The 72,089-nt window shown below is 38.2% G+C and overlaps 1 protein-coding gene and 2 non-coding genes across 3 annotated transcripts; 1 reads left to right on the top strand and 2 right to left on the bottom strand.

Moving 5' to 3' along the window:
* Positions 1 to 12,644: 12,644 nt before the first annotated feature.
* On the bottom strand, positions 12,645 to 12,752 carry LOC112752134 (small nucleolar RNA R71). The gene has a single exon (XR_003176577.1). It is a non-coding gene; the product is annotated as a small nucleolar RNA R71 (small nucleolar RNA).
* A 17,651-nt stretch (positions 12,753 to 30,403) lies between these two features.
* Positions 30,404 to 64,568, bottom strand: LOC140179216 (uncharacterized). Its single transcript, XM_072217882.1, has 4 exons — positions 64,412 to 64,568; positions 30,784 to 31,317; positions 30,596 to 30,668; positions 30,404 to 30,510 (listed from the first exon to the last, which is right to left on the bottom strand). The coding sequence occupies exons 1-4, from the start codon at positions 64,566 to 64,568 to the stop codon at positions 30,501 to 30,503; spliced, it is 774 nt and encodes a 257-aa protein (XP_072073983.1). The 3' UTR covers positions 30,404 to 30,500.
* On the top strand, positions 48,585 to 48,692 carry LOC112753537 (small nucleolar RNA R71). Its single transcript, XR_003177921.1, has one exon. It is a non-coding gene; the product is annotated as a small nucleolar RNA R71 (small nucleolar RNA).
* Positions 64,569 to 72,089: the final 7,521 nt, after the last annotated feature.

The raw sequence follows: 72,089 nt of genomic DNA, 5'->3' as shown, positions 1-72,089 counted from the left end.
TCCAATTTTGTATGTTTCCTTTCCATCCTTTAAGTCATTCCTGCCTTAGAAGATCTGAAACTACTCAACACACGAATCACGGCATCGAATGGAAGTAAATGGTAATTAAAATAATTATTTTTAAAGCATAGGAAACATGTTTTTCACATACATCACATAATAAGGAAGGGAAAGTAAAACCATGCAATTTATATGAATAAGTGAGTGAAGGATTGAATAAATCACTTAAATTAGGCACAAAGTATATCATAAAATATGGGTTTATCAACCTCCCCACATTTAAACAATAGCATGTCCTCATGCTAAATCCAAGACAAAGAGTAAGGTAAGGTTAAAGTAGTGGAATCTCATGCAATGTAATCTATTCTAAATGCAACTACCTAAATGAATCATGCAATTCTAATTTGTTATTCCCTTGCGTATAAAGCTTACATGTAGTTGAATTAATTCACATTCTCAAGGAATCTTATATATATAGCCAAACCTTAGATAGTGATAAAGTACCTTTACAATTGACATGGGAGAGAAAAACATTTTACAATTTTGCAAGACAATTAATAATTTAAGCAGAGATATATGTTGATGAGCTATTGAACCCTCACTGGATTTTGTGTTTACTCTCTAGTCACTCAGTGTTTATTGGGTTAATCACTCTATTCTTCTTTTTATCCTTACTTTCTATAACTTTGTTCTTCATCTAACCAATCAACAATTATAGAATATAGGCATACAAAAATCATGAGGTCTTTAATTAAGGTTGTAATGGGGCCATGGTAAAGGTAAGGGTATATGTATAAGGCTATGTGAGCTAATTAAGTGAATCCTTGATTAGTCTAAGATCTCACCTAACATACATATTTTTTAAAGCAAAGCTTCTTTACCTATTTTCCCATATTTTTTTCCACTTTTTCTGTTACATGCTCATATTTTAATTTTTATTTATTTTTATCCCATGTGCATCGCTTTTTGCATTTGGGGAATTCTTTTGCATCCCCTTTATTCAAATACTGAAAAATAAAATTTTTTTTATTTTTTATTTTTATTTAAATGCACATGGTAATTAAATTATTTTGATTTCACATGAGCATGCTTCCCAAAACTTTTAAAAATAAAAATTTTTATTCTTTTTAACTTTCTACCCATTTGTTTCTATCATCCATGTTCCCATAAGGTTCCCACACTTACACAATACACAATTTCTATCTTAAGCTAACCAAGGATTCAATTTGGGATTTTTATTTTGTTTTTCTGCTTAAGGCTAGTAATGTGGTTATAAAACAATAGGGGGTTTAAAGGCTCAAGGGGGGCTAACAAGGGTGATGTAAAAGGTAGGCTAATTTGGGAATAGTGAGCTAGAATCAAACAATGGCCTCAATCACTTTCTTGGTATGTATCTATATTCTATAATCGGACATATAGATTAAAACAAAGTAAAGAACACCAGAATAAATAAGAAGGGCGTAACACACAGGAATAAAATATTATGGTTTAAATGTAACCATACAATTAAGCTCAAAACTCACAGGCTGTGTGTTTTCTAATTCAAAAATCATATATCAGTTATATATGTCAAGCATGTAAAAATTAAGAGTTCCCATTATTCTCAATGTAAATCTTAAGGTGGCTTTAAAGTTCTAGTGTTTCTCCTTGATGAAATGTTTTTAACTAACTAACATGTAATGCTATATATACAAGGCGTGGGTTGTTTTTATTCTGTTAAGGTCTCTAGTTTACTTCCTTTTTATATTTTTAATTTAAACTAAGTTATCTTATGCTAAAAAGGGTAAACTATACTAATTAATCCACATTTTCTATAACTAATAAGTTAGAATTGCAACTAAACTAAATGGCTAAAATATGAACTAAAGTGCAACATGCAGAAATATAGTAAAAATACATGAAAATAGCAATGTATAAGTACTGAGAAAATAAAAATAAAAATAAAGAGAAAAATACAGAAAAATAATAAAGTAAAAAGAGTCTGTAGTGGTTCACCAAAAAATATACGCCAGAGATGGCGACCTCCCCACACTTAATATGAAGCATCGTCCCTGATGCTCACTCAAGCAGGGTGTGAAAGGGTGTCATCACTGGAAGGATGGGTAGCCGGAGTCCCTGTGGTGGTGGTCTGAGGATCTTCCTGCTGTAGAGGAGGTGCTGACTGAATAGGAACCTCTGGGTCTGCAGCCTGAATCTGATGCGGGGCATCCTGCTGGGGCGCAGCCTGCTCCGTGCTTGCCTGCATAGCCTCTCTCTGTGGATGGGTCTCCGCCTCGTGATCATCCGCCTCCTCCTCAGATGGCTCTGATGGGGTGTCAGGATCGGAGGGGATATCGCTGCCAGAACGGATCATCAGCTTTAGGTGCTCATAGCATCGCCTACTGCGACGCTCAGATCTCTCGTATCGCCGCCGGTTGTGGCGCTCCATCTGGTCTAGCTGCTGAAACAGGCGGTGCACTAAGTGATAAACTGGCTCTGAGGCAGGTGGAGGTGCAGTGGTGGTAGCAGGGATAGTTGTAGAGGAAGAGGGGCCGGCAGATGGTGTGGTTGTCTCATCAGTAGGAGTGAGGAATGGAGGTCGGTAGCCCAAAGCCAGAAAGTTCCTGCTGTGAGGGATAATTTTCTTACATTCTGCAGCAGGTGGCTTCTCATCAGCATCCTCCCAAGGCACCTCAGCTCGACGGCCAAGCTGTGTAATCAGATATGGAAAGGGGAGAGTGCCTCGGACGTGGACCCTGGCCATGTAGTACCAAATGAAGTGTGGCAGGTACAGGTCATTACCCTCCATCACACACCATAGGAGGGTGATCATAGCGGCAGGTAGCTCCGTCTCCTGAGTACTCGGCATAATAAAGTTGCTTAGGATCTGATGCTATAGCCGAGCCTCATCATTTAAGTAAATCCGCTTGATTCCCTTAGGCATGGTGGTGTTCTGACCCATGACCCATGGAACAGTCGAGTCAAGGGCTATCCTTGCCTTGACGTCATCCCAGTCAAACTTCATGAAGCGCATGTCCTCCTCAGCCTGTTGATAACCATCTGGCTGATCAGGTTTAGGCAGAAGCTTCAGAATATCCTCAATGGCCTCTTCAGTGACCAATATCTGCTTCCCTCTTAGGTTTACTGCATTTAGGGAAGTTTTGAAGTAATTACAGTAAAATTCCCGTACCCAAGATGCATTGAACTCAGTCAGGTTTCTCTCCAGGAAGAACCAGCCTCTTTGTTTGATCTGATCAAAGGTATATTGCTGGAGTTCTTCTGGGATCTTCAGAGTCCTCTCCGGGTACAGGTTTCTGGAAGGTGCAAACATCGGATACTTCAGCTCGCAGTATCGATTTGCAAACTTAATGGGATCAGTAGCAGGGAGTAGCTGGTCAGCCTTCTCCTGCGGGGTAAAGTGTTTCTCCCGCCAGGAGTCATCATGCATGATGTCCAGGATGAACATGGAGGATTCTCCTTTTTTCCGTTCGCCAGTTGTTTCTTTCCCTATCCTTTTCTGTGGGTGTCAGACATCCTGAAAAACAGAAAACCAGGATATAATAAAAACAGGAGGATTGATGGTTTATAGGTTATAGTAAACTCTCGTTGCAAGTATAGTTACTAAACCAAGCAATCAACCTTTCTTACAAAAGTTTTGGTTGTCACAAGTAACAAACCCCTTAAAAATTGATAACCGAAGTATTTAAACCTCGGGTCGTCTTCTCAAGGAACTGCAGGGAAGTATGTTCTTATTATTGGTTATGAAGATTGTAAATTGGGGTTTTGAAGATGAGGAACAAGTAATTTAAATGGCAGGTAAAATAAATAAATAACTGTAAAACACACTTTTGGCAAGGTATGAGAGATTAGAAGTCCTATCCTAGTTATCCTTATCAATGATGATGAAAATTGAATCTTAATTCCACTTAGTTAGCCTTTACTCAAAGCAAAGAAAGGTCAAGTGACTAATTAGTTTGATCTTCAAATCCTAGTTAATCCCTAAGGAAGGATTGGGATTATTGAAGTATAATTCAATTAGCAAAGATAACAATTAACCAAGACCAAAAGGGAAAAAGTAAATCTACTGGAATAAAAATGTCTTCAGATTGGAAGCAACAGTAACATAAATAAAAGAGAGCAATAATAAACTGAAATACCTCGAATAACATTAATTCAAAGAATAATCTGTAACATGGAAGAATTCATAAACTAAATTGAGAAGATAAATAAAAAGGAATGTTGAACCTGATAAAAAGAGATAATCTTGAAAGCAAAAGAAATCCTAATTCTAAATCCTAAAAGAGAGAGGAGAGAACCTCTCCCTCAAAACTACATCTAATTCATGAATACTAACTAATTGGAGACTCTCCTTTGAATGGATGCATTCCCCCACTTCATAACCTCTGATCTGTGCCTTCTGGACTTGGATTTGGGCCAAAAAGAGCTTCAGAAATTGCTGGGAGCGTTTTCTGTAATTTCTGGTGCGTGGCCTCTGTCATGCGTCCGCGTGGGTCACGCGGTCGCGTCATCTGAAGTTTTCCTTGTCACGAGGTCGCTTCAGTCATGCGTCCGCGTCATATGCATCTCGCTTAAGGCGCGCGATCACGTCAATGACGTGGTCGCGTCACTACCATTTCGCGCTGGCATGCGGCCGCGTTGTCCATGCGATCGTGTCACTGCCAGTTTCTTCAAAAACTCCATTTTATGCTTTTCTTCCAATTTTGTATGTTTCCTTTCCATCCTTTAAATCATTCCTGCCTTAGAATATTTGAAACTACTCAACACACGAATCACGGCATCGAATGGAAGTAAAGGGTAATTAAAATAATTAATTTTAAAGCATAGGAAATATGTTTTTCACATACATCACATAATAAGGAAGGGAAAGTAAAACCATGCAACTTATATGAATAAGTGAGTGAAGGATTGAATAAATCACTTAAATTAGGCACAAAGTATATCATAAAATATGGGTTTATCAGCTGTTCTGGGCTGTGGAGCGCTCTTGGGGAGAACGTAGCGCCATAGGCGCTCTTCCTGGAGGTGCATAGCGTTGTTGTGCAAAGCACTGCGCCAAAGGGGCTCTCCCCCTGTCAAGATAACAAAACAGAATTGCATCAAAGCTCTGCCCCCCTGTATCCAAGGCTCTCTCTGTTTTTCTTCTTTTTCTTGCTTTCTTCATCCTTTATTGCTCTTTTCACGTGAAATTCAAGCAAGACTCATTTCAAAGCAATGTCCCATAAATTCATCATATAGTTCATATAATTGCATCACTTGGATGAGATTTTACCAATTCTACAATCCTTTTAGATAAGAGAAAGAGATAGATGATGTAAGTGATACATAAAAAAATTAAATTTCACGTATTACTACTGGCAAGTATACCGGGTCGCATCAAGTAGTAAAACTCACAAGTGTGAGGTCGATCCCACGAGGATTAAAGGATTAAGCAATCAATAGTTAGTTGATTATTATAGTTAGACGGTTCATATTGGAGCAATAAGCAACCAAGAAATGTAAATGGCTAGAAATTAAAAGAAAGCAATAAAGTGCAGGGAAAGTAAATGACATGAATATAAAGTGCTGGAAAGTAAAATTGCAAGAAAGTAAAAAACATAAAAAAACTGCAGGAAAATAAAGTGCTGGAAAGTAAAATGCAAGGAATAGGAAGTGCAAGAAAATAAATGACGGAATAGAAAACATAAGGGATTGGAGATGTTGATTCTTCTTGAATCAATGGGTCTCAGTCCTTCTCAATCATGTAAGATAGATCCATGGCAGACAGTGAGTAATTAAACCCCAATCTCTTGGTGATTTAATTTCTCTTCACATATTCAATTGCTAATCTCTTGATCTAATTGCTCATGAGAAGAGGTGAAGTTCAATTTCTAATCCAAAGGCCACACAACCCTCAAGACCTCAACTCAAAGTGGTTACATCTCACATACCATCTAAGAGTGTATTAATCAAGAGAATTATGAGATAAGAACCTCAAACCGAATTCCATGATCCCTCTCTCGATGCTCACATGAATTTTTAATAGACTCAATCCCTCTCTCGATGGTGATTGAATCTTTGAAGCACAAAAGCTCTTTCTTAGAAAAACCAACATGATTTCTAATCTCATACTACATAAATCCAAAGACCCCAATATTAGAGAGGTTACATGTCACAATACCAACTCTAAATCAAAATCAACTTCATTATGCCAAGAGTGCTCAAACTGAACCATATGATCCCTCCCTGGACACTCACGATAGGATTCTAATAGATCCAAGGATCTTTGAAGAATAAAACTCTCTTGCAAGGATTCTAATAGATATCCAAGTATGAAGATAGAATGAAGAAGAGAAGAAGAAATAAACATCAATTCAATCAAAACTGAAACAGAGCTCCTTTCCCAAATGCAGAGGGAATTAAGTGGTCATTGCTCTCAAATAAAAATCAAATTGCATGAAACTAAGGTGCATAAAAATAAAGGTGAATATTAAGAATTCAAAACTAAAAATGAAAATTCAAGAATTCATAAATGAGAATTACAAAGTAAAACCGAAGTACTACTAAGGAAGAAAAGAAGAGAAAAGGAAGAAGAGTGTATGAGGGGAGGGGTCCGAAGACCCACTCCCCTTGGAGTGTGCCAATTCATAGAATTTCAAATTGGTCTTCACTCTCTCCCCCTTCCTTTAATTCCCCGTTATTCCTTGTGTTTTCCCTCTATGAAAACTAATGCCTATATATAGGCCTTCTTAAAATACAAACTGAAATGAAAAGCAAATTACAATTGAATGAAAATTTATATTCTAGAAGCTTCTTGTGCCTTTGATTGAGTGATGTTAATGGGCTCTGCTTGCTTGAGGTTTAAGTAGACTTGGAGTGAAGTTTAATTGAGAAAAAATGAGGCTTCCAGGCTGGCGTAGCATTTTTCAGAAAAGCATAGCACTTGTGCACTCACGCGTACGTGTCACCCACGCGTGCGCATCATCAAGCTTTTCGGCACTTGTCACGCGTACGCGTCACCCACGCATACGCGTTATGTTCAGCACTTTTGAGAAAAGCGTAGCGTTCGCGCCAAAGGCACTCTTCCACGCGTACGCGTCATCCATGCGTATGCGTGGCCTTTCAAAAATACCACTTTCTCGCCGCCGCTTCATCCATGCATGCGCATATGACGAGGGGATTTATGTCGATCTAGAATTTCACAAAATATAGGTTCGTTGCAAGTATACCCTAGACCAACAAACAATCCTCTTAATCAAAGTTTAGATTTTCCAAATTCAAAACATATAAACCGAGAGTAATGAAACCTCGGGTCATTTGTGACATCCCTTCCAGCAAAATACCTTGCTTAAGTCAGGGTATTTCTACTAAAAAGAACGTTACGTAACCTTTCTTAATATTAACTACTTAATTACTGAGCATTTGTATCGATTTCGCGTTTCAGTTTTAAGAAAATGCCAGAAAATTTTGTTTTTATTCATTAAAGTCATGTTTCAAAGATAAACATTGCAAGTAATAATAACAATCACATGAATATTATTAATAATAATTCTTATAAATAAGAAATCATATAAACCCAAATACAACACCTACCCCTCTGTGTAAAATAAAACCTCAAGGACAAGAGCAAGGGGACTCTATGAAAGCAATTAAAATCACAAAGAAAATTTACTAATCGCTTGCAGCTTTATATTGCGTCTTCAAGCCTGTGTCACTAAAAGGGTGGAAAATTTGGGGGTGAGAACTGATAAACCACTATTTTATGGTTTATCTTGTACTCAATTGAGTAGTTTTTATCAACTCTTTACCCACTTATTCATACTATTCGCATGTTTTACATTTTCCTTCCTGATTTTGTGCTATGATTGAAAACATGCTTCTTTGATCTTATATTTGCTTATTATTAATCCTCTCTTATTACCATTAGATGCCTTGATATGTGTGTTAAGTGTTTTCAGAGATTATAGGGCAGGAAAGGCTTGGAGGATGGAAAGGAAGCATGCAAAAGTGGAAGGAATACAAGAAGTTGAAGAAGTTGTTAAGCTTTCCAGCCTGACCTCTTCGCACTCAAACGGTCATAAATTGAGCTACAGAGCTCTAAATGAGATGGTTCCAGTTGCGTTGGAAAGCTAACATCCGGGGCTTCGATTTGATATATAATTTGCCATAGCTGCCCCAACATTAGGTGATGCGAACGCGTGAATGACGCGCCTGCGTTGCATTTGCGAACTTCAATCCGCGCGGACGCGTGGACGACGCCTCCGCGTCACTTTTCCGCGACCTGAACGTAACCGAAATCGTAGGGGGCGATTTTTGGGCTGTTTTTGACCCAGTTTTCAGCCCAGAACACACAGATTAGAGCCTATAAAGTGGGGGAATGCATCCATTCATTATCAAGCTTTCAAATTCACAATTTTGGGATTAGATGTAGTTTTTAGAGAGAGATGTTCTCTCCTCTCTCTTAGGATTTAGAATTAGGATTCTTTTCAGTTTATGATTATTTCATCTTTTGCGATCATGATGAGCGGATAATTTATATGCTTTTTGGCATTGTTTTTAGTATGTTTTTAGTAGAATCTAGTTACTTTTAGGGATGTTTTCATTAGTTTTTATGTTAAATTCATATTTCTGGACTTTACTATGAGTTTTTGTGTTTTTCTATGATTTCAGGTATTTTCTGGCTGAAATTGAGGGACTTGAGCAAAAATCAGATTCAGAGGTTGAAGAAGGACTGCTGATGCTGTTGGATTCTGACCTCCCTGCACTCAAAGTGGATTTTCTGGAGCTACAGAACTCAAAATGGCGGGCTTCGAATTGCGTTGGAAAGTAGACATCCAGAGCTTTCCAGCAATATATAATAATCCACACTTTGGCCGAGTTTAGATGACCTAAAAGGGCGTTGAACGCCAGTTCTACGCTGCTGTCTGGAGTTAAACGCCAGAAACACGTCACAAGCCAGAGTTGAACGCCAGAAATATGTTACAAACTGGCGTTCAACTCCAAGATTAACCTCTACACGTGTAACATTCAAGTTCAGCCCAAGCACACACCAAGTGGGCCCCAGAAGTGGATTTATGCATCAATTACTTACTTCTGTAAACCCTAGTAACTAGTTTAGTCTAAATAGGACTTTTTACTATTGTATTAGACATCTTTGATCAGTTTTATGCTATCCTAGACTTTCATGGGGGCTGGCCATTTGGCCATGCCTGAACCATTATCACTTATGTATTTTCATACGGTAGAGTTTCTGCACTCCATAGATTAAGGTGTGGAGCTCTGCTATTCCTCAAAGATTAATGCAAAGTACTACTGTTTTTCTATTCAATTCAACTTATTCCGCTTCTAAGATATTCATTCGCACTTCAACCTGAATGTGATGAACGTGACAATCATCATCATTCCCCCACGAACGCGTGCCTGACAACCACTTCCATTCCACCTTAGATTGAATGAGTATCTCTTGGATCTCTTAATCAGAATCTTCGTGGTATAAGCTAGATTGATGGCGGCATTCATGAGAGTCTGGAAAGTCTAAACCTTGTCTGTGATATTCTGAGTAGGACTCTGGGATTGAATGACTGTGACGAACTTCAAACTCGCGAGTGCTGGGCGTAGTGACAGACGCAAAAGGAGGGTGAATCCTATTCCAGTATGATCGAGAACCTCAGATGATTAGCCGTGCTGTGACAGAGCATTTGGACCATTTTCACAAGAGGATGGGATGCAGCCATTGACAAGGGTGATGCCTCCAGATGATTAGCCATGCAGTGACAGCGCATCAGACCATTTTCCAGAGAGGATTAAAAGTAGCCATTGACAACGGTGATGTCCTTACATAAAGCCAGCCATGGAAAGGAGTAAGATTGATTGGATGAAGACAGCAGGAAAGCAGAGGTTCAGAGGAACAAAAGCATCTCTATGCACTTATCTGAAATTCTAACCAATGATTTACATAAGTATTTCTATCCTTATTTTATTATATATTTTCAAAAACTCCATAACTATTTTATATCCGCCTGACTGAGATTTACAAGGTGACCATAGCTTGCTTCATACCAACAATCTCCGTGGGATCGACACTTACTCAAGTAAGGTTTATTACTTGGACGACCCAGTGCACTTGCTGGTTAGTTGTATCGAAGTTGTGAATGAAAAACGATTTATTAAGACGTGCGTACAGAGTTTCTGGCGTCGTTGCCTGAGATCACAATTTCGTGCACCAAGTTTTTGGCACCGTTGCAGGGGATTGTTCGAGTTTGGACAACTGACGGTTCATCTTGTTGCTCAGATTAGGTAATTTTCTTTTTGTTTTATTTTCAAAAATTTTTCAAAAACCTTTCAAAAATTTCTCATCTGTTTTCGAAAAAAAAAATTTTAAATAAATCTTTTCCAAAACATATTTTTCTTCAGAATTTTTAAGAATGAATTCTAGAGTTTCATGAAGCATGTTGATGCCTGGCTGGCTGTAAAGCCATGTCTAATTCTTTTGGATAGGGGCTTCCAACCATCAGCATAGAGGCAGGTTAATTGGTATGTCAGCTGTGGCATGTCTGAGTTACATACTAAAGCTTGGCTGGCTATTAAGTCATGCCTAACCCTCGGATTGGTGCTTTAGACTAAGAATACAAGATTCCTGGAATTCATATTAAAAAATTTTGGAATCCTTATTTTTCTTTTTCAAATGATTTTCGAAAAAATTAAAAGAAAATCCAAAAAAAAATAAAAAATAAAAAATTCATAAAAATAAAAAATATTTCATGTTTTTTGTTTGAGTCTTGAGTCAAGTTGAAAGTTTGGTGTCAATTGCATATTCATCTTGCATTTTTCGAAAAATTCATGCATTCATAGTGTTCTTCATGATCTTCATGTTGTTCTTGGTAAGTCTTCTTGTTTGATCTTGATGTTTTCATGTTTTGTGTCTTTTCTTGTTTTTCATATGCATTCTTGCATTCATAGTGTCTATACATGAAAAATTGTTTAAGTTTGGTGTCTTGCATGTTTTCTTTGCATTAAAAATTTTTCAAAAATAAGTTCTCGATGTTCATCTTGATCTTCAAAGTGTTCTTGGTGTTCATCTTGACATTCATAGCATTCTTGCATGCATTCATTGTTTTGATCTAAAAATTTTCATGCATTGCATCATTTTCATGTTTTTCTCTCTCATCATAAAAATTCAAAAAATCAAAAAAATATTTTCCCCTTTTTCTCTCTTAAAATTTCGAAAATTAGATTTGACTTTTTCAAAAAATTTTAAAATCTAGTTGTTTTTATGAGCCAAATCAAATTTTCAATTTAAAAATCTTATCTTTTTCAAAATCTTTTTCAAAAATCAAATCTTTTTCATTTTTCTCATCTATTTTCGAAAATTTCAAAAAAATATTTTTCAAAAATCTTTTTCTTAATTTTAGATCATATTTTCGAAAATAACATCATCAATTAATGTTTTGATTCAAAAATTTCAAGTTTGTTACTTGCTTGTTAAGAAAGATTCAAACTTTGAGTTCTAGAATCATATCTTGTGATTTCTTGTGAATCAAGTCATTAATTGTGATTTTAAAAATCAAATCTTTTTCAAAACTAATTTCAATCATATCTTTTCAAAAATATCTTTTTATCTTATCGTTTTCAAAAATCATATCTTTTTCAAAAATTTGATTTTAAAATATCCTTTCTAACTTCTTATCTTCTTATCTTTTCAAAATTGATTTTCAAATTTGTTTCAACTAACTAACTAACTTTTTGTTTTTTTCTTATCTTTTCAAAACTACCTAACTAACTCTCTCTCTCCCTCTAATTTTCGAAAATATCTTCCCTCTTTTTCAAAATTTCTTTTTTATTAACTAATTATTTTAATTTTTTATTTTAATTCTCGAAAATTACTAACCTTTTTCAAAACTATTTTCGAAAATCACTAACTCTTTTTCAAAAATTATTTTCGAAAATTCTCTCTCTCTCTTATCTCCTTCTATTTATTTATTCACCTACTAACACTTCATCTCACCCAAATTCGAACCCCCTCTTCTATCTGTGTTCGAATTTTTTCTTCTTCTTTTCTTCTACTCACACAGGGACCTCTATACTGTGGTAAAAAGGATCCCCATTATTATTACTTTTCTGTCCCTCTTTTTCATATGAGCAGGAGCAAGGACAAGAACATTCTTGTTGAAGCAGATCCAGAACCTGAAAGGACTCTAAAGAGGAAACTAAGAGAAGCTAAATTACAACAATCCAGCAAGCACCTTTCAGAAATTTTCGAACAAGAAGAGGAGATGGCAGCCGAAAATAATAATAATGCAAGGAGGATGCTTGGTGACTTTACTGCACCTAATTCCAATTTACATGGAAGAAGCATCTCCATTCCTGCCATTGGAGCAAACAATTTTGAGCTGAAACCTCAATTAGTTTCTCTGATGCAGCAGAACTGCAAGTTTCATGGACTTCCATATGAAGATCCTTTTCAGTTCTTAACTGAATTCTTGCAGATATATGATACTGTTAAGACTAATGGAGTAGATCCTGAAGTCTACAGGCTCATGCTTTTCCCTTTTGCTGTAAGAGACAGAGCTAGAGTATGGTTGGACTCTCAACCTAAGGATAGCCTGAACTCTTGGGATAAGCTGGTCAAGGCTTTCTTAGCCAAGTTCTTTCCTCCTCAAAAGCTGAGTAAGCTTAGAGTGGATGTTCAGACCTTCAGACAGAAAGAAGGTGAATCCCTCTATGATGCTTGGGAGAGATACAAAGGACTGACCAAAAAGTGTCCTTCTGACATGCTTTCAGAATGGAACATCCTGGATATATTCTATGATGGTCTACCTGAATTGGCTAAAATGTCATTGGATACTTCTGCAGGTGGATCCATTCACCTAAAGAAAACGCCTGCAGAAGCTCAAGAACTCATTGACATGGTTGCTAATAACCAGTTCATGTACACTTCTGAGAGGAATCCTGTGAGTAATGGGACGCCTATGAAGAATGGAGTTCTTGAAATTGATACTCTGAATGCCATATTGGCTCAGAATAAAATATTGACTCAGCAAGTCAATATGATTTCTCAGAGTCTGAATGGAATGCAAGCTGCATCCAACAGTACTCAAGAGGCATCTTCTGGAGAAGAAGCTTATGATCCTGAAAACCCTGCAATAGCAGAGGTGAATTACATGGGTGAACCTTATGGAAACACCTATAACCCCTCATGGTGAAATCACCCAAATCTCTCATGGAAGGATCAACAAAAGCCTCAACAAGGCGTTAATAATGGTGGAAGAAATAGGTTTAACAATAGTAAACCTTTTCCATCATCCACTCAGCAACAGACAGAGAACTCTGAACAAAATACCTCTAATTTAGCAAACTTAGTCTCTGATCTATCTAATGCCACTGTAAGTTTTATGAATGAAACAAGGTCCTCCATTAGAAATTTGGAGGCACAAGTGGGCCAGCTGAGTAAAAGGATCACTGAAATCCCTCCTAGTACTCTCCCAAGCAATACAGAAGAAAATCCAAAAGGAGAGTGCAAGGCCATTGACATAGTCAACACGGCCGAACCTGGAGAGGAAGGGAATGACGTAAATCCCAGTAAGGAAGACCTCCTGGGACGTCCAGTGATCAATAAGGAGTTTCCCTTTGAGGAACCAAAGGAATCTGAGACTCATCTAGAGACCATAGAGATTCCATTAAACCTCCTTATGCCCTTCATGAGCTCTGATGAGTATTCCTCTTCTGAAGAAAATGAGGATGTCACTGAAGAGCAAGTTGCCAAGTACCTTGGTGCAATCATGAAGCTGAATGCCAAATTATTTGGTATTGAGACTTGGGAGGATGAACCTCCCTTGTTCACCAATGAACTAAGTGATCTGGATCAACTGACATTGCCTCAGAAGAAACAGGATCCTGGAAAGTTCGTAATACCTTGTACCATAGGCAACATAATTTTTGAAAAGGCTCTGTGTGACCTTGGTTCATGGATAAACCTCATGTCCCTCTCTGTAATAGAGAAACTGGGAATCTTTGGGGTGCAAGCTGCTAAAATCTCATTAGAGATGCCAGACAATTCAAGAAAATAGGCTTATGGACAAGTAGAGGACGTATTAGTAAAGGTTGAAGGCCTTTACATCCCTGCTGATTTCATAATCCTTGATACTGGGAAGGATGAGGATGAATCCATCATCCTTGGAAGACCTTTCCTAGCCACAACAAGAGCTGTGATTGATGTTGACAGAGGTAAATTAGTCCTTCAATTGAATGAGGACTCCCTTGTGTTTACAACTCAAGGTTACCCTTCTGTAAACATGGAAAAGAGGCACAGTAAGCTTCTCTCAAAACAGAGTCAACTAGAGCCCCCACAGTCAAACTCTAAGTTTGGTGTTGGGAGGCCACAACCAAACTCTAAGTTTGGTGTTGAACTCCCATATCCAAACTCTAAGTTTGGTGCTGGGAAGTCTCAACAATGCTCTGAACATCTGTGAGGCTCCATGAGAGTCCACTGTCAAGCTATTGACATTAAAGAAGCGCTTGTTGGGAGGCAACCCAATTTTTATTTATCTAATTTTATTTTTCTTGTTCTTTCATGTTTTATTAGGTTCATGATCATGTGGAGTTACAAAATAAATATAAAAATTGAAAACGGAATCAAAAATAGCAGAAGAAAAATCACACCCTGGAGGAAGATCTTACTGGCATTTAAACGCCAGTAAGAAGCATCTGGCTGGCGTTCAACGCCAGAACAGAGCATAGTTCTGGCGCTGAACGCCCAAAATGGGCAGCATCTGGGCGTTTAAACGCCATAATTGCACCCTGGAGAAGAGCTGGCGCTGAACGCCCAGAACAAGCATGGTTTTGGCGTTCAACGCCAGAAATGGGCAAAAAATGGGCGTTTAACGCCCAGAACAAGCACCAATCTGGCGCTGAACGCCCAGAGTTTTGTGCAAGGGCATTTTGCATGCCTAATTTGGTGCAAGGTTGTAAATCCTTGAACACCTCAGGATCTGTGGACCCCACAGGATAACCTCAGGATTTGTGGACCCCACAGGATCCCCACCTACCTCCACTCATTTTTTCTCACCCCTCTTTCACACAATCCCATAAACACTCTTCCCCAAAACTCTTAACCAATCACCTCAATCTCTCTTCCCTATCACCACTTCACCACTCACATCCATCCACTCTTCCCCATAAACCTACCTCATAAACCCCACCTACCTTCAAAATTCAAAATCAATTTCCCACCCAAACCCACCCTATATGGCTGAACCTTACCCCCCCTCCCTTCCCTATATAAAGCCCTCCATTCTTCTTCCTTTTCACACAACACAACCCTCTCTTCCCCTTCTTGGCCGAATACACCCCTCCCCCCTCTCCTCCATATTTTCTTCTTCTTCTTCATCTATTCTTTCTTCTCTTGCTTGAGGGCGAGCAATATTCTAAGTTTGGTGTGGTAAAAGCATAAGCTTTTTGTTTTTCCATTACCATTGATGGAACCCAAGACCAGAGAATCCTCTAGAAAAGGGAAAGGGAAGACAAAAGCTTCCACCTCCGAGTCATGGGAGATGGAAAGATTCATCTCCAAAGCTCATCAAGACCACTTTTATGATGTTGTGGTCAAGAAGAAGGTGATCCCCGAGGTCCCTTTCAAACTCAAGAAGGATGAGTATCCGGAGATCCGACATGAAATCCAAAAGAGGTTGGGAAGTTCTAACAAACCCCATCCAACAAGTCGGCATCCTAATGGTTCAAGAGTTCTATGCCAATGCATGGATCACTAGGAACCATGATCAAAGTAAGAAACCAAACCCAAAGAATTATATTACAATGGTTCGGGGGAAATACTTAGATTTTAGTCCGGAAAATGTGATGTTGGCGTTTAACTTGCCTATGATGCAAGGAGAGGCACGCCCCTACACTAGAAGGGTCAACTTTAATCAAAGGTTGGACCAAGTCCTCATGGACATATGTGTGGAAGGAGCTCAATGGAAGATTGACTCCAAAAGCAAGCCGGTTCAATTAAGAAGACTGGACCTCAAGCCTGTGGCTAGAGGATGGTTGGAATTCATCCAACGCTCCATCATCCCCACTAGCAACCGATCTGAAGTTACTGTGGATCGGGCCATCATGATTCATAGCATCATGATTGGAGAAGAAGTAGAAATTCATGAAGTAATCTCCCTTGAACTCTACAAAATAGCTGAAAAGCCCTCTCCTGGGGCAAGGCTAGCTTTTCCTCATCTTATTTGCCATCTATGTTACTCAGCTGGAGCTTTCATAGAAGGAGACATTCCCATTGAGGAAGAGAAGCCCATCACTAAGAAAAGGATGGAGCAAGCAAGAGAGCCCATTCATGGATCTCAAGAGACGCATGAAGCTCATCACCATGAGATCTCAGAGATGCCTCAAATGCATTTTCCTCCACAAAACTATTGGGAGCAAATCAACACCTCCCTAGGAGAATTAAGTTCCAACATGGGACAATTAAAGGTGGAACATCAAGAGCACTCCATCATCCTTCATGAAATAAAAGAAGATCAAAAAGCAATGCGGGAGGAGCAACAAAGACAAGGAAGAGACATAGAAGAGCTTAAGGACATCATTGGTTCCTCAAGAAGGAAACGCCACCATCACTAAGGTGGACTAAATCCTTGTTCTTATTTTCTGTTTTTCGTTTTCTTAATGTTAAGTGCTTATCCATGTTTGTGTCTTCATTACATGATCATTAGTAGTTAGTAACTATGTCTTAAAGTTATGAATGTCCTATGAATCCATCACCTCTCTTAAATGAAAAATGTTTTAATTCAAAAGAACAAGAAGTACATGAGTTTCGAATTTATCCTTGAACTTAGTTTAATTATATTGATGTGGTGACAATGCTTCCTGTTTTCTGAATGAATGCTTGAACAGTGCATATGTCTTTTGAAGTTGTTGTTTAAGAATGTTAAATATGTTGGCTCTTGAAAGAATGATGATAAGGAGACATGTTATTTGATAATCTGAAAAATCATAAAAATGATTCTTGAAGCAAGAAAAAGCAGCAAAGAACAAAGCTTGCAGAAAAAAAAAGAAAAAAAAAATATAGGAAAAAAAATAGAAAGAAAAAGAAAAAGAAAGCAGAAAAAGCCAAAGCTCTTAAAACCAAAAGGCAAGAGCAAAAAAGCCAATAACCCTTAAAACCAAAAGGCAAGGGTAAATAAAAAGGATCCCAAGGCTTTGAGCATCAGTGGATAGGAGGGCCTAAAGGAATAAAATCCCGGCCTAAGCGGCTAAACCAAGCTGTCCCTAACCATGTGCTTGTGGCGTGAAGGTGTCAAGTGAAAACTTGAGACTGAGCGGTTAAAGTCAAGGTCCAAAGCAAAAGAAGAGTGTGCTTAAGAACCCTGGACACCTTTAATTGGGGACTTTAGCAAAGCTGAGTCACAATCTGAAAAGGTTCACCTAGTTATGTGTCTGTGGCATTTATGTATCCGGTGGTAATACTGGAAAACAAAGTGCTTAGGGCCACGGCCAAGAATCATAAAATAGCTGTGTTCAAGAATCATCATACTGAACTAGGAGAATCAATAACACTATCTGAACTCTAAGTTCCTATAGATGCCAATCATTCTGAACTTCAATGGATAAAGTGAGATGCCAAAACTATTCAAGAGGCAAAAAGCTACAAGTCCCGCTCATATGATTGGAGCTATGTTTCATTGATAGTTTGGAATTTATAGTATATTCTCTTCTTTTTATCCTATTTGATTTCCAGTTGCTTGGGGACAAGCAACAATTTAAGTTTGGTGTTGTGATGAGCGGAAAATTTATACGCTTTTTGGCATTGTTTTTAGTATATTTTTAGTAGAATCTAGTTACTTTTAGGGATGTTTTCATTAGTTTTTATGTTAAATTCACATTTCTGGACTTTACTATGAGTTTGTGTGTTTTTCTGTGATTTCAGGTATTTTCTGGCTGAAATTGAGGGACTTGAGCAAAAATCAGATTCAGAGGTTGAAGAAGGACTGCTGATGCTGTTGGATTCTGACCTCCCTGCACTCAAAGTGGATTTTCTGGAACTACAGAATACAAAATGGCGCGCTTCCAATTGCGTTGGAAAGTAGACATCCATGACTTTCTAGCAATATATAATAGGCCATACTTTGGCCGAGTTTAGAAGACATAAAAGGGCGTTGAACGCCAGTTCTACGCTGCTGTCTGGAGTTAAACGCCAGAAACACGTCACAAGCCAGAGTTGAACGCCAGAAATACGTTACAAACTGGTGTTCAACTCCAAGATTGACCTCTACACGTGTAACATTCAAGTTCAGCCCAAGCACACACCAAGTGGGCCCCGGAAGTGGATTTATGCATCAATTACTTACTTCTGTAAACCCTAGTAACTAGTTTAGTATAAATAGGACTTTTTACTATTGTATTAGACATCTTTGATCAGTTTTATGCTATCCTAGACTTTCATGGGGGCTGGCCATTCGGCCATGCCTGAACCATTATCACTTATGTATTTTCATGTGGTATAATTTCTGCACTCCATAGATTAAGGTGTGGAGCTCTGCTGTTCCTCAAAGATTAATCCAAAGTACTACTGTTTTTCTATAAAATTCAACTTATTCTGCTTCTAAGATATTCATTCGCACTTCAACCTGAATGTGATGAACATGACAATCATCATCATTCCCCCACGAATGCGTGCCTGACAACAACTTCCGTTCCACCTTAGATTGAATGAGTATCTCTTGGATCTCTTAATCAGAATCTTCGTGGTATAAGCTAGATTGATGGCGGCATTCATGAGAGTCCGAAAAGTCTAAACCTTGTCTGTGGTATTCCGAGTAGGACTCTGGGATTGAATGACTGTGACGAATTACAAACTCGCGAGTGCTGGGCGTAGTGACAGACGCAAAAGGAGGGTGAATCCTATTCCAGTATGATCGAGAACCTCAGATGATTAGCCGTGCTGTGACAGAGCATTTGGACCATTTTCACAAGAGGATGGGATGCAGCCATTGACAAGGGTGATGCCTCCAGACGATTAGCCATGCAGTGACAGCGCATCGGACCATTTTCCAGAGAGGATTAAAAGTAGCCATTGACAACGGTGATGTCCTTACATAAAGCCAGCCATGGAAAGGAGTAAGATTGATTGGATGAAGACAACAGGAAAGCAGAGGTTCAGAGGAACAAAAGCATCTCTATGCGCTTATCTGAAATTCTCACGAATGATTTACATAGGTATTTCTATCCTTATTTTATTATATATTTTCGAAAGCTCCATAACTATTTTATATCCGCCTGACTGAGATTTACAAGGTGACCATAGCTTGCTTCATACCAACAATCTCCGTGGGATCGACCCTTACTCACGTAAGGTTTTTTACTTGGACGACCCAGTGCACTTGCTGGTTAGTTGTATCAAAGTTGTGAATGAAAAACGATTTATTAAGACGTGCGTACAGAGTTTCTGGCGCCGTTGCCTGAGATCACAATTTCGTGCACCAGATCACAGGTTCAATGTTCCTTTTATTTATTTTTCTAATTTAATTTATGAACTTCCATGTTAGATTTGATTTCTTTTATTAATGCAATTTGAGGTATTTCAGATTTATGATTTTTGTTTAGCTTTTTATATTCTTGGTTTTAATTGATGAATTGATAAATTGGAGACACTTGAGTTATCAAACTCCTTGTTGATTAAAAATTGGAATTCTTCAAGAATTAATTCGAGATCCAATAACTCTTGATGCCAGGGCATTTTGGCCAGTTTCACTGACCTTTTCTTTACTGTTTTTAGGTTAGTTTCATGCATTTCTTTAGGAAATAAGCTAGTTTTGGGTAGATATTCACTTATGCCTTGATTCAAGCATACATTGTGCATTTTACATAATTTCATGAGGATTTTGCATAAGTTTAGTGACAAATATTATGTTGCATTACTCATGACTTGGACTAGAGCTTTGATGCACTTTGTTGCTTGATTTCAGGACCAAAAAGAAGCAAGAAAACGGGAGGTAACTTGCAAGATTAATGAGAAAAGTGATTGCCAATAACACTCTCAAAAAAAGCCATCAATGCCCATGTTAGAGAGTCACGTTAACCAAGTTAACGTGAACTCTAACGTGGAGAAGAGAAGTTGAGCCAATGTTAGTGACACTCAACATTGTCACTAACGTTGGCAATTACTCATAAGTGGCCACGTTAGAAGCCACGTTAACCTAGTTAACGTGGCCTCTAACGTTAAAGGGGGGAAGAGAAGCCAACGTTAGTGACACTCAACATTGTCACTAACGTTGGCCTATGGTGCAAAGTACCACGTTAACTCCCACGTTAACTTGGTTAACGTGGGAACTAACGTAGAGGATGAAGAGTTGTCGACAACGTTAGTGACACTCAACATTGTCACTAACGTTGAAGCAACCACACAACCCCCAAGAGTCACGTTAACTTCCACGTTAACTTGGTTAACGTGGAAGCTAACGATGAGAAATGAAGGATGAGCCAACGTTAGTGACACTCAACATTGTCACTAACCTTGGGATGGCTAAAAGATGGCCACGTTAGAAGCCACGTTAACCTAGTTAACGTGGACTCCAACGTGAGACCTAGGGGCACATTGGAACGTTAGTGACAATGTTGAACGTCACTAACATTCTCGAAGGATGGCAAAGGCCACGTTAGAAGCCACGTTAACCTAGTTAACGTGAGCTTTAACGTGAAGCAAGAAGGGGCACACTGGAATATTAGTGACAATGTTGAGTGTCACTAACGTTCTCGAAGGTTGACAAGGCAACGTTAAAAGCCACGTTAACCTAGTTAACGTGGATTTTAACGTGAGGCAAAAGGGGTGCATTGGAACGTTAGTGACAATGTTAAGTGTCACTAACGTTCCCGAACTTGGACTTTCACTAAATGATTAACACTCCTTACGCCCTGAGCTTAAGTCTCTGCCCACTCTGCACTTTCTCTCTACAAGTAAAGCCAAGCCCAAATAAAGAAAGGAACTGCTTCAAACTCAAGATCCAAAGGCCCAAGACTTGAAGAGTGAACTAGAAGCTAAGAGTAGTATATATAGGAGTAGCTTTGAATTGTAAAGCAGTGCTGGAGGCTGAAGAACCACTCTCTATATTTTACATTCTTTGCAATTTCTAGTTTTATGATGTATTCTCCATCTTTGTTTTCATTTTTAAGAGCTATGAACAACTAAACCCCTTCGATTGGGTTAGGGAGCTCTGTTGTAATTTGATGGATCAATACTAATTTTCATTATTTTTCTTCTATCTTTCCTCTTGATTTTATTTGAAAGCTTTCGGTTTTCATCCAATTGAGTAGTTATCTTGGAAGAGAAGCTATTCAAACTTGGATCTCTTTTGAACCTTGAAAGAGGAATGAAGAGATCAAGCTAGAAATGCTTTCTCATGCTGGACCAAATTGGGTTTGGATGGGTATGTGACTATAACCCTCTCAATACTTGGTTTGAGAAATGCATGTGGTATAATCAGTGACCATACTTCATCTCTTCTCATGAGCAATTGACCAAGGAATTGGCTATTGATCAAGATTTGAGAGATTGAATTGCAAGAAATTGTAATTCAATCACTTAAGATTGCCAAGGAGATCAATGAGTGCATTGATTGAGGAAGAGATGAAAATGAACTTGATCCGGAGAATTGCAACATCTCCTAAGCCCAATGAACTCCCCATCTCTGATCTTACCCATTCTCTTTAATTTCTGCTATTTACTTTTATGAGCAAATCCCCCATTCCCATTTACAATTCTGCAATTTATTTTCAGTCATTTACTTCCAGTCCTTTAATTCTAGCATTTACTTTTCTGTTATTTACATTCCCGCCATTTTATTTTCTGCAACTCTCAACCCAATTTCTGGATTCGCTCAACTAGAACATTATTCTAATCAAAGTTGCTTGATCAATCAATCCCTGTGGGATTCGACCTCACTCTATTATGAGTTTTTACTTGACGACAAATTCGGTACACTTGCCAAAGGGAGATTTGTTGTGAGACAAGTTTTCCCCGCATCAACTCTAGCCTTTCTCCAAGGAAAGACTAGGACTTGAGGATTCAAAAATTAATTCATCCGCTTAACTTACCTTCATAGTTAGAGGTTAACAAAGTGGGAGAAAAATCCAATTCTCATCACAATTGATAAGGATAACTAGGATAGGACTTCCAATCCTCATAACTTGCCAAAAGTTTATTTTATAGTTATTTATTTATTTTATTCTTCTTATCATTTAACATACTGCTCCCTTACTTTCAAAACCCCCAATTTACAAGACTCATAACCAATAATAAGAACATACCTGCCTGCAATTCATTGAGAAGACGACCCGAGGTTTAAATACTTCGGTTATCAATTTATTTAGGGGTTTGTTACTTGTGACAACCAAACATTTGTAAGAAAGGTTGATTGCTTGGTTTGGTAACTATACTTGCAACGAGAGTTTACTATAACTTCTAAACCATCAATCTTCAGTTCTTCAAAATGGCGCCGTTGCCGGGAAATTGCAAACGTGTGCCTTATTATTGATTATTGTAAATATTTGCTTTTTGCTTGTTTATTTGTTTTTATTTTTTGCTTTTTTTTCATAAATTAAGAGGTTATTGGTTTTTATTTAGTTATTAAAAAAAATTTCAAAAATTTTTAAAAAATTTAGTTATCTTATCTTATTTCAAAAAAATCAAATTTTAAAATTCAAATTTAAAAATTTTCAAAATTCAAATTCAAAAATTTTCAAATCTCAAATTTCAAAATTCAAATTTCAAAAATTTAAAATTCAAATTTCAAAACTTCAAATTTCAAATTTCAAAATTTAATTTTCAAATTCAAAATTTAAATAACCTTTTAATTTAAAATTTGTTTTTATTTTCATTTTTAATTTTTATTTACTATTATGAGTTCTCACCCCTCTCGCTTTGAGTTTGGTTCCAATGCTATTGCAAGGAATGGAAATTATAACAGGAACATGCATCAAGGTCAAAACAATCAGAGATGGAAGGAGCCACGAGGATCTGATCAACCCTTCCAGCAACAACACCTTCCACAGTACCACACACAAAGACCATTCCGCGATAAATACCAAGATGATAGATATGATGGACCCCCATCATATGCTTATGAACCACCTCCCCAACATACCTTTGAACCACCAAACTCACAAGCCCCTTTACACCATTTACCTCCATATGACCCTAACCCACATCCACCATACCAACCACCCTATGAACCAAATAAACCATACATAGATCCACCCCAACCTCCATTGGATAACAATACACTCATCTATAACATCATTGGTCTCACCTCTACACTCCAAAATCTTATATCCCGCATAAACCAACCCTCTACCTCCAATATTCAACCCTCAAGCTCTAGTGCACTTCCTTTTCAACCACATAATGATCTTTTCATCCCATCACCACCCTCCATGGAAGAGCACCCACATCCATCAATCCAAGAGCAAGATGATCCCAATTATGCTATTGATATGGAACAGGAAAGAAGGAATCATCTTCGCGAATCTATACTTCATAAAGAGCTAGAGGATGCCCTACGGGTAAAGGTAGGAGAGACCCTTGAAGATGAAGGAGTAGTTGAACGGAGTTGTCATGGAAAGAAAATCATCGAGGATGAGTACGATTTTATACTTAAACAAATGGACAAAGCAACAATTATTAAAAAGGAAGAAGTGGTTGCAGACTTAAGAAATTTACCCAAATCAGCGCCAATTATGTTATCTTTTCTTTTCTAATCCTAATTTCTTCTATCTTTCCTTCTTATTTCTTTCTTCTTCCTTTCTTATTTTCTTTGACTTCTCATCTTCTGCACTTTTATTCTATTTTATTTAATTTATTTGCATACTTTCATTCATTGCATTATTTTCATTGGTGTTAGAAATTTATCTGGGTCATTATTTTCTATATTTTTGGATTATTAAAGGAATTATTTAACAATTATATATTACTTTAAAAAAAAAGGTTGCTTGCATGTTCAATTTAATACTTTCAATAGCTTATTTACCATGCATGCTATTTGTTTGTGAAAAAGCCCGTATGACATTATGCACTATTTTTAGATTTCTTTTATTCTACTACTCTAAATGCTTGCTTTTCACAAAACCTTTGTATATTTTATTAATTAAATATAATTGTTATTACAAACATGTTGTTAGTTTGAAAGGCTTGGTAATCTCACTGGGACATTAAATGCTTGATCTATGCTACTCATGCCTTTGCCTGCATGCCAATAAACACCTTGCATTTAATTGTCATCATATGCACTTGCTATATTTCCATTTATGATTTTTTTCACATGTAGTCATGACCATGTGTTAACTTCATTCATCTTTTAATGTGCATTGATTACCACCTTACCCATCCTTTTCCTTGCTCTATCCCTTTGAATTCAAATTACTTTCTTTTTCCCTTTTCAGGATGGCCACCAAGAAAGGTAAAGAGAAAGCTACTCCCAAACCGCCGGGAAGGAAATGAACAAAAAGAGCCCCAGCTGAGGAACCACAACCCCCATCCACTTGCACATCTTAGCATGCACTGAGGACGGTGCAATCTTTAAGTGTGGGGAGGTCGATACCGATCTCCATGGGTTAGTTACTCTTCTATCTCAATACCAATGGTTTATTTTTCTTGTTAGTTATTGCATTTGCATGTTTGATTGCATGATTATTTGATTTTATGCATATTTTACCACTTGGTTGAAGTAAAATCTTCTTTTTCAAGAAAACCTTTAGAGCATTTCACTAATTTGAATAAAATTTAATGTTACACTTGTTTGAAGAAATATTATACTGGAACATTGTTTAGAGCTCGAACACACAAAACCTGTGAGATTTTTGAGCCTATTTGAATTGGTTGCCTTTTGCCAACCAATATTTTATTTTTGGTGTGTGTTTTTCTCTCTAAAATTGTGATCTTTGTCTTGCTTAATTCTATATTTCCATGGTTTGATGTATGCATACACTTACATGATTGAGGCCTTTATTTCACTAAGCTTACATACCCATATGGCCTTACCCTTTCATTATTCTTTGCAAACCAATGTTGAGCCTATTATACCCCTTTGTTCTTTACTTTAGCACATCATTAACTCTAAGCGAAAAACAATAATGTCCTTAATTTGAATCCTTGGTTAGCTTAGACTAGTGAGAGTGCTCATGATTTAAGTATAGGGAAAGTTGAATTTGGAAACATTTGGTTTGAGAATTGAGTATGTTAGAATTTTCTAAAAATATGAAAAAAATGTTTAGGACATGATTCATGCATCCAATAATTTAATCATATGCATTGAGAAAAAAAAAATATATATATATATATATATATATAAAGAGAAGTGAGAAAAAAAAAGAAAAAAGAGCAATTAAGCAAAAAGGGGACAAAATGCCCCAAAGTAAGTGGTGAAAGCAATGCATATGTACTTTAGAATGCATGAATATGTGGAAAACATGGTTAATGGACAGTTAGGTTTTGTACTTTTATTACATGGATTGTCTTAAGTTAGGTGGGAAAAGTTTAAGTTAATTAAGGATTCAGATTTTAGTCCACTTGACCAAATACAATCCTACCTTGACCCTAACCCCATTACAACCCTTAAAAGACCTCTTGATTTGTGTATTTGTGCATTAAATTTTTATTGATTGGTAGAAGAAAAGCAAGCCTTAGAAAGCAAGGTTAGTAGAGAATTGAGAGAATCGAACCTTAAACACTTGAGTGATTAGAGTGTATACACTACCAGTGAGGGTTCGATGCTCAATTCCTTGTTCCCTGCTTTAATGAGTTATTTTCTTCTTGCAAGTCTATTTGTACTTCATTTTCATGATTTGAATTAGTGAAATCCAGTTCATATTTCTTCTTGAAGGATTTGTTTACTTTTAACTAAGTATGTAGAAACATTTTGCATGTAGTTGCATTCATATAAATAGGTTGCATTTCATATTAATCTACCATTCCTCTTCATCTTTATAACTTCTCTTGAACTTAGCATGAGGACATGCTAATGTTTAAGTGTGGGGAGGTTGATAAATCACTATTTTATGGTTTATCTTGTACTCAATTGAGTGGTTTTTATCAACTCTTTACCCAATTATTCATACTATTCGCATGTTTTACATTTTCCTTCCTGATTTTGTGCTATGATTAAAAACATGCTTCTTTGATCTTATATTTGCTTATTATTAATCCTCTCTTATTACTATTAGATGCCTTGATATGTGTGTTAAGTGTTTTCAGAGATTATAGGGCAGGAATGGCTTGGAGGAAGGAAAGGAAGCATGCAAAAGTGGAAGGAATACAAGAAGTTGAAGAAGTTGTTAAGCTGTCCAGCCTGACCTCTTCGCACTCAAACGGTCATAACTTGAGCTACAGAGGTCCAAATGAGATGGTTCCAGTTGCGTTGGAAAGCTAATGTCCGGGACTTCGATTTGATATATAATTTGTCATAGCTGCATCGACGTTAGGTGATGCGAACACGTGAATGACGCACCCGCATTGCATCTGCGAACTTCAATCCGCGCGGACGCGAGGACGATGCCTCCGCATCACTTTCCCGTGACCTGAACGTAATCGAAATCACAGGGGGGCAATTTCTGGGCTGTTTTTGACCCAGTTTTCAGCCTAGAACACACATATTAGAGGCTATAAAGTGGGGGAATGCATCCATTCATAATCAAGCTTTCAAATTCACAATTTTGGGATTAGATGTAGTTTTTAGAGAGAGAGGTTCTCTCCTCTCTCTTATGATTTAGAATTAGGATTAGATGTAGTTTTTCAGTTTATGATTATTTCATCTTTTACGATCACAGGTTCAATGTTCCTTTTATTTATTTTTCTAATTTAATTTATGAACTTCTATGTTAGATTTGATTTCTTTTATTAATGCAATTTGAGGTATTTCAGATTTATGATTTTTGTTTAGCTTTTTATATTCTTGGTTTTAATTGATGAATTGATAAATTGGAGACACTTGAGTTATCAAACTCCTTGTTGATTGAAAATTGGAATTCTTCAAGAATTAGTTCGAGATCCAATAACTCTAGCCTTTCCCCAAGGAAAGACTAGGACTTGAGGATTCAAAAATTAATTCATCCGCTTAACTTACTTTCATAGTTAGAGGTTAACAAAGTGGCAGAAAAATCCAATTCTCATCACAATTGATAAGGATAACTAGGATAGGACTTCCAATCCTCATAACTTGCCAAGAGTTTATTTTATTCTTCTTATCATTTAACATACTGCTCCCTTACTTTCAAAACCTCCAATTTACAAGACTCATAACCAATAATAAAAACATACCTCCCTGCAATTCCTTGAGAAGACGACCCGAGGTTTAAATACTTCGGTTATCAATTTATTTAGGGGTTTGTTACTTGTGACAACCAAAACGTTTGTAAGAAAGGTTGATTGCTTGGTTTAGTAACTATACTTGCAACGAGAGTTTACTATAACTTCTAAACCATCAATCTTCAGTTCTTCAAGAACAAAACCACATATTCTCAGTAGAGGTAGAGAATGTCGTGAAAGTAAAGAATAAAACGCAATAGTTAATTTCATTTAGAGACATTGAAAAGAAAACTACTTTCATTCGCAGTAATCATCGCTCGCCTTATATAAACTCTTTTGAAAACCAACGGCTTAACATTCAAAAATCTAAAACCTTCTTTAGAAGCATCAATTAACTATCCAAAATCCTAAACCCATATTTTTCTTTATATGTCTTAAAAGTTTTTCTAGACTGTATGAATGACTAATTTGTTCTAAGTATAGGTTCATTAAGTCTATGCTGAACTAGCTTAATCTTTCATACTTTACTAAACCTTAAACACAAACCAATCACGGCCTCAGGCCGAAGGAATTCAATCAACACCCAATTCACCACAATCCAGCCAATCAGTTACAAACACAAGTAATGAGGTTCAAATACAATCAAGAGCAATTACATCAAGTATAGCAATTAGCAGTTAAACAGAATTATTCACATAGGCAAACCAATTACAATATGCACACCCAAACAATGTCATATAGATGCATATGATGAATGTCTAGTCCTAGTACAGGCCATGAGCTCATGTGTCAGTTGGCTGCCCGTAATCCCGACATTTATTCGGTCATGAGTAATCCCGATTTCCCGGATACGATTTTCCGTTCCTAAATAAATGTGCACATAATAATAGCCACTCATTTTAGACATCCTCTGCTTACTGCAGGAAATATATATATACTCTGCTCTGCTCTGGGGAAGCGGAATATGGCTATAGGTAACTTAGTTTCCCTACAGAAGCTCTGGGGTTGCATTTAAGCAACTAATATGTATATAAATATATCTCTGGGTTGTATCAAGCAACTAATATATATATATATATATACTCTGTTCTGGTTTCTCTTTTCTCTGTATCTCTTTACTCTGCTATGGTTACTATGTTCTCTATATCTCTTTACTTTTCTTTGATTACTCTTTCTTCTGTATCTATATCACTCTTTTTCTCTTTATCTCTTTACTTTACTCTGGCTGCTCTGCTCTCTGTGTTTCTCTACTCTACTCTGATTACTCTTTTCTTTTTATCTCTTTACTCTTTTGTAATTGTAAATATGCAAGCGGGATGAAACCCACGTCCTTGCCAACAACTTTATAAACCAAATATCTTTTCTCAAAAGAATCGTTGAAGTTATTATCATTAAACAAGCCTTAAATATTTATTTTGATTAAGTCCTTATATTTTTATAAAAATCCGGACATGATCTCTTCTGAAAATAGGACTTAACCACCCTTACGGGGCCAAATCAAACAATTTACCAAACTCTTTTCAAACTTTCCAGCATCACATCAATTCAGAATCAAGCAAATTTCAACATTGAATCAGCCATATAACACTAAGGTTCATCTTTAGTTTTATAAACTCATAATTGTCACTAAGACATCCTCAACACTCTATCTTCTTTTCTATTTTTAATATAGCAAATAAACTCAGCATTGCACAAACTTTATGTCCAGGCGTTCATCTTGAAATAAGCTTTCTAACAAACTAAATATTATAATTTTCTGATTCTCTAGCGTTAGGAATAGAGGAAAAACCGTGACTGCTCTGTAGTGCGTAAAACCAGAAAAATAGCAGCAACATGTGATATTCAAAATTCAATATAAAATCCAAGTTAAATCCAATAACTTTAAAATTTAATATAGTTCAACTTCACTCATCCAGGTTTATTTTTCAATTGGTTCTGAGTTAATACCATTTTTAACGAAGAAGTTACATAACCTGGAAGTTAAGAAAAAATGAGTCAAAATCTGTTTTAGAAACCAACAAGTTTAGTACCTTTCAATTTGAATAACTTTTATTACAAAACTCCAATTAAGCTAAATATTGGTTTGGGAACTCCTTGCTCATCCAAAAAAAAGTGTATCTTAGTTGCAACACAATTGCTATTCAATTCTAAGAGTTACAAGCATTGGAAGTTGATGCATAGCTTGCTGAAATCTGTTTCTTTTTAGCTTTGACCACCAATATTAAAAACTTCACAACTCCCAATCCTCAATTCTTAAAATTCTGAAGTTTTAGAGAAATAAATCAAGTTAATCAAATTTTATAACAAAATTGGTTTTGCTCTAAAACTCAGCTTGTAGAAGTCGCAGCAAGACAAACAATTTGCTGCCCTGTTTGACCTTTTCTGCTGCAGGACAGATTTAACAACCTAACTTTAAAAATTTGCCATAAATTGTATATTTAACAAAAAGATCCCAAATTTTCCAGTTTAGTTACATATGTTCCCAAGTTTATCCCAGATTTGGTCTCATGCAATTCTGATCATTACATAATTAGTTATAGCTTTTCAAAGTTTCTGACTTCGTTTAAAATTATGCAGAAAATCAGATTTTAGAATTTAACTTTGAAAAATCATAACTAATTCTCTAACTAATACAAAACCTTCAAAATTGAATATTAATAGCTATGCTTGTTATTGTTCTCTTAGCTTTTAGTCTCATACTATTTCAATCTCTATTAAGTTACTAGTGTACTTTCAAAGTTGCCGTTCATTTCAAAACTCTGATGTTTAACATAAAGTTTAGCATTTCAAGTTCAACTTTCAATATTTTTCAAAATTAATTTCTAATCAATCACCAACCGATTCTACCACCATCCTAACGTATTTAATAACCAGCCCAATAATAATCAAACAAATATAATCCATCAAGATTCAGTCATTCAATTACTCATCAACAATTCGTAATTCACATGCAATCAATCAATTTCACAAAAACCACAAGCTCAATCACATTTCCAGCCACAATTCAATATCCTTATAACCAATCAATTACTCATAAAAAATAAACATTTTTGCATTCATTCAATAAAATTTATGGGCATTCTAAAATGAAAGTCATTTAAGTTAAACCCCCTACCTCGATGTCACATTAACCACACAAAATTGGAAATGCAGCAACCCTCTATGTTCTAACGCGAGGATAACAGCATCAACCACAACTCTAATAGCAGCAACCAAAACTTTGGAGGGGAAATTAATAATGGCTGCAGCAAATGCAAGGACAAAACAGAACAGATTATCAAAGGAGTAATAACCAGAAAAATATTTGTAGAACAGAACTAATCGTACCAAAGGAAAGACGGGAATGGAGCAATAGCTTTGGTACTCAGAATAACAGGAACCAAAGACCAGGACGTCCGTCCTAGCGGGCAGCAGCATCAATTCGATCAGTAAGGATAGTAGGGACACCAACCAAATCGGAATAGCGGAACAAAATAAAAGCGGGACAGAATCAAGAAAGGAAGAAGCAGAATTACCGGTGAATCTGTCCCGGTTTTGGTGGCGACGACAAGGAAAGAACACAGCTCCTCTCCCTTCTCGCATTCTGTTCACCGGCTCTCTCACTTCCTTTTCCCTTTGACGGCGGTAGAATCGCCAAGGACGGGCTCTTCCCCCTTGCTTGTTAACGACAGCAGCGGCGAAGACCCCTCCACTACGTGCAATATCCCCAACCAATATCAACAGCAACAACGCGTTTCCCCCTTCTTCCTGTTCGTCACTCTTCCTCTTCTCTTCTACCCTAATCGATGTCGACCGTGGTGAGGGAATCTTCGGCGGTAGAGTGCGGTGACGTGCGGCGATCGTAGCTCTACCGGCACATCTTCCTTCTCCCTTGCATTCTCTTCTCCACTCTCGGTCCCTCCTTCCCCTTTTCTGTTTTCGTTTTCCCCCTTTCTCTCTTCCGTAATATCTATTGTGTGTATGTGGTGGGAGTTTAACCGTGAATGAGTGGTGAGGAAGCAATAAGCGTGGCCTAATAACTAATAAATGAGTGTGGAGTAAGTTTGTGGCTGCGCGATTGGTCAGGGAGTATACGTATTAGATAATATCAGTATGTATAAAATAAGAAATATAAGACTGTGTTAAAGTAAAATATGTACGAGTAACTAAGAAATTTTACAAAATATTCAAAATAAAAAAACAATTTAAGATTCAAACATAATATTATGAAAATTACTTTTGAAACACAGAATTTTATTTACTAATTTATCAATAAGCTCAAATAATTATTTTTAATTTGAATCATAAGGTAAGCAAACTAATCACATTTTATAAAATACAGTTAAACTCGAAATATCAATTATCTAAATTAAATTAGGATCTTTCATTATTTTTCCATCATAACTTTAACTTCAATTTATATTAACTAATTAAAATAAAAGTTGTACATAAATATTAGTTGACTTAAATCTAAAATATTTACAAAAATCCATTTAATCTTTCCTAATAAATTAATCTCTAAGAACTCAATTTAATAAAATAAGTCCTAACTTTTTCATTATATAACTTACTTCAATTAAATTGTGCGATTCTTTCTTATTTTTCAATTACTAACATTATACAAAATATTTAATTATAATAAAATTACTTAAGAATCTTATTTGATTTAAAACGAAATTATCTCCAAATCTATTTAATTATTTCTAATAAAATAATTTCTAAAATTATAAAGTTTAAACTTAGTATGATAAAATCATAATTTATTCATATTCAGATTTTCAAAAATGCGGGATGTTACATCGTTCTCCTTTGGAATGCAATTGAAGTGTTACGTGTTCGGTTGTGAGGGCAAAGGGGGGTTTTTAAAATCAAGAAATGAAAGATTAAAAGAACTAAAGATTAAAAGAACTAAGGAATGATCAAAACTGGGAATTAATGCAATAAAAAGGGAAACAAGGTCAAAACTAGTGAAAATGCTACGATATGCATGAAAGAGCCTTGACTTCGGAATGAGGATCCAAGGAATCCTATCATCGTCATAACCACAGCTATGATAATTATGATGAGTCAATCATGCCTAGTCAACTCCTAACATCGAGTAGTAGGTCAAACAAGCATAATTGACCTTGATCTATAAGTCCTAGCTAACTTACCAAATTAATTGATCAAAAGCTAACTTTAATGGACACAAGAGTCAACTAATTACCCAAGAATTACCACTAAATATCGGACATTATGACTCTAGAATCCTAGGAACTCAAATCCCAAGTCAAGGTATGAAAATCTACTCAAAATCTAAAGTTGGTATTTTCACAAACACCTTGCCGGCATAAAAGCCAAACATGGGAAATTGCAAAGGAAAATAGAAAACTATAACCAACTATGCACAAAATCAACAATAAACATCCAAACAAATATAAGGCAAGCATAATTAAAACTTCAAGAACTCAAAATTGCAAATATTAACAAAGTACTTGAACCCAAAGAGAAATAAAAGCAAAATTGATATAATTAAAGATGAATTAAAAAGTACTTACAATTAAAGAAGCAAAATCCATGATCCAACTTACTATAAAATGCTACAGTAAAAACCCTAGGAGAGCAATTGCTATCTACAATACTCCTACTCCTAAGGATGCTTTCTACCTAGATGAAAACTAAAAACTAAAACCTAATAAAACCTCCTCATAACTAATACTAACTAATGCCCTTTATATGTCTTCATTCCCCTTTGATATAGCATCACAAAAGGCTTCAGCAACTCCAAAAATTAGGCCAAGAAGGCCCCAAAATTGTGAGCCATTTGCTTCATTAATGAACCCACGTGTAGGGACCTGTGCGTACGCACAGATGTGTGCATACGCACACTTTACTGTTTCGCCACTTGTGCGTACGCACAGAGGGTTGTGTGCACGCACACATGCTAAATCCTTCTTGTGCGCATGCACAGATGCTTGTGCGCACGCACAGTTGACTGTTTGCTTTTCCTTGTTTTCTTCATGTGTTCTCCCTTGTACATGCTTTCTTCCACTTTTGCCTAACCAATCTTGCCTAAATGACCTGAAATCACTCACAAACATATCGTGGCATCGAATGGCATAAAAGTGGAATTAAAATCACTAATTTAAGCACAAAAACACATGTTTTCACATTTATGTCCAAATTAGGGAGATAACACAAAAGTATGCTCTTTAAGTGAATAAGTGCGAGTTTATGTGACAAAATCCATTCAAATCAAGCCAAAATATCTCATCAAATATGGGCTCATCAATTCCCCTACACTTAAACAATAGCATGTCCTCATGCTCAACCAAACAAGGAGAATAACCAAAGGGGTAATCAACTTATTGAATGCAACTATCTATATGCATGCAAGGTTTACTATATACTATCTATATATATCTATCTATCTATAGTATCCTATTGATTTAGTTAAAACAAACAATCAAATTCTCAAGGAAGAGTATAGACATAAAGGGCCAAACAAAGAAGTAATTCAATGTAAAAGAAAATCTAAAGAATTAATTTAACTCATCAAAATGAAGCAACCTGCAAGAATGCATGATAAGAGAGGTATGGAAACATAGAATTGAGTAATTAAACCCTCACTAGGTGTGTATACACTCTAATTACTTGGTGTTTAGGGCTTTAATCACTCAAGTCTCCTCCTAATCATGCTTTCAAAGATTTGTTTTTCATCTAACAATCAACAACCATGTGATGTATGAATGCAATTATCATGAGGACTTCATAGGGTTGTGATAAACCACTATTTTATGATTTATCTTGTGCTCAATTGAGTGGTTTTTTATCAAGTCTTTGCACGCTTATTCATACAATTTGCATGATTTTACAATTCATTCCCAATTTGGTTCTATGGTTGAAAATTTGCTTCCTAAGCCTTTAAATTGTGTATTTTAATTCCCCTTTATACCATTCGATGCCGTGATCTGTGTGTTAAGTGTCTTCAGGCTTTATAGGGCAGGAATGGCTTAGAGGATGGGAAGGAAGCTTGCCAAAATGGAAGGAACACAAGATAATAAGGAGATGACCAGTGAGAATCGACGTGCACGCATGGCTCACACGTGCCCGTGTTTTGGAGATTTTCATAGCGACGCGTACGTGTACCTGACGCGTACGCGTGACAAGCGAGTTTGCACAGCGACGTGTGCGCATGGCTGACGCGCACGCGTAATGCGCGAAGAAGACCATCGAAGCGTACGCGTGACTGATGCGTACGCGTGACTGACGCGTACGCGTGACATGCGTCACGTGTAGAAATTGCAGAAAGCGTTGGGGGCGATTTCTGGGCTCCTTTTTGGCCCAATTCCAAGCCCAAGAACACAAAATAGAAGCTGCAGAGTGGGGGTATCAATCCATCCATCCATTCATTCATCATACAACATTAATTCACATAATTTTAGGTTTTAGATGTAGTTTTCTAGAGAGAGAGGCTCTCTCGTCTCTCTAGGTTTTAGGGTTTCTTTTAGTTCTTCTCAATTTTAGATTTCTACCTTAGTTTAATTTAGTTCCTCTTCTACTTTTAATTGTTCTAGCTTCCTAGTTTATTTATTTTCCCTATTGATTACTTTATGTTGCCACTTTAGTTTATGAACTCTTCATGTTAGATTGAATTTCTTATTTAATGCAATTTGAGGTATTTCATATTTGTTGCTCCTTTCTTCGTTTGTTATTATTGATATTTGCAATTGGTTATTTAGATTTAATATTCCTTGCTAGTTTTCTATGCTTTTATGTTATGCCTTCCAAGTGTTTGATAGAATGCTTGGGAGGGTTTTAAATTAGGTTTTTCCACTTTTGGCTTTGGTTGAGTAATTGGAGACTCTTGAGTTATCAAACTCCTTTGTTGATTGATAATTGAAAGTTGCTAATTGACTTGAATTCCACTAAGTCTAGTCTTTCCTTGGGAGTTGACTAGGACTTGAGGAATCAAATTGATTCATCCACTTGACTTTCTTTCATAGTTGGAGGTTAACTAAGTGGGAGCAATGGACAATTGATGTCACAATTGATAAGGATACCTAGGATAGGACTTCTAATCCTCATACCTTGCCAAGAGCTTTCTTAGCTATTAATTTAATTTCTTGTCATTTACATTCCTTGTTCAACCTTTCAAAAACCCAAAAAGATACTTTTCCACAACCAATAATAAACTACACTTTCTTGCAATTCCTTGAGTGATGACCCGGTGTTTGAATACTTCAGTTATTATTTTTAATTGGGTTTGTTACTTGTGACAAACAATTTTTTGTATGAAAAGATTATTGTTGGTTTAGAAACTATACTTGCAACGAGAATTTATTGTGAATTATTTACTAGCAAAAATTCGTTCATCAAAATGGCGCTGTTGCCGGAGAATTGCAAATGTGTGCCTTATTATTGGTTATTGTAAATGTTTTTGCTTTTTCGTTTCTTTGTTAGTTGTTTCTAGTTTCAGGAGTTTAGTTTAATTATTCCTTATTAGTTTTTGTTTTTATTTTCTCTTGATACTATGAATTCTCACCCCTTTGGCTACGAGTCTGGTTCAAATTATTTATAGGGAATGGAAATTATAATGAAAACTTGCATCAACGATGGGATAATCAGAGATGGGAGGAGCCACAAGGATTTGATCAACTCTCTTGGCAACAACCTCCACCCACTTACTATGAGCAAGAACCATTCCAAGGTGCATATCAATCCAATGGATACGGTGGACCCTCTTGTAGTTACCAACAAGCCCCACCATATGCCTATGAACCCCCTCCTCAACATAGTTTTAACCACCATACTCACAAGTCCCTTTCTACCATTCACCTCCATATGAACCTAACCCTTATCCATCATACCAACCACCATATGAACCATACCCAGAACCACCACCTCAATATACACCATCTCCATACCCTTATCAAGAAGAACCACCTCCGAATTATGAGCATTTTCTCCCAACAAATGAACCCTCTTATTCACCCAAAGCTCCCATAGATGATACCCTTAGTGCTATTTACCAAGGGTAAAGAGATCTTCAAACCACACTTACCTCTACTCTCACTGGTCTTACTTCTACTCTCCAAGCTCTTATATCACGTGTGGATCCATCCTTTACCCCCAATACTCAACCCTCAAGCTCTGGTGCACTTACTTTTCACGCATGTCCATCAATTCAAGAGCAACATGATCCCAATTACGCTATTGACATGGAACAAGAGAGAAGGCATCGTCTTAGGGACGTAATGGATCTGGTTCACGCATACATACTTCAAGAGAAGCAATAGGAGGCCCAAAAAGTGGAGGTAGGAGAGACCCTTGAAGAAAGTTGTCAAGAGGTGGAAGTCATCAAGGAGGAGATGGATTTTGTACTAGAGCCAGTGGAGAACGCCGAAATTATTGAAGAAAAGGAAGTGGTTGAGGACTTAGGAGATGCGGAACCTCCATCGGAAACTCATGTCATAGAGCCTCTTTCCAAGAGGTTTGAATTTGATGTTGAGAAGGTTGTATGATAAACCATTATTTTATGATTTATATTGTGTTTAATTGTGTGATTTTTGTCAAATCTTTACCGATTTATTCATATGATAAGCATGTATTTACAATTCCTTCCCAAAATTACTCCATGGTTGAAAACTTGCTTTCTAGAGACTTTTAATTATGTATTTTAATTCTCTTTTATCCCATTCGATGTCGTGATTTGTGTGTTAAGTGTTTCAGGCTTCATAGGGCATGAATGGTTTGGAAATTGGAGAGGAGGCTTGCAAAAATAGAAGGAACACAAGAAATTAAGGAGATGACCAGTGAGCAATGACGCAAGCGCATGGCTGACGATGGGTTTTTCTATCGGTAAAGAAATATAAAAATATGATCGCGTTGCAAGTATAGCTTCTAAACCAACAGAAAATCCTTTCGTACAAACATTTTGGTTGTCACAAGTAACAAACCCCTTCAAAATTGGTAACTGAAGTATTTAAACCTCGGGTCGTCTTCTCAAGGAACTACAGGGAGGTGTTCTTATTATTGCTTATGAGTTTTGTAAATTGGGGGTTTTGAAAGTAAGGAACAAGTAATTTAAATGACAAGTAAAATAAATAAATAACTGTAAAATAAACTCTTGGAAAGGTATGAAAATTTGGAAGTCCTATCCTAGTAATCCTTATCGATGGTGATGAGAATTGAGTTTAATCCCACTTAGTTAACCTTCACTAAAGCAAAGGAAAGTCAAGTGGACTAATTAGTTTGATCCTTAGGTCCTAACCAATTCCTAAGAAAGGACTAGAGTTATTGGAATCTAATTCAATTAGCAAAAATAACAATTATCAATCACGATGAGTTTGATAACTCAAGAGTCTCCAATTGATCATTTAAAGCCAAAAGGGAAAAATCTAAATTATTTATATAAATAAAGGAAAGCAATCATAATTCCGAAATACCTCAAGTTGCACTAATAAAGATATCAAATGTAACATGGAAAAGTTCATAAATTAAATTGGAAAAATAAATAAAAGGAACATTGAACCTGGTAATTGAGCAGAAATTGTAAGTTGAAATAATAAAAGTCCTAAATCCTTTAAGAGGAATCCTAATCCTAAATCCTAAGAGAGAGGAGAGAACCTCTCTCTCTCTAAAACTATATCTAAACTATGAAAAGTGCATAATTGAGAGCCTCCTCATGAATGGATGCATTTCTCCACTTTATAACCTCTAATTTGTGTTTTCTGGGCTGAAAACTGGGTAAGAAACAGCCCAAAAATCGCTGGAGAAGAAATCTGCCACGTTGATTTTTGTCACTGCGACGCGTCTGCGTGGAGTACGCGTTTGTGTCACCTAGTGTCAGGAAAACTATGGCATATTATATATCAAATCGAAGCCCTAGACGTTAGCTTTCTAATGGAACTAGAACTGCATCGTTTGGACCTCTGTAGCTCAAGTTATGACCGTTTTAGTGCGAGAGGGTCAGGCTGACAGCTTTGCAGTTCCTTCAACTTCTTGTATTCCTTCCACTTTTGCATGCTTCCTTTCCATCCTCCAAGCCATTCCTGCCATGTAATCTCTGAAATCACTTGACGCACATATCAAGGCATCGAATGGTAATAAGAGAGGATTAATATTAGCAATTTAACGGCCCAGGAAACATGTTTTTAATCATAGCACAAAATTAGGAAGGAAAACGTAAAACCATGCAAATAGTATGAATAAGTGGGTAAAGAGTTGATAAAAATCACTCAAATGAGCACAAGATAAACCATAAAATAGTGGTTTATCAACCTCCCCACACTTAAACATTAGCATGTCCTCATGCTAAGCTCAAGAGAAGCTATAAAAGTGAAGAAAAATGATAGAATGTATGAAATGCAACCTATCTATGTGAATGCAACTACATGCAAAAATGTTTCTACCTACTTGGTTAAAAGTAAATAAGTTCTCCAAGACAAAAATAATTCAGATTTCACTAATTCAAATCATACAACAAAAGACAAGTAAACTTGTAAGAAGATAGCTCATGAAAGCAGGGAACATAGAATCAAGCATTGAACCCTCACTGGTAGTGTATATCACTCTAGTCTCTCAAGTGTATAGGGTAATTTACTCTACTCTTCTCTAATCATGCTTTCTAAACTTTGTTCTTCATCTAACCAATCAACAAATATTTAGTATACCAATGCAAACATCATGAGGTCTTTTCAGGGTTGTAATGGGGCTGAGGTAAAGGTAAGGGTACATGTATGGCGAAGTGAGCTATAATATGAATCTTTGACTAACCTAAGCTCTCACCTAATATACATATACTCTATATACTATTAAATTCATGCCTAGCTACCCATAATTTCCACTTTTGTATGATTCCCATACTCATGTACCAAATTTTTGATATTTCTTTACTTTTATCACATGTGCATTGATCTTTTTATTAACTTAGCATTGGGGTAATTTTGTCCCCTTATTTATTTATTAAAATTTTTTTTTCAATCATAAAAGCAAACATAACTTATCAATGCACATGAATTTTTAATTTTTTTCTGGTTTTACATGAGTAAGTTCCCAAATTCCCAATATTCAAATAAATTAGAAACATGATACATTCCCTTATTAACCCATGTTCCCACAATTTCCCCACACTTAGTTGATGCACATTCTCTATCTTAAGCTAACCAAAGATTCAATTGGGGTGATTACTTGTTTTTCCGCTTAAGGCTAGTGATGTGGTAAAATATAGAACAAATGGGGATAAAAAGGCTCAAAGTGGCTAACAAAGGTAACTGAAAGGGTAGGCTTATTTGGGATAAGTGAGTAAAAATTTAAATAATGGCCTCAATCATATGCAAGCATGTAAATACACTAAATAGTGGACATATAGAATGGAACAAAGCAAAGATTGCAATCATAGGGAAGAAAACACACAGGAATAAAAATTTATGGTTAAATAATGTAACCATATAAATAAGCTAAAAATCTCACGGGTTGTGTGTTCTTAGCTTTTTAAACTGTGTTCCAAATACAACTTCAAACAAATTTAACAAAAAAATTTTGATTTAAATTAGTGAAATTTTTTTTTCAAAAATAGGGTCTTAGAAGAAACTCATTACTTTAACCAAGCAGTAGCTAAATGCATAAAATCAAACAAACATGCAATTAAACATGCAAATACAATAATAAACAAACAAAGAAAATAAAACAATGGTGTTGGAAAGAAGAAAATAGCTAACCCATGGAGATCGGTATCGACCTCCCTACACTTAAAGGTTGCACCGTCCTCAGTGCATGCTAAGATGTACAACTGGATGGGTGCCTCCGCAGCTAGTGCTCTTTTTGTTCCTTTTCTTGCCGGTGATTTGGGAGTAGCTTTCTCTTTTCTTTCTTGGTTGCCATCCTGAAAAGGGAATAGTAAGGGTGTTAAAACTTCAAGGGTTAGAGCAAGGAAGAGAACGGGAAAGGTGGTAATCAATGCACATTAAAGATAAATGATGTTAACACATGGTCATGACTACATGTTAAAAATCATCAGTGGAAATATAGCAAGTGCATATGATGACAATTAAATGCAAGGTGTCTATTGGCATGCTAGCAAAGGCATGAGTAGCATAGACCAAGCATTCAATATCCAAGTTAGATTACCAAGCCTTTCAAACTAATAACCTGTTTGTAATAACAATTATATTTAAATAATAATATAAAAAGGGTTTTGTGAAAAGCAAGCATTTAGAGTAATAGAATAAAAGATATTGAAAAACAGTGCACAATGCCATACGGGCGTTTTCACAAACACATAATATGCATGGTAAATAAGCTATTGAAAGTATTAGATTGAACATGCAAGCAACCCTATAAAATTAATATATAATTACCAAACAATTCTTTAACAATCCACAAGCAAATCATAAGAGATAATAATGACCCAAATAAATTTCCAACACTAATTAAAAGAAAAAAAAGGAAAGAGAAAATATGCATAATGAAAGTAATAAGAAAACATGAATAAAAGAAAAGGAATAATAATGAAGAAGTAAAGAGGGGAGAAGAAAAGAACCTTGATAATGGATGTAAAAAGAAAAGAAAAATGGAAAAGTAAAAATAGAGAAGGAAGAAGAGAGGAGAAATAAATAATAATAAGGGAAAACAAAAATAAGGATTTGGGGAAGAAAAGATAAGAGATTTTGGCTGATGGGGATAATCTGTGCGCCGCATGCGACGCAGACGTGTGGGTCACGCTTTCACGCGGTTGGTGAGATTGCTAAATGACACGGACGCGTGGGGCACGCAGTCGCGTGAGTTGATTGATGCGATTGGCGCGAGGGCAGCCTCGCGTTCGCGCAACTCTCTGTTCGAAACTCTTTTTCCCAAAATTTTAGGGTGACGCGGTCGCGTGAATGGCCTTTCTTTTAAAAATGACGCGGACGCGTGGGGCACGCGTTCGCGTGGTGTGGCTTGTGCTTCTAGCTTGGTTCCAGCCCCATTCCAGCCCAACATACTGCCATACACCTATTTACGTTGATTTTACAGGGCCACGCGTTCGCGTGGGTGACGCAGATACGTGAGGAAGCTATTTTTCAAAGGACGCGGCCGCGTCGGCATAATTGTGCCTAAGGCACACCTCCAGCCACGCTCTCTCGTGACTCTCTGTTCACTTTTCTTTTCTTCCTAATGCACTTGTGACGCGGGCGCGTCAGCGATGCTGCCGCGTCACGTGCGTGTTTTTTTTTTATGCAAAATGCAGAATGCCGTATGCAGATGCTGATGCAGATGTTATGAATAATTCTAGGTTCAATAAAATAAAATAAAACTCAAAAACAAACAAAACTAAATAAGATTGGAAATGGAACGATCATACTACGGTGGGTTGTCTCCCACCTAGCACTTTTAGTTAAAGTCCTTAAGTTGGACATTTGGTGAGCTCCTTGTCATGGTGGCTTGTGCTTGAACTCATCCTGAAACTTCCACCAATGCTTGGACTTCCAATAAGCTCTATTAATACCAAGTAGATTCCTCAAGCTTTGATGGAGTTCTTCACAAGCTTTGAGCTCCCAAATTTGATCCTCATATATTCTCGGATCCCAAATCTTGTTTCTACACCCATCTTCAAGTTGATCATCATTGTTCCAGCCGGGTGGTAAGCAATTTGAATTCTCACTGAAGCATCCAAACAACTTCCTAGACCCATTCAATTGAGCTTTACACCAACCTTTGCGTTTAAACTTAAAGCTTCCAACCATAATGAACCTTGTAGGACAATTCTTACCACTGACCATCTTCCTCTTACTCTTAATGCCACAAAGAACTCTAAGTTGACCATCTGTCTCCAGTAGCCCATATTTAAGTGGGAAAGCAAAGGTCAAGGATGAGAATTTTACCCACTTGAATGTTGTGTTGGACGGTAATGGCCTTGGGGGAGGTGTCTCTAATGAACTTGCAAACTCCACTTCCTTGTGCTCTTCTTTGACAACTTCCACCTTCTTGTAGGCTTCTTCAATTTCAACTTCTTCCTCTTGGCAGCTTTCTTCCAATTCAATCTCCTCTTCACTGCTTTCCAAGGGCATGGGAGGTTGTGCTTCTTCTTCTTGAATCTCCATCTCTTGATTGACCTCTTCCAATTCCTTAACCATGACATGCCTTGGAGGTTGTACACCCTTCTCAACATCAAATGCAACCGTCTTGGAAGGAGGCTCTATGTCTTGACTTTCCCATGGAGGATCAGCATCTCCCAGGTCTTCAACGACTTCTTCCTCATCAATAATTACTGCTTTGTCTAGTAGTTTTAATATAAAATCGTACTCATCCTTGATGATTTTCTTTCCATGACAACTCCTTTTAACTATTCTTTCATGGCAAGCTTTACGTTGGGCATCACCGTTGTCAATGGCTACATTCCATCCTCTCAGTGAAAATGGTCCTGATGCCCTGTCACAACATCGGCTAATCAGCTGTCGGTTCTCGATCATGTCGGAATAGGATCCATTGATCCTTTTGCGTTTGTCACACGCCCCACAATCGCGAGTTTGAAGCTCGTCACAGTCATCCCTTCCCAGATCCTACTCAGAATACCACAGACAAGGTTTAGACATTCCGGATCTCAGGAATGGCCACCAATAATTCTAGCCTATACCACGAAGGTTCCAATCTTAGATTATAAACCCAAGAGATACGCATTCAAGCCATTGCTAGTAGAACAGAGGTGGTTGTCAGGCACATGTTCATATGTGAGAATGATGATGAGTGTCATGGAACATCACATCCATCAAGTTGAAGAACAAATGAATATCTTGGAAAAGAAATAGACTGGAGTTGAATAGAAAAACAATAGTACTTTGTATTAATTCATGAAGAACAGCAGAGCTCCACACCTTAATCTATGGTGTGTAGAAACTCCACCGTTGAAAATACATAAGAACAAGGTCTAGGCATGGCCAAATGGCCAGCCCCAAACGTGAAAAGGTCTATCAAAGTCTAAGTAAAGGATCTAAAAATATGAAAATACAATAGCAAAAGGTCCTATTTATAGAGAACTAGTAGCCTAGGGTTTACAGAAATCAGTAATTAATGCAGAAATCTTCTTCTGGGCCCACTTGGTGTGTGCTTGGGCTGAGCATTGAAGCTTCCATGTGTAGAGACTTTTCTTGGAGTTAAACGCCAGCTTTTGTGCCAGTTTAGGCGTTTAACTCCAGCTTTTGTGCCAGTTTTGGAGTTAAACGCCAGAATTCTTGAGCTGGCTTGGAACGCCGGTTTGGGCCATCAAATTCTGAGCAAAGTATGAACTATTGTATATTTCTGAAAATCCCAGGATGTCTACTTTCCAATGCAATTGAGATCGCGCCAATTGGGCTTCTGTAGCTCCAGAAAATTCACTTTGAGTGCAGGAAGGTCAGAATCCAACAGCATCTGCAGTCCTTTTTCAGCCAGAAAATACCTGAAATTACAGAAAAACACACAAACTCATAGTAAAGTCCAGAAGAGTGATTTTTATTTAAAAACTAATAAAAATATAATAAAAACTAATTAAAATATACTAAAAACATACTAAAAACAATGCCAAAAAGCGTATAAATTATCCGCTCATCACAACACCAAACTTAAATTGTTGCTTGTCCCCAAGCAACTGGAAATCAAATAGGATAAAAAGAAGAGAATATACAATGAATTACAAAAACATCTATTAAGATCAATATTAATTAGATGAGCAGGGCTTTTAGCTTTTTGCTTCTAAACAGTTTTGGCATCTCACTTTATCCTTTGAAGTTCAGAATGATTGGCTTCTATAGGAACTCAGAATCCAGATAGTGTTATTGATTCTCCTAGTTAAGTATGTTGATTCTTGAACACGGCTACTTTATGAGTCTTGGCCGTGGCCTTAAGCACTTTGTTTTCCAGTATTACCACCGGATACATAAATGTCACAGACACATAACTGGGTGAACCTTTTCAGATTGTGACTCAGCTTTGCTAGAGTCCCCAATTAGAGTTGTCCAGAGCTCTTAAGCACACTCTTTTTGCTTTGGACCACGACTTTAACCGCTCAGTCTCAAGTTTTCACTTGACACCTTCATGCCACAAGCACATGGTTAGGGACAGCTTGGTTTAGCCATTTAGGCCAGGATTTTATTCCTGTGGGCCCTCCTTTCCACTGATGCTCAAAGCCTTGGATCCTTTTTATCACCCTTGCCTTTTGGTTTAAAGTGGTATTGGCTTTTTTTGCTTGCTTTTCTTTTTTTTTTTTTTGCAAGCTTTTCACTGCTTTTTCTTGCTTCAAGAATCAATTTTATGATTTTTCAGATCATCAGATAACATTTCTCCTTTTCCTTTCATTCTTTCAAGAGCCAACAATTTTAACATTCATAAACAATCAAATTAAAAAATATGCACTGTTCAAGAATTCATTCAGAAAAATAATAGTATTGCCACCACATCAAGAGAATTACTGTTTTAAAATTTGAAATTCATGTACTTCTTTTTCTTTTTCAATTGAAAACATTTTTCATTTTAAGAAAGGTGATGGATTCATTTTCATAGCTTTAAGGGGCATAGACACTTAGACACTAGTGATCATGTAAAAAAGACACAAACATAAAGCACAATTTTCGAAAAACAGAAAATAAGGAACAAGGAAATTAAAGAACGGGTCCACCTTAGTGATGGCGGCTTGTTCTTCCTCTTGAAGATCTTATGGAGTGCTTGAGCTCCTCAATGTCTCTTCCTTGCCTTTGTTGCTCCTCTCTCATGGTTCTTTGATCTTCTCTAATTTCATGGAGGAGGATGGAATGCTCTTGGTGCTCCACCCTTAGTTGTCCCATGTTGGAACTTAATTCTCCTAGAGATGTGTTGATTTGCTCCCAATAGTTTTGTGGAGGAAAATGCATCCCGTGAGGCATCTAAGGGATTTCATGATGAGAAAATTCCTCATGCTCTTGTCCATGAGTGGGATCTCTTGTTTGCTCCATCCTCTTCTTAGTGATGGGCTTGTCCTCATCAATAAGGATGTCTTCCTCTATGTCAATTCCCGCTGAATTGCAGAGGTGACAAATGAGATGAGGGAAGGCTAACCTTGCCACAGTGGAGACTTGTCTGCCACCTTGTAGAGTTCTTGGGATATAACCTCATGAACTTCCACTTCCTCTCCAATCATGATGCTATGTATCATGATAGCCCGGTCTATAGTAGCTTCAGACTGGTTGCTAGTGGGAATGATTGAGCGTTGGATGAACTCCAACCATCCCTTAGCCACGGGCTTGAGGTCATGCCTTCTTAGTTGAACCGGCTTCCCTCTTGAATCTCTCTTCCATTGAGTGCCCTCTTCACAGATGTCCATGAGGACTTGGTCCAACCTTTGATCAAAGTTGACCCTTCTTGTGTATGGCTGTGCATCTCCTTGCATCATAGGCAAATTGAATGCCAACCTTACATTTTCTGGACTAAAATCTAAGTAATTCCCCCGAACCATTGTAAGCCAATTCTTGGGGTCCGGGTTCACACTTTGATCATGGTTCTTGGTGATCCATGCATTGGCATAGAACTCTTGAACCATTAAGATTCCGATTTGTTGAATGGGGTTGGTGAGAACTTCCCAACCTCTTTTCCGAATCTCATGTCGGATCTCCGGATATTCGCCCTTTTTGAGCTTAAAAGGGACCTCGGGGATCACTTTTTTCATGGCCACAACTTCATAGAAGTGGTCTTGATGCACCCTTGAGAGGAATCTCTCCATCTCCCATGTCTCGGAGGTGGAAGCTTTTGCCTTCCCTTTCCTCTTTCTAGAGATTTCTCTGGCCTTTGGTGCTATAAATGGTTATGGAAAAACAAAAAGCTTTAGCTTTTACCACACCAAACTTAGAAGGTTGCTCATCCTCGAGCAAAAGAAGAGAGAAGAGAGTAGAAGAAGAAGAAATAGAAGAGATGGAGTGGGCTTTGTGTTTCGGCCAAGGGGGAGAAGTGGTGTTTAGGTTGTGTGAAAATGAAGGAGTGAAGATGGGTTTATATAGGAGTGAGGGGGGTGTCTATGGTTCGGCCACCATGGGTGGGTTTAGGAGGGAAAGTGGTTTGAATTTGGATGGTGAGGTAGGTGGGGTTTTATGAAGGATGGATGTGAGTGGTGAAGAGAATGGTGGGATTTGATAGGTGAGGGGTTTTTGGGGAAGAGGTATTGAGGTGATTGGTGAATGGGTGAAGAAGAGAGATAGTGGTGGGGTAGGTGGGGATCCTGTGGGGTCCACAGATCCTGAGGTGTCAAGGATTTCTCATCCCTACACCAAGTGGCATGTAAAACGCCTCTTTCTGCCAATCCTGGCGTTAAATGCCAGGCTGCTACCTATTTCTGGCGTTTAACGCCAGCTTCTTGCCCATTCCTGGCGTTAAATGCCAGTCTGGTGCCCTTTTCTGGTGTTAAACGCCCAGAATGGTGCCAGACTGGGCATTTAACGCCCATTCTGCTACCTTTACTGGCGTTTAAACGCCAGTAACTATCTCCTCCAGGGTGTTCTATTTTTAATTCTGTTTTTCACTTTGTTTTTGCTTTTTCAATTATTTTTGTGACTTTACATGATCATCAACCTACAGAAAACATAAAATAACAAAAGAAAATAGATAATTAAAGATTGGGTTGCCTCCCAACAAGCACTTTTTTAATGTCAATAGCTTGACAGTGGGCTCTCATGGAGCCTCACAGATGTTCAGAGCAATGTTGGAACCTCCCAACACCAAACTTAGAGTTTGAATGTGGGGGTTCAACACCAAAATTAGAGTTTGGTTGTGGCCTCCCAACACCAAACTTAGAGTTTGACTATGGGGGCTCTATTTGACTCTGTATTGAGAGAAGCTCTTCATGCTTCCTCTCCATGGTTACAGAGGGATATCCTTGAGCTTTAAACACAAGGGAGTCTTCATTCACTTGAATGATCAATTCTCCTTTGTCAACATCAATCATAGCTTTTGCTATGGCTAGGAAGGGTCTGCCAAGGATGATGGATTCATCCATACACTTTCCAGTCTCTAGGATTATGAAGTCAGCAGGGATGTAGTGGCCTTCAACCTTTACCAAGACATCCTCTACAAGTCCATAAGCCTATTTCTTTGAATTGTCTACCATCTCCAGTGAGATTCTTGCAGCTTGTACCTCAATGATCCCTAGCTTCTCCATTACAGAGAGAGGCATGAGGTTTATGCTTGACCCTAGGTCACACAGAGCCTTTTCAAAGGTCATGGTGCCTATGGTACAAGGGATTGAGAACTTTCCAGGGTCCTGTCTCTTTTGAGGTAATCTCTGCCTAGTCAAGTCATCCAGTTCTTTGATGAGCAATGGAGGTTCATCCTCCCAAGTCTCATTACCAGACAACTTGGCATTTAGCTTCATGATTGCTCCAAGGTACTTAGCAACTTGTTCTTCAGTGACATCTTCATCCTCTTCAGAGGAAGAATACTCATCAGAGCTTATGAAAGGCAAAAGTAAATTCAATGGAATCTCTATGGTCTCAGAATGAGTCTCAGATTCCCATGGTTCCTCATTAGGGAACTCCTTGAAGGTCAGTGGACGTCCATTAAGGTCTTCCTTAGTGGAGATCACTGCCTCTTCCTCCTCTCCAGGTTTGGCCATGTGAGATGTGGTTATAGCCTTGCACTCTCTTTTTGGATTCTCTTCTGTATTGCTAGGGAGAGTGCTAGGAGGGAGTTCAGTAATTTTCTTACTCACCTGACCCAATTGTGCCTCCAAATTTCTAATAGAGGACCTTGTTTCAGTCATGAAACTTTGAGTGGTTTTGATTAGATCAGAGACAATGGTTGTTAAGTCAGAGTGGCTCTGCTTAGAATTCTCTGTCTGTTGCTGAGAAGATGATGGAAAAGGCTTGCTATTGCTAAACCTGTTTCTTCCACCATTATTGTTGTTGAAACCTTGTTGAGGTCTCTGTTGATCCTTCCATGAGAGATTTGGATGGTTTCTCCATGAAGGATTATAGGTGTTTCCATAGGTTTCTCCCATGTAATTCACCTCTTCCATTGCTGGGTTCTCAGGATCATAAGCTTCTTCTTCAGAGGAAGCTTCCTTAGTACTGCCTGTTGCTGCTTGCATTCCAGACAGACTCTGAGAAATCATATTGACTTGTTGGGTCAATATTTTATTCTGAGCCAATATGGCATTCAGAGTATCAATTTTAATAACCCCTTTCTTCTGAGCTGTCCCATTATTCATAGGATTCCTTTCAGAAGTATACATGAATTGATTATTTGCAACCATTTCAATGAGTTCCTGAGCTTCTACAGGCGTCTTCTTCAGATGAAGAGATCCTCCAGCAGAGCTATCCAATAACATCTTGAATAGTTCAGATAGACCATCATAGAAAATACCTATGATGCTCCATTCTGAAAGCATGTCAGAAGGGCATCTTCTGATTAATTGCTTGTATCTTTCTCAAGCTTCATAGAGGGATTCTCCTTCCTTTTGTCTGAAGGTTTGGACTTCCACTCTAAGCTTGCTCAATTTTTGAGGTGGGAAGAACTTTGCCAAGAAGGCATTAACTAGCTTTTCCCAAGAGTTCAGGCTTTCTTTAGGTTGTGAATCCAACCATGTCCTAGCTTTGTCTCTTACAGCAAAAGGAAAAAGCATAAGTCTGTAGACTTCAGGGTCAACCCCATTGGTCTTAACAGTGTCACAGATTTGCAATAATTCAACTAAGAACTGATGAGGATCTTCCAATGGAAGTCCATGAAGCTTGCAATTCTGTTGCATTAGAGAAAATAATTGAGGCTTAAGCTCCAATGGAAGGGATTGAGATGCTTCTCCCATAGAAGTTGGGAGTAGGTGCAGTAAAGTCACCAAGCACCTTCCTTGCATTGTTGGCATTATTGTTTTCGGCTGACATGGTTTCTTCTTCCTTGAAGAGCTCTGTTAGGCCCTCTAGAGAGAGTTGTGTTTTAGTTTCTCTTAGCTTTCTCTTCAAGGTCCTTTCAGGTTCAGGATCAGCTTCAACAAGTATGCCTTTATCTTTGCTCCTGCTCATATGAAAGAGAAAAGAACAAGAAAGTAGGGAATCCTCTATGTCACAGTATAGAGATTCCTTTAGGTGTCAGAGGAAAAGAAGAATAGAAGGAGGAGGTGGAGAAGAGATTTTGAACATATAAAGAAGGAGGGAGATCGAATTGTACCTTGAGGAGGAGTGTTAGTCCTTTAAATAGAAGGATGTGAGAAGAGGGGAAGAATTTTCGAAAATAAATTAAAAAGATTTTGAAATCATTAAAAGAATTTTGAAAAATTGATTGATGATTTTCGAAAACTAGGAGTGGGAAAGAAATTAAGTGATTTTTGAAAAAGATTTTGAAATTAGAAATCAAAAGGATATGATTGAAAATTAATTTTGAAAAAGATGTGATTGAAAAGATATGATTGAGAAGATATGATTGAAAATCAAATTAAAAAAAAAGTTTTAAAATTAATGTTGATTACTTGACTAACAAGAAATTAAAAGATATGATTCTAAAATTAAAATTTGATCCTTTCTTAATAGGCCAGTAACAACTTGAAAATTTTGAAGTAAATCTTTAATTGAAGCAAGGATTTTTGAAAATAGTAAAAATAAATATAAAATGGAAAGAAATTGAGTTTGAAAGAGATATGATTGAAAAGATATGATTTGAAAAAGATTTGATTTTGAAAAATTATGAAAACTTGAAAAAAAATGTGAATTAAAAACAAAATCTTCCCTCTAGTGTCATCCTGGAGTTAAACGCCCAGAATGGCATCCATTATGGCGTTTAACGCCCAAAATGCTACCTTTTTGGGCGTTAAACGCCCAGGCAGGTACCCTGGCTGGCGTTTAAACGCCAGTTTTCCTTCTTCACTGGGCGTTTTGAACGCCCAGCTTTTTCTGTTTTATTCCTCTGCTGAATGTTCTGAATCTTCAATTCTCTGTATTATTGACTTGAAAAGATATAGTTTTGAGAATTTTTTTGAATTTTTCAATGACGAGAAACAATCAAAATACAACTAATCTTAGGAAATTCAAATCAAACAAACAATGCATGCATGACACCAAACTTAAAAATTTTCATATAAGAGACACTGACAAATTGAGAATGCATATGAGAAACAACAAAACACACAAAATAAGAGAATTTAAAGATCAGAGCAATGAAATCATCAAGAACAACTTGAAGATTAATGAAGAACATAATGCATGTAATTTTCGAAAAATGCAAGAAGAATAAAAACGTGCAATTGACACCAAACTTAAAAATTGATACTAGACTCAAACAAGAAACATAAAATATTTTTGATTTTTATGGTTTTATAAATTTTTTTTGTGATATTCGAAACTTATATGGAAAAGAAAATAAAGATAATCAAAACTTTTATTAAGAATTCCAGGAATCATGCAATGTTAGTCTAAAGCTTCAGTCTAAAAAGATTAGACATGTTTGGCCAAGCTTCAGCAGGACATTATATTCAACAGCTAAATTGATGGGAATCAATCAGCTTTTGTGATGATAAGAACATCACCTTGAAACTCTAGAATTCATTCTTAAAAATTCTGAAAAGTACCTAATCTAAGCAACAAGATGAACCGTCAGTTGTCCAAACTCGAACAATCCCCGACAACGGCGCCAAAAAATTCGTGCACGAAATTGTGATCATCAACAATGGCGCCAAAGACTTGGAGCTCTCAAACGTGAATCACACTTTGTCACAATTCCACACAACTAACCAGCAAGTGCACTGGGTCGTCCAAGTAATAAACCTTACCTGAGTAAGGGTCGATCCCACAGAGATTGTTGGCTTGACGCAAGCTATGGTCATCTCGTAAATCTCAGTCAGGCGGATTCAAATGGTTATGGAGTTTAAGGTGATGAAAATAAACATAAAATAAAGATAGAGATACTTATGTAATTCATTGGTGGATTTCAGATAAGCGTATGAAGATGCTTTGTTCCCCTTGAACCTCTGCTTTCCTATTACCTTCTTCCAATCATTCATACTCCTTTTCATGGCAAGCTTTATGTTGGGCATCACCGTTGTCAATGGCTACATCCCATCCTCTCAGTGAAAATGGTCCTGATGCTCTGTCACAACATCGGCTAATCAGCTGTCGGTTCTCGATCATGTCGAAATAGGATCCATTGATCCTTTTGCGTCTGTCACACGCCCCACAATCGCGAGTTTGAAGCTCGTCACAGTTATCCCTTCCCACATCCTACTCAGAATACCACAGACAAGGTTTAGACGTTCCGGATCTCAGGAATGGCCGCCAATAATTCTAGCCTATACCACGAAGGTTCCAATCTTAGATTAGAAACCCAAGAGATACGCATTCAAGCCATTGCTAGTAGAACAGAGGTGGTTGTCAGGCACATGTTCATAGGTGAGAATGATGATGAGTGTCACGGATCATCACATCCATCAAGTTGAAGAACGAATGAATATCTTGGAAAAGAAATAGACTTGAGTTGAATAGAAAAACAATAGTACTTTGTGTTAATTCATGAAGAACAGCAGAGCTCCGCACCTTAATCTATGGTGTGTAGAAACTCCACCGTTGAAAATACATAAGAACAAGGTCTAGGCATGGCCGAATGGCCAGCCCCAAATGTGAAAAGGTCTATCAAAGTCTGAGTAAAGGATCTAAAAATATGAAAATACAATAGTAAAAGGTCCTATTTATAGAGAACTAGTAGCCTAAGGTTTACAGAAATCAGTAATTAATGCAGAAATCTTCTTCCGGGCCCACTTGGTGAGTGCTTGGGCTGAGCATTGAAGCTTCCATGTGTAGAGACTTTTCTTGGAGTTAAACGCCAGCTTTTGTGCCAGTTTGGGCGTTTAACTCCAGCTTTTGTGCCAGTTTTGGAGTTAAACGCCAGAATTCTTGAGCTGACTTGAAACGCCAGTTTGGGCCATCAAATCTTGGGCAAAGTATAAACTATTATATATTGCTGGAAAGCCCAGGATGTCTACTTTTTAACGCAATTGAGATCGCGCCAATTGGGCTTCTGTAGCTCCAGAAAATCCAACAGCATCTGCAGTCCTTTTTCAGCCTCTGAATCAGATTTTTGCTCAGGTCCCTCAATTTCAGCCAGAAAATACCTAAAATTACAGAAAAACATACAAACTCATAGTAAAGTCCAGAAGAGTTATTTTTATTTAAAAACTAATAAAAATATAATAAAAACTAATTAAAATATACTAAAAACATACTAAAAATAATGCCAAAAAGTGTATAAATTATCCGCTCATCACTGTCTCTTAATTGAAATCTCTAAATTGGTTAACTTCTGCGACGCACCAGTGTACAACCTCTAAGGCATGTCATGGTTGAAGACTTGGAGGAGGTTGATCAGGAGATGGATTCAATAATCAATGAATTTCTATCCACGGTTGAATCCTCTCCCATTGAACTTGAAGACGAGGTTAATGTTGAAGAAGCTTGTCAAGAGGTGGAGATCATCAAGGAAGAGCATAAGGGAGTGGAGCTTGCAAGACCACTAAAAACACCTCTCTCCAAGCCATTTCCATCCAACACAACATTCAAGTGGGTCAACTCCTTATCCTTGAACTTTACCTTCCCACTTGAACATGGTCTGCTGATCTGTGGAAAACAATCCATCACAAAACTCATCGGCAAGTGTGATGAGATATTTTGATGAGAAACGAATCTCTCCCAAAACACCCAAAACTAGCCAGCAAGTGTACCGGGTCGTATCAAGTAATAAAAACTCACGGGAGTGAGGTCGATCCCACAGGGATTGAAGGATTGAGCAATTTTAGCTTAGTGGTTGATTTAGTCAAGCGAATCAAGTGTTGGTTGGGTGATTTGTGATTTGCAGAATGTAAATTGCATGAAATCAAAGAGAGCGGGAAAGTAAATTGCTGAAACTTAAAGAACAAGAAATTAAATAACAGAAACTTAAAGTGCAAGAAATGTAAATTGCAGAATCTTAAAGTGCAAGAAATGTAAATTGCTTGAAATGTAAAGGGGATTGGGATGTGGATTTGCAGAATTTAAACACAGAAAAGTTGAATTGCATTAAACAGAAGAGGAAAAGGGGATTGGGATTGAACCGGATCTTGAAGCAGTGAAGTAGATGAAGAGAAAAAGTAATAAACAGGGAATTGAAATGAGAAATTCAGATCTCAGGACCCAGAGACTAGAAAACCAAGTCTAGATCTCAATGCCTTCCTAGATCCAACAAGAACAATAGCAAGGAAATTGTAAATTGCAAAGAAAAGAGATGAAGATCAAGTAACCGGAAATGAAATTCAATTAACAGTAAAGTAAAGAAACAGAGAGATCCATGATTGAGATTGAAACAGAATTTCTTCAATTCTCAAATCCAAGATCCAAGACAAAAGTAAAATGAAATTGCAAGTAAGAGGAAACAAAGAAATTCAAGTTCACTCAGTAACAAAAGCTTCCCAAAAACTATTCTGAAAATTCCAAAAGGAAAGCTCTAAAGGAAAACTCTCCAGAAAAGCTCCCTTATAACTTGAATTCTATTCTATTTATACACTTTCCAAAAATGATCTTCAAGCCTTGAGTTGGGCCTTTGTTCTTGGTGGAATTGGGTTGAAAGAGGCCTTGGTTGATTGCTCTTTGAAGATTGAAGAAGAACCGAAGTGAACCAATTGAACCGGAAATGGAGTTAGCCAACGTTGGTCTTCAACGTTAGGGTCAAAGTTAGGGGTCTAACTTTGACCCTAACTTTTCATATCAGCAAACCACATCCTTCTGGTATGGACGTTGGCGCCAACGTTAGGGGTCTAACTTTGACCCTAACGTTGGCAATGCTTGGTGTGAGTGGCGCCAACGTTAGCCTCCAAGTTAGGGGTCTAACGTTGGCGCAAACGTTGGCCTTCCCCCTTTGTGATTTAAGTGCCAACGTTAGCCTCCAAGTTAGGGGGCTAACGTTGGCGCAAACGTTGGTAGCCCAGGGAGAAACTCTCAAGTTCCAACGTTAGCCTCCAAGTTAGGGGGCTAACGTTGGAGCTAACGTTGGCTACTTCCAAAGAGTGATTCACATGCCCAACGTTAGCCTCCAAGTTAGGGGGCTAACGTTGGGGCTAACTTCATGCAACCCGGTTCAATTTTCACTTATTCCATTGTCCTCTCTTCACTCCTAGCCATTCCTCTTTGCTTCAACCTTTCTCCAAGCCTTCTTCACCTATCATTGATCAACCAAACTAATCAAAGTTTTGCTCAAAATCATGAGGTATTCAATCTTCCACAATATGCAACAATTATAGCTTAAAACCTCATGAAATGGCATGAATTCACATATGGTTGGTTCAATCAAGGGAAACATGAAATTCTACTCAATTAGCTTGCTTGTAGCTTAAGAAAGTGCATAATTCTAATGAAAACAAAAGAAAAAGACTAGCTAAAATGGGCTAAGATGACTTGTCATCACAACACCAAACTTAAAGCTTGCTTGTCCCCAAGCAAGAAATGAATTTATTAAGAAGAAAGAATGAAATGGAAGAGGAAGTTCATGCTAGCAAAGTGTTATTGATAGTTCATGGGGTTTTATGTGGATATGCAGATGCTCACTTCTTATTGACTCCTAGGCTTAGAAAGTCTCCTTCAAGCTTCAAGTGACATACTGCTATGACCTCTCATTATTCCTTTATCCTTGGCTTTTACTTTATTCTCAAGCTTTATTTGAGTGTCATGTGTAGCAAGTTCATTTTCTTTTCTTTCTACTTGACACATTATTCACTATAGACACTTGGCTCACATTCCTTCTTAAAACATTGATGCCCAGCACCTCTTTGGGCTACTAAATGCTTTGTAGTTAGGTTGCTCTTGATAGTGGATTTTCAGCTGATGATCCCGGGTTAGTTAACCCAAGTCATCAAGTGTTGAGGCACTCCTAAGAGCTTACTAATCCAAGCAGATCCTAGTACAAAAACATCACAGGCATATATTTCAGAGTTCAAGCTATTGGTGTCCAGCTTTGTTTCTTTTTGTTTTTCTTTTGTTTTGCCACCTTTTAGCTTTCTTTGTTCTTTCTTTCTTTTTTTGTTTTTCTTTCTAACCAAGGAATTCTATTCAATTGAGATTCATAGACAATAGGCCACTCTCTACTTAGAAGGATATATCTTAGCTTTTTATTCACTAAAAGTGAGTTATAATTCAATCACACACACACCACCACTTACTTTTATTCCACTTCTAACTAACAGAGACCATTTCTCTTCACATTCAAACTGTTCTTTTATTAAATTTAAAGATGCAGGGGACAACACATACTTCTTGTTAAGTGAAAATGAACACACAAGCCAACACATGAACTAGCTTACTTATTTTGAAATAACCAACACAATGCAAAGACTTTTAAATGACTACAAAAAAAAATGCAAAAACAGATTGGAACAGATAGAATGCATGTTGTGATGATCAAGGAGCAAATCCACCTTTTATTTGTCATGCCTTTTCTTTCTCCTTTCATATACTTGGCTGCTAGTATTCCCACCATCTTTGTTTGGTGGTTCTTGATCTTGCCAAAAGCCAGCCTTGTTCATAGCCTCCTCCACTCTATCTTCAAGTCTCATAGCCCTGTTCACTTCCATCTCACTTCTCATTTTGAAAAATTCATCAAAAGTTGGGAATGCCGGATCCATGTGATGCAAATGTTCTCCAATATAGTTTAGTTTGATTTGGCTATTGACATTGTAATCGGCTTGCACTTCATACCTTGCTTCTTGGAGTGTTGTGAACTCCTTGAAGGCCTTCAAACTTTCAGCTTGCATTTGTTCCAACTTCCCAAAAGATTCATGAGATTGAAAGGCATGTTCTTCTTGCATCGCAAGAAATCTTGACTCGAATTCATTTTGTTTGTTGATTATTCTCAGCTCTCTTTCTTCTTGTGCTTGTTGGTTTTGCATGTACAGAGAATGATATTCCTCTTGCCTTGCTTGGATTCTTGTGTATTGCTGAGATAACCTCCCTATTGCTTCTTGCATTTGAGTCATGTCCATATTGCCTTGTGAGAAAAAGTGTGGCTGTTCCTCCTCCTCTTGTGGCTCTTCTTCCATGTGGGGCTCATCTTCTTCCATTTGCTCTTCTCTTTCCCTTCCTCCATGTGGCCTTCGGCCTTGGTGTGCTTCAAGGGGCATCATCATTCGTTCAATAGTTATGGGCATGCCTTGGCTTAGCCACATTGGATTCTCCTCTTCCAATGGAACTTTGGCCTTTGCACACAACTTCCAAATGGTGCTTGGATAGTACAACCAAGATCCGGCCGAATTTTTTTCAGCTATCTTTAGGATGTCTCTTGCAAGGATCTCATGAACTCTTATCTCTCCACCCACCATGATACAATGCAGCATTAAGGCTCTCTCCCTGTTAACTTCTGAGGTGTTCACTGTCCCCAGAATTGACCTTTTCATCAACTCATACCATCCTTTTGCCTCCGGAATGAGGTTACATCTCTTCAAGAACTTGTATCTGTTCTTGTCATCTCCCTCCCATCTTGAGTTCTCAAAACAAATGTCTCTTGCAATCTCTTCATAATTTTGATCCTCAGTCAATCTTTGTTGGTATCCCGGTTCATCAAAGCGCACTGACTTTAGTTTCAAAACTTTCTTGATTGCATCTGGGCCAAAGTCTACTTCCACCCCACGCACATAGCTCTTGTACGTTGGGGGTCCACGCATGTCAATCCTTGGGGCATTTGCATAAAACTCTCTTATAATATTGGTATTAATTCGAGAGATTGGTGATGTAAGTTCTTCCCATCTTCTCTTCCGGATTTTGTTCTTTATTTCTTGACACCCATCATCCGGCAACATGAATGGAATCTCAGGATAAATTTTTTTCTCGTTCATCCATTGAATTTGCATTTGATGAGACCAAGACTTGAACTTCCATTGGTCATACTCATGTGTTTCTTCCTCTACTATTGGATCTTTTCCTTTTCGTCGTTTGGTTCTTGAGGAGGATGCCATAATCACTTGGTTGGTTGAGAGGGAATGTGGGGAGTGTTGGAGAGTTTTGATGTGTGGTTGGAGGAAAAAGAGATTCGGACCGAACTTGCTAGGGAATTATGAAGAGAAGATTGAGTGTTTGGAGTTTAAAGTAAAAGAAAAAGTTGCACAAGACTTGTAATGTTGAGGAGTGATTCGGTCATGTGCATGGCTTGAAGGTGGTATGCTTTTATATGAGAAATAGAGGGCTAGGATGCAATTAAGCACCATGGGGATCAAGGGTGTGCATGTATGGATGAATGAAGACAAAATTTGCTCCTTCCCTAGCCTTTGCCGTGATCATTTTCAATGAGGGGCAGATTTCTTCCTTGAAGCATGTGATATGATTTTGTCCTTATGCTAAGCTTTCTTTTGTCTTGTCCTTCTTTTCATTGAAGATTCTTTGACCTCCTAGTCATCACAACAAGACACATGCATTAGTCTTATCCCACCGTAGCAATATTATTCTTTTTAGTAAAAATATGTGAACTATCAATTCTTATCTCATGTGAGCCGTGACACTTCCTATGGGGGACACCAAACTTGATGTTTGGTAATATATAAAGAAAATGAGTTTATTCCTCCAATAAGTGAAGTTTAAATGTTCATAAGAATTGTTTTCCTCATACTTTCTTTTTCTCTTTTTTTTTTTTTTTTCATGAAGGATTAATTGTATCCTGGTGCATCAAGGTTTGATGAACACCAAACTTGCTTCTTGTCAAAGGGTTCATTACAATTAATACCTTCATCAAAAGAAAATTCTATTTATAAGGTTTTGAAAAATGACAAATGTATGATTATTGATGCATGAATTTCAGATTCTCATGAAGCTATGTGGACACCAAACTTAGTGTTCGGCTATATGCTCTATCAAGACATTTTAAGCATGTGAAACAAAATCCTTTATGATATTGGTTAAGTGTGCTTGAAGACACACCAAACTTAGTATATGTTTCAAAACAGTGCATGCAATAAATGGATACGTTCATGAAAAGAGAAAATAATTCATGCATCAAGTGATCATAATTTATTGAATGTAAAATGACAAGAATCTTAAAGCATGGGTTGCCTCCCATGGAGCGCTCTTTTATTGTCACTAGCTTGACATTGAAGCTTTCTTTTATGGCGGTTGATGACTGTAGTGCCTCAACTTGTCCCCTCTGATCGTGAGCTTCTTCTTTGTTCCTTGGTGCTCTATCTCAGCATGTTCTAGTGATAATATTTTGCTCACAGTATAGTAATCGTTAGTATGTTGGTCTGTTCCCAGCTGTTGATAGACTAACTGCACTTTGTCACCTTTGGAGAGCCCTTCTGTTGGAAATTTTTTGTTCTTCCACCTCTTCTTGATTCTGTTTTTGTTTTTCTTCCTTCCTTTTGTTAATTGTTCTTTGAAAACAGGCTCCCTTCTGAAATTTCTTTTCTCAGTTGCCAATACTACAATGTTCCCTTGAGCTTCTTCATTACTTTGCACAGTCTCTTTCTCTTTTTGGCCTGCTGTATCATCTATCTCTTGCTTGGGAGGGCAGTTGTTGTTTGTCTTGTTGATTTCCTCCCTCCACTGCAGATTTTCCTTGTCTGTTTCTGTACCATCTTTCTTTTCATTACTGTTCTGTGTTTCTGGTAGTACACTCAGAGTGATACTTTCATTATGCATCCTGAGGGTTAATTCTCCTTGCTCTATGTCTATGATGGCCCTAGCAGTGGCTAGGAACGGTCTTCCCAGTATAATGGAGTCGCCCTCATCCTGATTCGAATCCAGGATCACAAAATCTGCAGGGAAGATGAATCTATCTACCTTGACTAGAAGGTTCTCAATTATACCACTGGGGCATATCACTGATTTGTCCACCAATTCTAGAGACATCTGTACTGGTTTTACCTCTTTTATGCCTAACTTTTTCACTAGAGAGGCAGGCATCAGATTGATACTAGCTCCCAAGTCACACATCGCCTTCTTGATAGTCATACTGCCAATGGCGCAGGGTAGAAAGAAACTCCCAGGGTCCTCAAGTTTGGGAGGAAGTCCCTTCTGGATTAGTGTTCTGCATTCCTCAGTGAGCAGTACAGTTTCATTAACTTGCCAACTCCTCTTCTTGTTGATAAGTTCCTTCAAGAACTTTGCGTACAGGGGCATTTGCTCAAGTGCTTCAGTTAAGGGAATATTGATCTCTAACTTCTTGAAGATTTCAAGAAATTTTGGGAATTGTTGGTCCTTAGTTTCCTTGTTAAACCTTTGAGGATATGGCAAGGGAGGAGTGAAGTTATTTCCCTGCCTTTGGTCCTCAGTTGGCCCTTCAATTACTTCCTTTCCCTTTCTTGATTTTTGTGGCTGATCTTCTTTTTCTTGAACTTGATTCTGAGTTGGCTTGCTTGCTGCCTCCTTCTTGTCATTGACTTTCTCTTCTTCAGTTTGTTTCTTGTCACTTTCCTTTGGCTTCTTGGTTGCTTCTTCATTTTTCACCAAGACTCTTCCACTCCTCAGTTGTATTGCCTTGCATTCTTCCTTAGGATTTGGGATTGTGTCACTTGGCAGTGAGCTTGAAGATTTCTCAACAGAAATCTGTTTGGAGATTTGCCCAATTTGCCTCTCTAGGCTCTTCATGGAGGCTTCATGGTTCTTGGTTGTCATTTCTTGGTGTTTCCACATTTTGTCTATCAAGGTTTCCAAGTTGGTGAGTCTTTGAGATTCAGGTGATGCTTGTGGTGGGTTGTGAGATATGGATGGTGGATGGTAAGCATTTTGGTTGGTGGGTTGGTTATTAGATTGGTAGTGGTTGGGGTTGGGGTAATTGTTTTGAGGTTTTCTGTAGGGGTTTTGGTTAGTTTGCTGCTGGTTGTGGTTTTGGTTGTTTCTTAAAGTGTTTTGGTTTGAGTTTCTCTGCCATGGTTGTTGATTTTGGTTGTGATTGTCTCCCCACCTAAGGTTTGGGTGGTTCTTCCAAGAAGGGTTGTAAGTGTCACCATATACTTCATTTGGCCCAGAATTTTGGTTGTGCATGTACTGGACTTGTTCTTGCTGTTGCTCCTCTTGAGTCTCTTCACTCTGTCCCCATGTGGTTGATGGTTGGCTAGTGTTGACTGCTGCAACTTGGAGACTGTCAATCCTCTTAGCCATTTGCTCAAATTGTTGTTGAAATTGCTGTTGCATCATCTTGTTTTGAGCTAGGATTGAGTCCACTCCGTCTAGTTCCATTACTCCTCTTCTTTGTGATGGTTGGCGGCTTCTTTGATGAGCAAAGAAATATTGATTGTTGGCCACCATGTCCACAAGATTCTGAGCTTCCTCAGCAGTTTTCATTAGTTGTAGTGAACCTCCAGCAGAATGATCTAATGCTTCCTGAGATTTCAATGTCAGGCCTTCATAGAAATTTTGCAGCACGTCCCATTCATTGAACATCTCTGGAGGACACTTTCTGATTAAGGCTTTGTACCTCTCCCATGCTTCATACAAGGATTCAGCATCTAATTGTGTGAATGTCTGCACCTCAGTTTTCAGCCTGATGACTCTCTGGGGTGGATAGAATTTGGCTAGAAATTTAGTCACCAAGTCATCCCAACTAGTGATACTTGCTTGGGAAAAAATTTCAAGCCATTGTGCAGCCTTATCCCTTAATGAGAACGGGAACAGCAGAAGCTTGTAAGTTTCAGGATTCACACCATTGGATTTGACAGTGTCACAGATCCTCAAGAAGGTAGATAGATGTTGATTTGGATCCTCCAATGGTCCTCCTCCAAATGAGCAGTTGTTTTGGACCAATGTGATGAGTTGTGGCTTCAGTTCAAAGTTATTTGCATTGACATTAGGGGTGAGAATGCTGCTTCCACAATGTCTAGCATTTGCAAAAGTATAGGAAGCCAATACTCTCCTCTGTTGTGGTGGATTATTGACTCCTTCTCCTGGATTAGATGTATCTCCTTCCATCTCGTGGTATTCTTCCTCAGATTCTTCTTCTCCAACAATACTTTTCCCTCTTTCGGCTCTTCTTAACCTCCTGAGAGTTCTTTCGTCTTGTTCATGAAAATTGGGTATGGCTCTTTGTGTACCTGACATACAAGCAGAACATAAGAGCACACAAACCAGTGATACTTCAATCTACTGCTAGAATGAAGTTTTAGTTAGCTTAAGCAAAAATTCAAACAGTTAGTGGGTTAATCAAAGGTTAAAGAAAGATAAAGAAAAAGTGCTCGATCTAGATCACCACCTCACTTAATCATTGTCAATCTAATCAATCCCCGGCAACGGCGCCAAAAACTTGATGAGATATTTTGATGAGAAACGAATCTCTCCCAAAACACCCAAAACTAGCCGGCAAGTGTATCGGGTCGTATCAAGTAATAAAAACTCACGGGAGTGAGGTCGATCCCACAGGGATTGAAGGATTGAGCAATTTTAGCTTAGTGGTTGATTTAGTCAAGCGAATCAAGTGTTGGTTGGGTGATTTGTGATTTGCAGAATGTAAATTGCATGAAATCAAAGAGAGCGGGAAAGTAAATTGCTGAAACTTAAAGAACAAGAAATTAAATAACAGAAACTTAAAGTGCAAGAAATGTAAATTGCAGAATCTTAAAGTGCAAGAAATGTAAATTGCTTGAAATGTAAAGGGGATTGGGATGTGGATTTGCAGAATTTAAACACAGAAAAGTTGAATTGCATTAAACAGAAGAGGAAAAGGGGATTGGGATTGAACCGGATCTTGAAGCAGTGAAGTAGATGAAGAGAAAAAGTAATAAACAGGGAATTGAAATGAGAAATTCAGATCTCAGGACCCAGAGACTAGAAAACCAAGTCTAGATCTCAATGCCTTCCTAGATCCAACAAGAACAATAGCAAGGAAATTGTAAATTGCAAAGAAAAGAGATGAAGATCAAGTAACCGGAAATGAAATTCAATTAACAGTAAAGTAAAGAAACAGAGAGATCCAAGATTGAGATTGAAACAGAATTTCTTCAATTCTCAAATCCAAGATCCAAGACAAAAGTAAAATGAAATTGCAAGTAAGAGGAAACAAAGAAATTCAAGTTCACTCAGTAACAAAAGCTTCCCAAAAACTATTCTGAAAATTCCAAAAGGAAAGCTCTAAAGGAAAACTCTCCAGAAAAGCTCCCTTATAACTTGAATTCTATTCTATTTATACACTTTCCAAAAATGATCTTCAAGCCTTGAGTTGGGCCTTTGTTCTTGGTGGAATTGGGTTGAAAGAGGCCTTGGTTGATTGCTCTTTGAAGATTGAAGAAGAACCGAAGTGAACCAATTGAACCGGAAATGGAGTTAGCCAACGTTGGTCTTCAACGTTAGGGTCAAAGTTAGGGGTCTAACTTTGACCCTAACTTTTCATATCAGCAAACCACATCCTTCTGGTATGGACGTTGGCGCCAACGTTAGGGGTCTAACTTTGACCCTAACGTTGGCAATGCTTGGTGTGAGTGGCGCCAACGTTAGCCTCCAAGTTAGGGGTCTAACGTTGGCGCAAACGTTGGCCTTCCCCCTTTGTGATTTAAGTGCCAACGTTAGCCTCCAAGTTAGGGGGCTAACGTTGGCGCAAACGTTGGTAGCCCAGGGAGAAACTCTCAAGTTCCAACGTTAGCCTCCAAGTTAGGGGGCTAACGTTGGAGCTAACGTTGGCTACTTCCAAAGAGTGATTCACATGCCCAACGTTAGCCTCCAAGTTAGGGGGCTAACGTTGGGGCTAACTTCATGCAACCCGGTTCAATTTTCACTTATTCCATTGTCCTCTCTTCACTCCTAGCCATTCCTCTTTGCTTCAACCTTTCTCCAAGCCTTCTTCACCTATCATTGATCAACCAAACTAATCAAAGTTTTGCTCAAAATCATGAGGTATTCAATCTTCCACAATATGCAACAATTATAGCTTAAAACCTCATGAAATGGCATGAATTCACATATGGTTGGTTCAATCAAGGGAAACATGAAATTCTACTCAATTAGCTTGCTTGTAGCTTAAGAAAGTGCATAATTCTAATGAAAACAAAAGAAAAAGACTAGCTAAAATGGGCTAAGATGACTTGTCATCAAAGTGTACCGGGTCGCATCAAGTAATAATAACTCACGTGAGTGAGGTCGATCCCACAGGGATTGAAGGATTGAGCAATTTTAGTTTAGTGGTTGATTTAGTCAAGCGAACAAGAGTTGATTTGAGTGATTTGTATTTGACAGAAGCTAAATTGCATGAATTGTAAAAGGAAAGGGGTAATTGACTGTAAATTAAAGGACAAAGAAAGTAAAGAAGCTGAATCTTAAAGTGCAAGTAATATAAATTGCAGAAACTTAGATTGCAAGAAATGTAAATGAATGAAACTTAAAGTGCAAGAAATGTAAATTTCTTGAATTATAAAAGGAATTGGGAATTCGGATTGCAGAAATTAAACAAAGAAAAGTAAATTGCAATAGTCAGGAGAATAAAAGATGAATTAATTCGAGATTGATTTTAAACAGCAAAGTAAATTAGCTTGAAGAAGCATTCAGCAAATAAATAGAAAGAAAATTTCAGATCTCAGGGGTCAAGAGACTAGAAAACTAAATCTAGATCTCACTACCTTCCTTGATCAAATTCAGAAATCAATTGCAAGTGAATTTAAAATCAAACAGTGGAAGAAATAAATTCAAATCTCAATTTCTCCAATGGTGCAGTGAAAGAAAACAGAAAGAGATATCAAGGTGAGATTGAGACAGAATTTCCTCAATTCTCAACATCCAAGACTCAAGTAAAGCTTTGCAGTAAAGAAAACAAGAAACCCAGAGAGGAAGAGAATTCAATTCTCCTCCAGGATCCAAAATCAAAGTTACAGAAAGAAAAATTCTAAAAGAGGTACAAATGTTCAAAGTAAAAGTTGCCGTCCTATTCTAAATCAAACTAACTTCTATTTATACACTTCCTTCTTTTGATCATTAAGCCTTGAATTTGGGCCTTGGCCTTGATGGAATTGGATTGAAGATAGCCTTAGTTGATTGCTCTTGGACTTGGAAAGAAATCCGTTTGCAATTTGGACTTTGGAGCCTTTAAGTTTGAGTCAAAGTTTGAGGCAAACTTTAACTCAAACGTGAGCTCAAACGTGCTCCCTCCAAGGCCATGTTGAGCCAACGTTTGACCTTAAGTTTGAGGCAAACGTTGGCACAAATGTTGCTTCCCCCAGGGTTAGTTTTTGAGCCAATGTTTGACCTCAAGTTTGAGGCAAACATTGGCGCAAACTTTGGCTTCTCCAGAGTATAATTTTGAACCAACGTTTGACCTCAAGTTTGAGGGAAACGTTGATGCAAACATTGGCTTCTCCAGGGCTAGTTATTAAGCCAATGTTTGACCTCAAGTTTGAGGCAAATGTTGGCACAAACTTGAGCTCTTCCCAAGGTGGTTTTGCTGCCTTCATTTCCATTGATGCCATCCCCTTTCTTTAACCTTCCTCCAAGCCTTTTGGTCACCTATCATCAATCAACAAATGCATCAAAGCTATGCTAAAATCATGAGACTTCTTATCATCCTTGACATAGAAGTAATTATAGCACAAAATCTCATGGAAATGCATCAATTTACTCATGGTTGATTGAATCCAAATACACATGAATTCCTACCAAATGGCTTACTTGTAACTCAAGAAAGTGTATAAAACCTATAAAACAAGTGAAAAAATGCTTGAAAAACTAGGATAAGATGACTTGTCATCATCTGCTTGAGACAGATGGACAAATCAGAGCTCTTTGTGGTTTTAAGAGCAAAAAAGGGATGGTTAATGGTTGGCAATACAATCCTAGGTTCGTTATGGTTGGAAGCTCAAGGCGTAATTGCAAGGGTTGGTATAATTCTCAATTGATTTAGTCTAAAAGGATGTTTGGCTGCTTACATGAGAATTCAAAGGCTAAAGCACCCGATTGGAGCGATGATGAGCCACTTATAGACGGGTGTAGAAACAAGATTTGGGATTCGGGCATACAAGAGGATCAATTTTGGGAGCTCAAAGTTTGTGAAGAACTCCCCAAGGCTTGGCAAATTCATTCGGAAATGTCGGAGTTTATTGGAAGACCAAGCATTGGAGGAAGTTTCAAGATGAGTTCAAGCACAAGCCACCATGACAAGGAGCTTACCAAATGTCCAATTTAAGGACTTTAACTAAAAGTGCTAGGTGGGAGACAACCTACCATGGTATGATCTTTCATTTTTATTCTTAGCTTTATTTTGTTTTGTTTTTTTATTAGTATTCATTCATAATTTTTGCATAATCATCTGCATTCTGCATTCTACATTATGCATAAAAAAACAACGCATTCGACGCGCAAGCGTCCACGACGCGTACGCGTCATATGTGAATGCGTGAATAATATGAATTGACATGAGAGTTGGGCAGGAGTGGCACTGGAAATGGGCTTTATGCACTAGCAAGTCCATGCGTACGTGTACCTCACGTGTGCGTGTCGCTTGCGCTTTCAGCACTCCACGCGTAAGCGTCTCTGACGCGTACGTGTGACCCTGGAAATCGACGTAAAAGGGTGTTTGGCCTGAGTGATGTGTTGGTATAGGGCTGGAATTATGCTAGATGCGCAAATCCCAACACGCGTGCGCGTCATTTTCCCTAAATGGCCATTCACGCATGCGCATGCCTGACGCGCACGCGTCATATGACATTTTGGTCCCAACCCAGAATCTACCCGAGAGTTGTGCGTGCGCAGGGCTGCCTTTGCGCGAATGGCACAACTCATGTCACGCATACTAATGAGTCCAATTCACACCCCATTCAAAAAATGGTGAATCAGTTCTTTTGGCAAAGTCACCAAAATTATCGTCAAGTAATAACCCACAGAGGACTGGGATCGTATCCACAGAGATTGGCAAATTTGAGCAGTTTTAATCAATTGATAAATTAGTTAAGCGGAACAGATAGATTGTGATTTCAGAATTATAACTGGTAGAATGTAAATGGTGAAAATGTAAAGGAAAGCAATAAAGTGCAGAAATAGAAATGGAAGAATGTAAAGTGCAAAATCATAAATGACTTAATTGTAAATGGGAATGGGGCATTGCAGAATGTAAAAGCAAGCTATAAAGAAAGTGGTAGACAAGAATGGGGAAATTCTTTGAGATCAGGAGATGTTGTCTCTTTGGATCAATTTCAGCTTATATCCTCTTCAATCATACAACTCATTGACCTCTTAGCAATCATGATTGATTGAGCCCAAATCCCTTGGTAACTCAATCTCTCAGATCTTGATCAATAGCCAATTCCTTGGTCTAATTGTTCATGAAGAGAGATATGCTTGGTCCTTGATTATACCACATATCATCATAGGTCCAAGTAGAGGGAGGATTATATGTCACCATATCCAAACACCAAAACCCAGATCTTACTCAAGTGTGAGAAGGAATTTCAAGCATGGTTTCATGTTTCCTTTCTGAAGGTTCCCATGAAACCCATTTTGCATTCAATCTCTTTTCCAAGATAATTGAACACTAAGCATTAGAAATGAAATTCCTTCTAGCAAATCAAAGAGGAGATGAAGAGAAGAAGAATTTCACTATCATCAATCCATTAAGTACAATAGGACTCCCTCTCCCAATGAGAGGGAATTTAGCTACTCATAGCTCAAAGAAAAGCACTCAAAAGTAAAGAAGATGATGTAGTGTAAAAGTAGATCCAAAACTAGTCTCTCTAACTGTTTAACCCCCTCTTCAGTACTTCTTGGGGGTATTTATACTACTCGTAGCTCTTAAAATAAAAGAATTACAAAAGTGAAAAAGGAAAATTACAATTTGGAGGGAAAAGAAACTCAATAAGTGTGACTTCCTAGCTGGAGTGTGGCTGGCGCTTTAGTGGCGTGTCACATGCTCCTCCAATTTTGGCTTGGCGTGCCACGCCCAGTCCCTCAAGTGGCATGCCCTTCTTCAATAACATCCTTGGCGTGCCATGCCTTCGAGCTCAAGTGGCACGCCCAGGGTCTTTTAATGCCCATGTAGCAATGCGTGCTATGCCTTCGAGCTTAAGTGGCACGCCCTAGCCTTTTTCCTCTTCTACTTGCCTCTGGAGATTTGAACTAGCATGGCACGCCCAGGGTCTAGCGTGCCACGCCCTTGTTGCATGCTTGATCAAGCTCTATGGACAGTTGAACTAGCGTGTCATGCCCAAGGTCTGGCATGCCACGCCCTTTGGAGGCAAGTGATCCTTCTGTTTGGCGTGCCACGCCACGAACTCAAGTGGCACGCCCCAATGGCTTTTGCTCTATGAATGACAATGGTGTGCCACGCCTAGGGTTTAAGTGGCACGCCCAAGTGAGGAATAGTGGATGGCATGCCACGCCTTCGACACCAAGTGTCACGCCCATGTGTTTGGCCTCTTTCATCTTCTCTGGAAACTTGTACCAGCGTGCCACACCTAGAAGTTGGCTTGCCACGCCCTTGATCTTGCCTTGGTTCCATCAGCTGGTGTGCCACGCCCAGCACTCGAGTGGCACGCCATAGTGAGATTCTTGGGCTGGCGTGCCATACCTTCGATACCAAGTGGCACGCCCAGCCCTTGCTTTGGCCTCTTTGTGCATTGGCGTGCCACGCCTGGTTGCCCAAGTGGCACGCCAAAGTGAGAATGAGAGCCTGGCATGCCATGCCTTCGACCTCAAGTGGCACGCCCAGACCTCTATGGCCTTCAACCCTTTCTCTGGAATTTTGTACTAGCGTGCCACGCCATGATGTTCAAGTGGCACACCCATACATTTGTGGACTTCTCAAGTTTGGTGTGCAACGCCTGGTCCCTCAAGTGGCACGCCTAAGTGACTTCTTAGAGCTGGCGTGCCACGCCTTCGATACCATGTGGCATGCCATAGTGATGGTTCCTCCTGAAGTGATGAGCTGGCATGCCATGCCCCTTGGCTCAAGTGGCACGCCCATAGTAGGTGATGGGTTAGGTGTGCCACGCCCAGCCTGGCGTGCCACGCCCCTTTTATGTCCTCTATTGTTGCTTCTCTGGAACTTTGTACTAGCGTGGCACGCCCAGGGTTTGGCGTGCCACGCCCTTGTGAATGCTTGAGAATTCTCCTCTGGAATTTAGTACTGGCGTGCCATGCCCAGCTCCTGACTTGGCACGCTAGTTAATTTTTGCGGCGCTTGCTCCAAGTGGCACGCCAGTTTCACACGCCCAGCTTCTTTGTTGCTTTCTTCCTATTTTGATGTCTTTTTCACCTGAAATTTAGCACAACTCATCTCAAAGCAATCTACCATAATATTCATTAATTAATTCATGAATTGCAATGATCAATTGAGATTTATACTCTTTTATGGTCCTCTTTATGCAAGAAAGAAGGGTAGATGATGCAAGTCATCACAACACCAAACTTAAACTTTGCTTGTCCCAAGCAAATCAGTGTGAGTAGGCCTTTTTAAATTGAGGCCTTGGCCTTGAATGAATGCAACATGACTAAGGGTAGGACTAAGTGTTCAACACATGTATGAATGTTTTAATGTCATGAAAAACTCTTAGATCTTTGAGGGTTTTTTAAAGTATAGGCTTTAGGGGTCCTTTCTATTGATTGTCACCTTGAAGTAGTAAGAGTTGTTTCACTTTCTCTTTGGTTGTGCTTTCTTGACCACGACTCTAAGTGTTTTGTCTCAAGATAACCCTTTAATTAAGCTTTCAATTAACACTCCCAAACCAGTTGGTTTTAGGGTACTGGGTGTTGAAGCACCCCTAAGAATTTACTTGCCCATGTCTCTTATTGACACATGTTCACCACAAGCATCTACTAGGATATTTAACTCTTTTTGAGCTTTTTAATGTTTCTTTCCCATCTTAGTAGTTGATGCTCAGAGCATTGGGTCTTTATTGCTTACTACTTCTTGGCTCTATGGATATTCAAGGAACACCCATTTACCTTCTCTTGTTATACCTTCTAGGACTAGTTGCTTTCCATGTCTCATTTTCTTTTTAGTTCATTCAAGGTTCTACACTTAGTTTCTTGTTTCTTAGTTTGTTGAATGATCTCCCTTGGCCTTGGTTTCTCTTACTCTTGTTTTTTCACAACTCACAGTAACTCTTATGGAAACAAACTCTACTTTGTTTATGTTGAAAAAGAAGACTTGAAATACATTGCATTTTCTTTCTTGTAGTTTAAAGGACTCATAAAGGACTTCAAGCATGAAATAAAACTAAGCAGAAAACATAAACTATCCTATCATAACTATTTATTTTTGGTAGAATGTAAATCAAACAAAAGCTTAAACATGATTTCAGAAATTAGAGAGTGTCAACCATGGGACTTAACAACCTTGAGTAGCTTCATCTTCAGTTCATTGGCCCCTTTCCTTTGTCTTTCTTCTTGGAAGGGGAGGAGCTACCTTCATCCTGCTTGGAGGACCCTTCTTGTGCCTTAGCATCTTTGGGCTTCCAAAATCCTAGCCTTCTCATATAATTTTTTTCATCCTCCTTGTGTTTGGCTAGAATTTCCTCTTGTCTTGCACTCAGCTCCTCCATTCCTTGCATGAACGTTGGGTATCCTGGGTTTAGAGTGGCCACGGCATTACACAAGTGATTCAGCTTCTCCTGTGTATTGATGTCATATTGCCTCCTTGAGATGGTTCTGGCATCATAGAGATTTCTGAATTCAGCAAGGTTCCTCTATTGCCATTTGCCTTGCTCTGCTATTTTGTCCAGTGCGCTTCGCACCTCTCCCCAGTCAAATTGTTCTTGCTGCTCCTTCCTCATATGCTCCCAACTCCCATGAAGTTGTTGGATGTTCTCATTGACTTGGTCCCATTACTTTTGTTGATAGTCTTTGAATTGGTTGACGTCTTCTCTCAGGTGGTGTAGGTCTTCCTTCATTTGGTGTACATCTCCTTGCAGTTGTTCCCAGTTGAATCCCTCTGGAAATTGTTGGTATTGGTAGTGTAGTGGTGGTTGAAGTGCTAGAAAGTGTGGTTGCTCTTCTGCCTCTTCTTCTTGTTGTTGTTGTTGCACATGTGGCTCATGAGCATGAGCTCTTTGTTCTCTGGCCTTCTAAAGTGGGTTAACAGCCACCACTTTGGCCATCTTCTTGGCAGTTATAAATTTGTCTTGCTTCACTAGCACCTCATCAATGTTCTTTTCAACTCCAGCCTCATCACATAGCCTCTGTATGATACTGGGGAATGCCAACCTTGTGTTGTCACTGGTGCTTTTCAGCACTTTGTTAATGTTGTTGGCAATTAGCTCCTCCACATTGACATTCTCACCTTTCTTGATGCTGTATATGAACACAGCTCTCTCCTTGGTCACCTCTGAAGTGTTGGATGTGGAGATTAGGGACCTCCTCACAAATTTCAGCCACCCTCTAGCTTGGAGGCTTAGATATCTTCTTCTCAATTAGTTGGGTACCCCATCCTTATCATTTATCCAATGCACATTCAGCACACAGATCTCGTTCAGGATTTCATCAAATCCAGGGTCTTGTTGCTTCATTCTTTCTTCATAGCTCCAGGTGGAGCTTGTCCTCTTCACCATTAGCATCCTCTCTATGCTGGAGGGACTATAGTCAATGGACTTCCCCCTCACATAGCTAATGTAGCCGTAGGGTTGTCCTAGCTGAGGCACAGCGTTGGCATAAAACTCCCTCACCAAGCTCTCTACTACCTTCCTTGGTGGGTTGCATAGGAGTGCCCAGCCCCTACTGTTAATCTCAATGTTGATCTCAAGATGCTCGTTCCTCCCTAATTAGAACCCAACTTCTGGAATGATCTCCCTCTCACTCACCCAGTCATAAAATTGATTTTGGTTAAATGCAGAGAGAAACTTGTATTCATTGAAAGATGAGCTTGAGGATCCAGAGGTTGGTTCCTTGGTTTTTCTTTTCTTTGAGGCTGAGCTTTTTGGTGGTGCCATTAGGTTGAAAGAGTGTGTTTGAGGTTGTAAAAAAAATTGGGGGAGGTTGCAAGAGAGGCAAGCAAAATAAGGTTTTGCTCCAACACCAAACTTAGGACTTGAATGTCCCAATCAAGAGAAAAGAAAGAAGTAGGGGAAGAGAGGTAGTGGAAGGCGAAAAGAGAAGAGGAGAAGAAAGGTGTTTGGATTCTTTTTTGTGTGTGATCAGGAGTTTGAAGTGGGAGAAGAGTTGGGAAGGTGAGGCTTTTATAAGGGGTGAAGGGTGTAATTTGAATGGTGGGAAATAAAAAAGGATTCAATGTTTTCCCACTTGGGGAGTGGCGCCTAGCGTGGGAAGAGGCGCCAACCCTTTTCTCACTGTGCCTCCTGCATGTGTTGAGTTCCAAAGTGTAAGTACACTTTGACTTCTTTGCTTTATGAGTGATTCACCATGTAGGTCCCATCTTTTCTCCTGAAAATGAAACTAAAACCTGTTAGTAATGACAAAAGAATCCTTCATATTCCTTCTTATTACGGGTAAGTAGGATTGTAACTAATGGGTGTCCCTTGGGACACCAAACTTAATCCTATTGCATCCTAATAAATTGGTTCTATCATTGTGTATTTAATGTGTTCATAAGGATAAAATAACTCCAATCTTTTCATTTTCTTTTGTTTCTAACCTCTTTTGAACTCATTAAACCACGTTCATGCTTTTGCCAAATTATTAAGTGCCTTCAGATTGAGTAGAATTGGGCTTGCTAGGTGATCCTTGTATGGTAGAGGCCACACCAAACTTAATCTTTGGGCTTACTGTAAAAAATCAAGTTATCAAAATGGTTGAAAGCCTAGATTAAGTGGGTGATTGGCCACACCAAACATAGCCTTTTAGCTAGTTCTCAGCCCATTTACTCCTCATTAGTAATGCAACAAAAGAATTTAAGGGTGTTCTAACTACCAAAGCTGATATTTAAACTTCCTATCCTACCACTTGCAATCTAATTCTAAATGGTAATGCAACACAAGTGTGAAACTGAAACTTAAACTATCTAAAGCAATGAAATTTAAACTACTTCTAAGAAAAACAATAAATCA

The sequence above is a fragment of the Arachis hypogaea genome, chromosome 15, assembly GCF_003086295.3.
Source record: "Arachis hypogaea cultivar Tifrunner chromosome 15, arahy.Tifrunner.gnm2.J5K5, whole genome shotgun sequence".
NCBI lineage: Eukaryota > Viridiplantae > Streptophyta > Magnoliopsida > Fabales > Fabaceae > Arachis > Arachis hypogaea.
This window is presented reverse-complemented; position numbering and strand designations above follow the sequence as displayed.

Coding starts and splice junctions, on each gene's coding strand:
- LOC140179216 (XM_072217882.1), bottom strand. CDS start 64,568: ATGGCATCAATGGAAATGAAGGCAGCAAAACCACCTTGGGAAGAGCTC. Junction 31,318..64,411: donor CCTCAAACTTGAGGTCAAAC/GTTGGTTCAAAA, acceptor CCAATCGCGCAG/CCACAAACTTACTCCACACT. Junction 30,669..30,783: donor AAACCGGGACAGATTCACCG/GTAATTCTGCTT, acceptor GCTGCCCGCTAG/GACGGACGTCCTGGTCTTTG.